A 72,089-nucleotide genomic window follows, 5' to 3' on the forward strand; every position below is an offset into this window, starting at 1 on the left:
CAATCTTAGGCCCTTTCCACTCCTTGTTCCATAGTCCATCAAATCTTTACCCAAAATTTGAAAACTTCACAACACAAAACTCAACAAAAAACTCATGAGATTCGTTAGTATAAGAAAAATAAATCACCATTTAGGTACTGTTGTGAACTCATTTTTTATTTATATTGACATAATATTTACTGTAGTCCAACTTCTCCATGGTTCATACCCCCCGATACAGCCCATATATTCATCAAAATAAGCAAACAACACAAAGAAAACAGAATCTATCAAAAACAGAAAAGTCTGTAGCAATTTGTTTACTTCGAATACTTGTATAACTCCAAAAATTCTGAAAATTTAGGACAATCTGGAAAATGTGTAAACCAATATTGTGTAAAACTTCATATCAAAAGCATGTTCGAGTGAATTTACAAAATTCCTGGACCGAGGGTAAAAGTTTCAGTTTTTCAGAAAAAATCAACTTGCAAACACCATAGACCATCCCAAAGGTCTTACTTGGCTCAAACACTAATTAAGACAAGAAAACGCAATTATTACAGGGGTAATAATGTGTGCAGCACTAAAAAACAGAAGAAAAAACAAAAGAATAAATATAAAATTGGGTTGCCTCCCAACAAGCACTATTGTTTAACGCCCCAAGCTAGGCATAACGATTTCGATGATGCTCGCATAAAGGTAAAGAACTGAAACATAAACAAAGCATCATAAATCACATGGCAAGCATTTTTAAGTCTAACCCACTTCCTATGCATAGGTATTGTTTGAGAAAACAAATTATGGGAACAAGAATCAATTAGCATAGGAAGGGAAAACAAGTATAACTTCAAAATTTCCAACACATAGAGAAGAAACTTGATATTATTGCAATATGTAAAAGCATATGTTCCTCTCCCTTAGTAGTTTTAAGTAGCATCATGAATAAATTCAACAATATAGCTATCACATAAAGCATTATTTTCATGATCCACATGCATAAAAGTCTTACAATCTTCCAAGGTAGTAGGATTAACATTAACTAAAGTCATGACCTCTTCAAACCCACTTTTATCAAAAAATTCATAAGACTGAACACTCTCCAAATATGTGGGATTCTTTTTACCTAAAGTTGACACTCTTCTAAACCCACTTTCGATATCATATTCATCAAGAGTATTAAATAAATTATCAGGATCATAAGAAGCATTATCACCCAATCATGATCATTGCAATAAGTAGTGGTCATGGCAAACTCATCAAATATAGCATCCCCAAGCTTGTGGGTTTGCATATCATTAGCACAATGGATATTAATATAATTTATAACAATATCATTGCAATCATTCTTTTCATTCAAGGAAACATCATGAATCACTAAATTACAATTTTCAGATTCATGAATCTCAAGCCAAACTTCATGGAGATAATTAAGTACACTCAACTCACTAGGAATTGGTTCATCATAATTGGATCTCTTGAAAAGATTAGCAAGTGGATGAGGATCCATATCAATAGATTTTTAGCAAGCAAATATGCAAGCAAATAGAAGATACATGGTAACACAAGTAGACAAAAAGAGATCCGGCGAGAAAAAGGCGAATAAAACGGCAAATTGGTGAAGTGGGGGAGAGGAAAACAAGAGGCAAATAATGTAAATGCAAGAGATAAGCTTGTGATGGGTACTTGCTAGGCTTCATCTTGCTATGTATCTTCCCCGGCAACGGCGCCAGGAATCCTTCTTGCTACCTCTTGATCTTGCGTTGGTTTTCCCTTGAAGAGGAAAGGGTGATGCAGCGAAGTAGATAAGTATTTCCCTCTGTTTGTTGAGAATCAAGGTATCAATCCAATAGGAGGAACAATCTAGGCCCCAATAGTAGTACCTACACAAATAATCAAACACTTGCACCCAACACTAGAAAGGGGTTATCAATCCCTTCAAAGTTATTTGCAAGGATGAGATCTGATAGAGATAGATATAGAAGATTGCAGAGACAAAAGTAAATAAATTACAGCGAAGTATTTTTGGTATTTTTGTTTTATAGATCTGAAAATATAATATGAAAAATGGACCCGGGGGCCATAGCTTTCACTAGAGGGTTCACTCATAAAAGAAAAAAATGCGGTGGGTGAACAAATTACTGTCGAGCAATTGATAGAAATGCAAATAATTATGAAGATATCTAAGGCAATGGTTATGCATATAGGCATCACGTCCGTATCAAGTAGACCGAAACAATTCTACATCTACTACTATTACTCCACACATCGACCGACTCCTGCCTGCATCTAGAGTATTAAGTTCATGAAGAACAGAGTAACACATTAAGTAAGATGACGTAATGTAGAGGGATAAACTCAAGCAATATGATGAAAACTCCATCTTTTTATCCTTGATGGCAACAATACAATACGTGCCTCGCTACGCCTACTTTGTCACTGGATGAGGACACCGCAGGATTGAACCAAAAACTAAGCACTTCTCCCATTGCAAGAATTACCAGTCTAGTTGGCCAAACCAAACCAATAATTCAAAGAGACTTGCAAAGATATGAAATCATGCATATAAGAATTCATAAGAGACTCAAATAATATTTAAAGATAATTTGAACATAAACTCACAATTCATCGGATCTCTACAAACACACCGCAAAAGTGTAATATATTGGATAGATATCCATGAAGATCATGAAGAACATGGTATTAAAGATCAACGAGAGAAAAGAAGCCATCTAGCTACTAGCTATGGACCCGTAGGTCTGTGAGGAACTACTCACACATCATCGGAGGGGCAATTGAGTTGATGTAGATGCCCTCCGTGATCAATTCCCTCTCCGCCAGATTACCGGAAAAGGCTCCGAGATTGGATCTCTCGAGAACAAAGGCTCTCGGCGGCGTAAAAGTATATTTGTGGCTCCTTTTGGCGATACGGGAATATTTGGGAATTTATAGGACAAATAATAGGGTTAGGAGACCTGCAAGGGGGCCACAAGCCAGGGGCGCGGCCACCCCGAGGGCGTGCTTTGCAGGCTTGTGGCCTCCCGGCAGATGTCGTGCCCCCTACTCCAAGTCTCATGGGTGTCTTCTGGTCTAAGAAAAATCTTTCCGGAGATTTTGTTCCGTTTGGACTCCGTTTAATATTCCTTATCTGCAATATTCAAAAATGTGGAAAAAATCGCACTAGTCTCTAGATTAACAGTTAGTCCCAAGAATAATATAGAACAACATATTAATTCATATAAAACATCCAAAGAAGATAATATAATAGCATGGAACAGTCAAAAGGTATAGATAGGTTGGAGACGTATCACTTTACACCACAACGATTGAGCTCTGAGGCACCACCAAGCTTCTAGGACGCCAAAGCACCCAACAAGAACAAGCTCTAAGGTACCAAGCACACAAAAGTAATAAGCTTCTCAAATTTTCACTTCCACATATCACCGTGGAGAACTCAAACCGATGTAACTAATGCAATGGCAAGAATACACGAAGTGGTCACGTCCCTCACACTCAAATCCCTCCACAACAACACAAGCTATGGAGGAATATAAGAGGAAGAACAAGGAGCTCACAAAGAACTCCAAGATCAAGATCCAAGGGGTTCGGGGTTCCCCTCACATAGAGGAGAAAGTGATTGATGGAAATGTGGATCTAGATCTCGTCTCTCTTTTCCCTCAAGAACTAGCACAAATCATTGGAGGGATTGAGAGTTAGCAAGCTCGAAGAAGGTCAACAATGGATGAAGAACACGAGCTGAACGGATAGAAAACCACTGGGGAAGAAGACCCCCTTTTAGAGACCTCCACAAATCAAACCGTTGTGCACTCAGTCAGTGCACAAGCGGTAGTACCGCTCAAGCAAGCGTTACTTCCGCTGGAATGGAATTTTCAAGAAAAACGTGCAAATGACAAAGATCTTGGGGCGGTAGTGCCACCGGAGCGGTACTACCGCTCCCCCCAAGCGTTACTACCGCTCAAAATGGAAAAAGACCTCACAGATGCTAGAAGAAAAATATAAGCGGAAGAGAGGCTGGCACGGGAGGGGGGCAGTACCGCTAGAGCGGTACTACCGCTCTGCCCCAGCAGTACATCCGCTTGAGAGTAAAAGCATGTCCTCAACTGCCATAACTTTTGCATACGAGCTCTGAATTGAGAAAACTCAAGCTTGTTGGATTTAGGACGACAAGAGCTATCCAACAACGATGTGAAATCTTAAGAAGAGGCAGTTAAGAAAAATGCCAATGATATAGAGATGTGAAACCTCTATGAATGAAGAACTAGCAAAAACTTGCAACATCTAAAACATCATAGAAGATGCATATGGACTCCGTTTTCGATGAACTCGAGCTTGCCATGAAGATGACCGTAAGCTCTAATACTCACAAAGAGAAACACCAAACAAGAACCAAGAAATATGATGCAAGTATGCAAATGGTTTGAGCTCTCAATGAATGATACGATCAAGCTACTCACTTGATTTCCCCCTTGTTAGTACGACAATCTATCCTAAAATAGAAAAACCTATCAAGGGCAAACCTATACCTTGCACCTAGTCCACTTGAGCTAGAATATGACGATCTTGACTTCCTCAAGATGGACGACCTTTCTTGATTGCGTTGGCTTGATGAAGACTAGTTGATTGCTCCCCATACTCACTATGGGTGAGCCACTCTTCAGCACATCGTCACAAGTCCATTGCCACCACAATGGACGACAAGTTTCAAGCATGATATTTCCGTGATGATCCACTTGAAATTGCACACCGCAACCTTGATGACGATCACCTCTTGACGTCATCCTACATGGGTTGTATGAGATCTTCCTCTTGACGCAAGCCCATGGAAACACACCTAACCCCACATAGAACTCTCATGAAGACCATGGGTGAGTACACAAAAGCATAATGGACAATGCTTACAATACCATGGGATCATTTGATCCCTCTTGGTACATCTTGTACGCTTTGTGTGTTGATCAACTTGATTTATTATTTGTCTTAGTCTTGATCAACCTGGTGTCTTTATGACCGTGATTTGGATAATACCTTGAATACCACCTTGGTCATCATCATCGCATCATGCGCATCATCTACATTGCATCGGCATCTCCGTTGCCACCAATTTTCAAAACTTGCATCCGTTGTCAGTTGTCGGTTCTTGTCGTTGTTCGTTCTGAGCCCGACCGCACTCGCACGCGCCCGCGGCATCGTCGAAACCCTGTTTTAAAAGTGTTCGTAAAACTTTCTCTGATCGGGTTGAGATTTGACGTGCGGTGTTATTTTAATATAGGTTGGCCGCCTGTCAAGTTTCGTCGCGACCGGAGTTCGTGTGGTACCCGAACGGTCGACCGTAGCGGCACCATATTCGGTCTACCGTCGAACATCTGTCGGTGTTTTAAAAATTCGTTGCCACACCGCCCGTTCTCCCTCTCGTCTCCGGGTAACCACTCTACACGGCCTCGTAACCGTTCCCGCGATCGGAATCGTCCGAATCCGACCGCACGGTTGGATCCGAAACGAAATTCCGGTTAACCTACCCCCCCATTTGTCTATAAATAGACCCCCTATTAATTTTGGACAGCAACCCTAGCCCTGCCTCGATTTCCGTGCCCCCCCGAAACCCTAACCCTCTCTCTCTCTTCCCTCAGCCTCCCACCAGCCACCGGCCCGCCTCAGCCCGGATCGGGCCCTCTCGGGCCCATCTGTCCCACTGCCGTGGCCCGAGCTCCCTGCTCCCGAGGCTTCCCTGGCCGAGCGGCAGCAGGCCGAGCCTCTCCTGCAGCGCGCCGCCCTGCTCCCCACCGCCCGCCGGAGTTCCATCAGCCGCCGCAGCACCTTGCCGCCGTATCCGGCTGCCCGCCGGCCTCGTGGCAGCCTCGCCGGCGGCTCCATTCCTTCCGTCGCGCCCCTTCTACTCGTCGGATCCAGCCTCGTCGGGATCTCCTCGGTGGCCGCCGCAGCCACCCCGCGCAGATCCGGGCAGCTCGAGGCGGACCCCCTCGCCGGTGCCTCCTCGCTCCATGCCTGCGACCAGCGCCGTCGTGGCCTCCTGATCGAGCGATCCAGTCGCCCAATCGGGCGAGCGCCTCCCTGGTCGGCCCCCTCGCTCGCTTGGGGTTCCAACCGCTGCGGCCCAGGCAGCCAGCAGCCGGCCCAGCTGCTTCGCCAGGCCCACCTCGGCTAGCCGCCCGAGGCCTCCTCCGCGGCCCAGGCCTCTCCTCCCACTCCAGGCCGGCCCAAGCCGAGGTAGCACTCCTTCCCCCCTGTGTAGCATTATAATAGTTCGGCCCATTTAGATTTTAGGAATTTTAGGAATTAAAAAATTCCAGTTAATAGACGATAATAAAACGCCCGTAATTTTTTATTTCGTAAGTCGGATCGGAACGTGTTGAATATGGTTTTGGTGTAGAATTTCGCGGAGAATCCGTTTTTGCAACTTGCATAATTGTTTGACGTTGTTTCACGTGTCGTATGACTAGAAACGCGTGTTGTTCCAATAGGTTTCGTCTCGTTTTATTTTCACGTGCTTTTTCGGTTTGCCCGAATGCCGTAGTAGAAATGTTCATGTTTTAGGAACCACTTTTCCATGTATTTTAGAGTAGTCATTCGTATTTTTGCGTGTACGGATTTGCCGCTAGTTTATTTTCCGTGTTTAGGATAATATCTCGCATTTACGCGCGGTGAAATTATTGTTGTGCAACCCCACATGTTTTATATGTTTTCGGGGTAGAAAAATCCATAGAATTTTTCTGTGCAATTAGTTTTAGCTTTTCAGCAAGTTAGTTCGTGTGATATTTTGCCATGTTGCCCTCTAGTCTATTTCGTAGGATTTATTTCGTGCTTCGTTTGAAGGAGGTGTCAACTAGAGAGTTGCCCTTTGATGTTTACTCTAGCCCCTGGTATTTTTGGTTGCAATAGAAATGCATGTTTAGGTGTGGTTTGCTTGCTCTCAAGTTGCTAGAAATAGTGATTGTTTAGAGATGCTGAAATATTTCTAAGTCTGGGATCTGTTATAGTTTGTTGCTGTTTTGTTTTGCTTCTATCTTGTGATCTGTAGCTCTTTTGAGGTAGGTCCAATGGAGTTAGTTATAGACCTTGTGATTCTCTAGCATGTATTGCAAATAGTTTTACAACCTAATAAATCAAACATTAAAATAGTTTCACATGGAACTAAAAAACACAATCAAATAATTTTATAACCCAATCAAAATTATGTTGAATACATGTAAAGAAAATGAACCGACATATCTATTGGTTGCCAATGTGATACCATACGTCCTCAACCAAATTATTTTGGAGATGCATATGAGTATCCCAATTACGCATTTCATGATGGAATTCGATGAACTGTTCATATGTTGCCGGTTCTTGTTGCTCACACACAACATTGTCACCGTGATATTCAAATCCTTTGTCATAGATGTTGTCATCATGCTCATCCTTCACGATCATATTATGCATGATCTCACAAGCAGTTGTCACCTTCAAAAACTTCTCGGTACTCCATGTCAGTGAAGGAATCGAACGATACCCCATCGAGATTGAAGCACACCAAAAGCACACTCCATGTTCTTTCTGGCACACTCTTGTATTGGGCAAATATTTGTTTCTTCTCTCCTTCCAGGTTGGTTATTGTCTTCACATGAGTTCACCACTAAGGTTAAATACCGTCACCTAGGTAGTATCCCTTGTTATAATGGTGACCATTGATCTCAAAGTTGACCTCTTGGGAGTGTCCTTCTACAAGCCTTGCGAACACTAGAAAGCGCAGAAGCACGTTGATATCATTGTGAGAACCAGCCATGCCGAAGAAATAATGTCATATCCAAATTAAAGATCTTGTGAAGCCACAGTTTCTAGTATGACAGTGGCACCTTTCACGTCCTGCTTATATTGCATCTGTCACGCAAGTGGACATTTCTTCCACTTTTAGTGCATACAATCTATGCTACCAAGCATCTCCGAAAAGCCCCTATCGGCACTGATCGCCAACAATCAGGTTGTATCAGTGGTAGTTGGCTCTCTCACGTACTCATGACCAAACATTGCCACCACGACCTTGCAAAATTTGCACATTGATTTGACACATGTGGGCTCACTCATACGTACGTATTCATCCACAAGATTGCCCGAAATTCCATATGCAAGCATGCGAATAGCCGCGGTGCATTTCTCGTAAGAGGAGAAGCCAAGCTTACATCCTCTGCACTCAAAGTATGGGTCATATTCTATCACTCCCTTCCAAATACGATTGAGAACATGTCTTGCCATACGAAAGCGACGAGAAAATTGATGTGGTTTGAAGAGAGGGTAATTCCCAAAGTAATCAACATAGAGCAGGGTGTGGCCACTCTCCTTATTGCGGTTCAAGGCCGGAGTATGGCCTGGGATTGATACCCTGAACCGAGGCCGCTACCTAGCAATGTGCTCATTAACGACCACCACAACAACAACAAGCTCTTCATCATCCGAGGATGAATCATCCTATGAACAAATGAAGTTGTCAAAAAAATACTTGTCCCCACTATCTATGGTACCTTGTGAGCAAAGTGTCGAACACCTTGCGGTCGTGGTGGAGATGCGTCCGGGAAGAGCACCAAGGGCTCCCTGCGCAGGCAGCAGACAAGGTTGGCGTTGACGGCCGGTGGTCGACGGCTTTGTTGCGCCTGTCGGTAGGTGTTGGGGTCGAGGGCGTCGTTGGCGGCCGTGGCTTCCTTGGTACAAGGTGGGGCGACAAAAAACCACAAGCGCCACCAAGAACTTCTCCAAAACACGGGTTGGGGTAGCTATGGCTAGGGGTTGTTCGTGGTTTGGGGCGGCTACCAAGCATCCCCGGAAAGCCCCTACCGGCATTCATCGTCAACAAGCAGCTTCTACGTGCAACATTTTTCTGTGTCAAGTACTCAAGGCCAGAGAGTGCTATCACAGCCTTGTAGAACCTATACATGAACTCTAGGAACGTGGTCTCTCTCATACGAACATACTCATCAATGAGATCACCGGAAACTCCGTATGCAAGCATCCGAATAGTTGCAGTTCATTTCTGATAAGAGGAGAAACCAATCTTTCCAAGGGCATCGTCCTTGCACTCGAAATACTTATCGTATGGCACCACCCCCTCCCGGATACGGTTGAAAACATGCCTAGCCATACGGAAACGCATCGGAATAGGTGATGTTTGAAGAGAGGGTTGAGTGTGTCGAATTAGCCCTTCCCGAGTAAAAAATGGCCGCTCTTTTGGTTGCGATTCAACACTGGGGTGTGCCCCAAGATCGAGCCCCGGAACAACGGTCGTTGCCTACTAAGGTGGTCATGGACGACCAACACAACAACCACAACATGCCCATCGTCGGATGAAGAATCATCCGAGTCGCAAATGAAATTGTAGAAAAAGAACTCGTTGATGGAGTCCATTTGTACCTTGCGGGCAAATCGTCGAACATCTTGCACGCGTCAACAAAGAAGTTGGCCGGTGAAGAGCCACGTGCCTGCCCTCGACCTGGTAACAGTCCCTAGCGGCGTGCGGCGAGCGTGGTTGTGTGAGACGAGTGCGGTGTCATCGTCGAAGAAGCTGGCCAGGGCGCTTGGGGCGAGGAGTTCCTGGCGGCGATGTCGGGGAAACTGTAGCGGCCCGACGGCGAGGCGGTGGTGCGAGCAACATTGGATGGTTGCGTGTCGTGAGGGAGATATGTGGGTGCGGACGGGTGGTGAGGGCACCGGAACTGGGCGGCGGCAACGGTGGAGTGTGACTGCCGGTTGTTGGCTCTCGATGGGAGGAAGCCAATGACCTATGTGCCACCGACCGACGGGCCACGGGAGGAGTAGGCGGACGTCGTGCACGTCCGACTTGTGTCCGTGTCAACGCAAATGAGTTCCAAATTTAGGCGTGGAATGAGTCGCCCCGCGGACAAAAAAGGAATCCGCGTTGGTCTGATTTTTTTGGTTCGTACTGACCCAAACACACACGCGTAAACAAAATAGTTCGATGCGTTGAAGTTGCTCTAAGATCAGGAACCGGTCTCTTTGCTAGTATTCCTTTTCCTCATGATATGATTAGACTGATCTTAAGGAAGACTAACTACGCCTTCCCCAAGAGGTTAACACCATTCGACAGTTAACTTCATTCAACAATAGACTGTCTGTCACAGCCTGAACTAAACCTCATCAGATTGTAATTTCAGCGGATAATCCCTCCCGTGATTTCACCTTGTGTCAATCGATACATCACCTACGATCATGTACCACGGTAGGGCCGGCCATAGCCTACGGGGGAGGAAGAGACATTGCTCCTCCAATCTCGCGAGCAAGTGCAGATATGGCCGGCTGTTAGCTTACAGGAGTCTTGTCACGTCAAGGCGATGGCAGGCTAGCCTATCAGCCCAGCGGCATTGCTGCTACAGCCGGCTAACGGAGGAGGAATCAGTGCCGGGCAGCGGCGCAGGTCAGCGCATTTATGGTCACCGATGGACAACAGGTAGCGCCGTAGCTAGGCTCTCTCGGCAGGAAGCGAAGCCTCCCAGCGGCTAGTACAAGCTATGCATTTATACTGAGCCAGTGAGAAGACATGTCCAAAACTATTTTAGTCCATTTCCAAATGGATCAGCGCAGAAAATCGAGTGGACCTAGCTAGCATATGGAAAATGTAAGGTCAACTCCACCGCGACCCCATCTTGTCCGGATGCGTCTGTTTGGAGTAGAACGGACGAATAGCGCGGCCCAATGCGTGAACCCAAACAGACAAATGTTTGAATTTTGTTCGTTTACGACCCATCCCCAGCCCAAACTTGCGCCGAGTTTGAGGGAAACGGACATCGCGCGGACGCGCTCGCCGCACGCCCTTGTCCGCCCATGGCCCGCGTATCGGGGACAGAAGTATACCCAAAAATTCCAACGCCTCCACCCCCTCTCCCGCCCCGCCCCGCCGACGGCGCCGTCGCTATTCTCCGGCCACCTCAGCCCCCGGTCGTCCATAGCAAACCACGTCTCGACATGGCCGCCACCACGCCCGCGCTTTTGCCGTAGTTTAGGCGTCGATCGAAGGAGGTTTGGCCGTCGCCTTCTAGCCGGCGGCAGAGTGGATACGACCGCATGCGACATACCAGGGCGGTCACGGAAGCTTCCGACGAGTGCTCCAGAGCGGACAGTAGCCGGCCGCCAACCACCCCTGCATCAAGGTGATCATCGCGGCGTCTTTGCCACCACGACCGCAAGGTGTTCGACACTCTGCCCGCAAAGGTATGGACAGTGATGATGAGTTTTTCTTCCACAACTTCATTTATTCATGGGACGATTCATCGTCGGATGATGAAGATCTTGTGGTGGCTACAGTGGTGGTTCACGACCACATTCAACGACAACTTCCTCGGTACGGGGGTCACTCCCTGGCCATGCTCCCAACCTAAACTGCAACAGGGAGAAAGGCCAGACCCTGCTCTATGCCGATTACTTTGCGAACACACCGCTCTTCAAGCCAGATAAATTTCGTCGCCGTTTTCGTATGAAAAGGCATGTGTTCAATCGCACCCGAGAGGGAGTGGTTGCTCATGACCCATACTTCGAGTGCAAGACGGATGCCCTTGGCAAGCTAGGATTCTCCTCTTACCAGAAATGCACCGCGGCCATTCGCATGCTTGCATATGGAATTCCAGGCAATTTGGTGGATGAGTATGTGAGTATGAGTGAGACAACATGTCTGATGTCAATGTACGAGTTCTGCCGGGCTGTGATCGAGGTGTTTGGCCCTGAGTACTTGAGGCAGCCAACTGTCGCTGATATAGAGAGATTGTTGGCGACCAACGCAACTAGAGGGTTTCCAAGCATGCTTGGCAACATAGATTGTATGCACTGGGAGTGGAAGAACTGTCCATTTGCTTGGCAGGGCCAATACAAGGGGCATTGTCAAAGCGTGCACTCTCATATTAGAAGCGGTGGCTTCGCATGATCTTTGGATATGGCATTCTTTCTTCGGCATGGCAGGTTCTCACAATGATATCAATGTGCTGCAACGTTCTCCAGTCTTCACAAGGCTTGCAGAAGGCCACTCCCCACCTGTAAACTTTGAGATCAACGGCCACCAGTACAACAAGGGATACTAGCTAGCTGATGGTATATATCCTCAGTGGTTAACTTTTGTGAAGACAATCTCGAACCCCCAAGATGAGAAGAGAAAGAAATTTGCCCAAATGTAAGAGAGTGCTAGAAAGGATGTGGAACGTGCTTTTGGTGTGCTTCAATCCCGATGGGGTATCGTTCGAAACCCTCCACTGTCATGGATGAAAGGAAGCTTTGGGAGGTGATGACTGCTTGTGTGATCATGCACAACATGATCGTCGAGGACGAGCGTGATGACAATAACTTCGACCAAGGATTTGATTATCAAGGTGAAAATGTTGAGCCCCTGCACCAAGAACCAGCGACGTTTCAACAATTTGTCCAGTTCCATCGTGAGATGCGTGATTGACACACTCATTTCGATCTTCAAAATGACTTGGTTGAGCACATGTGTGATCATATTGGCAACCAATAGATGTATTGGTTCATTTTATGTTCATTCAAGATAATTTCAATTTGGTTGTAAAACTATTTTATTTAGAGACAATTTCGATTGGGTTAATGTGCAAACTTGTTTTGATACGAAAATATGGGCATTTTAGGCCCTGGCGGACAGGATGGAGCAAAAGGATGTGGCCGCGCGCTGGGCGCACGGCCACCGCATCCCAGGACAGGCCCTGACACGACCCCATCACCCTACCCGAACAGACAGAATCTGGGCAAAATGGACGTCCGTTTGGGGTCACGCGGTGAAGTTGTCCTATATGATTCGGGAGCTCATATGCTCCATGCTCTAGGAGCACTTGGACCGTCGGATCTGAAATCCAACACTCATTTTAGACGTACCCGTAATTAGGTGACTCCGGGAGGTTTACCTCTGTTTTTTTTATTTTTATAATGAATACATCTTAGCAACAACCCACATAGAAAATACAGTATAAATTAAAAGGGATTGCACTGGCTTTATGGAGGTGTTTCGCGTCAATGCTCCTACATGCTTTCTTATCTTTGCAGGAAATGCTCCTACATGCATTTGCTCATTGCCCCTCGACTTCCTTATACACGTTGTTACATGAAAAAAGAAGTCCAAAATAAGATGCTTTCGGGACATGAGGGAATATGTAATGCATTTGTGAGGTTTTTGTGTTGTATGCACAACCTTTTCAGTTAAATTTTATCAAGAAGTGTGTGTTCACAAAAGAGTGTTCATATGAGCTTGTTGTCCAACTGAAATAGATTGTACATTTCAAAAAAGATGTGTAAGAGCAACTCCAACACAACTATCCAAACAGACATAAATTTTGTCGGTTTTCTCTTCGCTTGGGTCGGTAAATGAACACACGGACACCGCTGGACATGCAGACACAGACGATGCACCCAACGCTGTTGGCCTATTTGGGAGGATGACATATGGTGCTTTATGTTGTGGCGGTGGGTCAGTTTTGGCTGAGCGCGACCGAGGACATCGCACAAGAATAGCTCCCCAACTGATGTGTTGCAGTTTGCCAGCTACTTCTGCTCCTGCCCCTGCGGTCTACTCGCGACATGCTTTGTGCTCTCCGTCGGAGTGTGTGAAGGAGAAAGAGAGGAAAAAAGAAGAGACGAAGTGGTGGGATGGGTGAGTGGGTCCTTTTGTTTCTATGACAGGTGGGCCAGCATCGGCGTGCAACAGACGCATATGAACGAGGAGGGTGCATGAAACGTCTGATTTTTGTCCGCTTCCGACCCAAATCCGAATTTAGTTTTGGGTAGAACCGTCTGCGCGGAAATCAGACCAAAAGCACGTCATGACCCAACACGACTCAAATTTGGGTGAGTGAATCCCCTCAACATTGTCTCGATCCCCGAAGTGTCTTCTACGTCACCGGGGTCTCGTTTCTCATCATGTTCAAGAGCTAGGCTTTTGGTGTACGCTGAGCAGCGATGACGAAACAAGGAAGATCAAGCATTCCAGCAAGGGCGCAGTGAGCATGTGTTGGGGGTGTTTGAATCTGCATAACTCGTTTGGTTAAGGGGGATTAGGGAGGTTTTGAGAGGGAGGGATTTCAGGGGATTGGGTGAATCCCTTTGTTCCACCCAATCCTCTCAAATTCCCGGGGTTTTGCTTCCACTAGTCCCCAAATGAGGGTTTTGAAACACATGGATAGGAAGGGATTGAAGGGGAACGGAGGGGATTGGCTTAAGCAAACCCCTCCTATCAAATGGGCGCGCGAGGATCTGTGGGGCTTCTGGCCACCCCCGGGGATTTTCTTCTCAAACCCTCCCCAATCCCCCTTAACCAAATGAGGCCTAAAGAGGAGAGGGGGGATTCCATTCGGGAAGAGGAGATCTTGAAAGTCGCTAATTAAAGGGAAGTGGTTGGTCATTGCTAGGGTTCATACAACCTAAGTTTTTGCCCGCTTCTTTTTCTATGATATGAAATTAGAATAGAACCATGCAAGGCATGTGATTTGGAGGAAGATTGACGTGAACCTTATTCACGATCAAGTTTAGTTGCCTGGGTGATTGGAATAATTCCATGTTCATGAGGCCTTGGCTATTCACGTATCAAGCAGAAATTCTCGAGGAATATGATGGATTTAAACATCACCAATCTATGGTTTTGAACAAACTAGATGTATCTGCATGGGTATTGAGACTCCCAAAAAAAATATCTTTATCAAACAGTGATCAGAGACATATGTCGATCGGTGGGAGAGATCTCAGAGGTTAACATCAAACTGCTAGTTGGTTTCGTCGGTGAATATGCGAAACTTCGGAAAAAAATGATGTGACGGAAAATATGGTTCGGTTTGTGTCAATTATAGAGGAGTTGAATAAATTTTGGTACCATGTAAATTATGAGATGCCGCTAGCACTTCGTGGCAGTTATGACTTGATCGGGCATTGGCATCAAGAGTGTGTTAGTGGTGAACATTATGAGTCAAAACTAGAAGTGGGCGATTTCCCACTCGTTGCTGAAGGAAATGTGGGAAGAGGTCATACCTCGAAGCCTGGTTATGCTCCTTACCTGGGTGAGGGACGTGGGTGCGCCGACCAAACTAACGAGTTAAAAATGATTTTCTTATTTGGAACAACTTGGATATCAAACCATCTTTTCAAGGATGATTTTAAAATGAAAGATAGGGTGGCCTTGAGTATGAAGAAGATAACGTACGAATTAGGAATATCAGAATCTTCTGGGGCTAGTAGCACCAAGCTTAACGACAGAGTTGCCAGCATAGTGGAGCAGTGATAAAGTGGAGAAAACAACAATTCATCAGATGATACATGTGAAGGAACTCCGAGAAATACACAACCTCCAAAGCTCTCATGGACTGGAGGAGAAGAACAAAATGATCGACGATCTCCATGCAAGAGGCTGCCCGAAGGCAATGCAAATTCTTAGTTGGAATTATCGTGGTCTCGAGCAAGCCGTAGTAGTTAGGGCCATGCTTGATGTGTTCTCGCAGTAGTCCTAATGTTAGCTTTCTATTAGAGATATACCTCAATGAATGGCATACAAAGTGTTTAATAAAGGTGGTTGAAGATGGATGGGAAACAAATGTCCACAGTATTATTTTGGAAAAAAGATGTTGGCATTTTGTTGTTGTTCAAGCTAGACAAGTTTATTGACGTTCTGGTCAGTGCAAGTCAAGAAAATGTTTGGAGATTCACGACGATGTTTGGAGAGCATGTCTGGGTAGATAAACATCAAACATGGTTGTGGCGCCCCGCCTGATTACCACTGTAGCCAAACGGTCACCGCGTATACCAGTCCAGGAAATCACTCTGGCATGCACGTTTACAACAAGTATCATGAACACATGCATTTCTATTAATGGATATATGAGTCTTACATGATATACTACAAGGGTGATGGCAGCGAAAAAGCTCTATCTAAGGCAGCATGGTGTTGGTGCGGTTCCAATCCACAGGGATCTGACTCGGTTACGCTCCTAGCCCGCGAAAGCTCTGGCTCCTTGACGACGGATCCTTATGTGAACATGGCCATCTTAAAGCCGCTGAGTACTTTTGAATGTACTCACAAGCAAACCAAACTAACATATACACCAAGCAAAGCAATCTATGACATTCAAGCATGCATATGTTATTAGAGCAATATTAATTATCATAGCATAGCTTACCTATCTAGCAGGACTAAATATCATGATATATTAGGATTATCCAGCAAGATAACTACTAAAGTAAATACGATAGGGTAAAGCATACTAAGTAAATAAATTATACTCCGAATATTCTCAGATCCAATTTGAATGTGATCCAAATCCAATCCAACGCATGTGGTTATCCGACAGCTCATCTCATAGCCGTCCCATGGCTAACGTGTCATATACCTGACATCTTCTGATGTGTGCAGAAGACGAGTTCTTTCATCATTATTATTACTCATACGGTTGACCACCTACTGAGGTCTGGACAGGTTGTCCAATACCGTGGACGCGGCTATTCGAATAGATTTGACACTCTGCAGAGGTTGCACACTTTACCAACATCATGGAGCACTCACCCTTGTAGTATATGATGTAAGACTCATATATCCATTAATAGAAATGCCTGTGTTCATGATACTTGTTGTAAACGTGCATGCCAGAGTGATTTCCATATCACCATGAGTCATTAATAAGACAAGATGTAAATGGCAAGTTATTACTTTACAAGTTCTAGCTGTAAATTAGACCCTCAGAACCCTTGCATAAAATCGGCAAATAAACCGGTAGCCACCATAACGGTCTTTTCAACACATATCTGGGACATTACCGGAATAACTCAACCCGGGCTCAAGACGGCTGGAAAGCAGCTCAGAGCATGAGATAGTGTTGATAAGAAGAATGTAGCAGTTCCCTAAGACGACCAAGGAACAACTCAGAGCATAGGGTCCCTGCCATGGAAAGAAATTCAACAGCTGCCCACGACGGCCGAAAAGCAGCTCAGAACACGGGCCAGCTGCTGACAGGATAAATATAAAGCTGGCATCGACCCCAGACGGCGGAAAGCATCTCAGACTCAGGCGTGGTGCCGTCATTGAAGGAAGTGCGAGCAAGGGTTCGTGAGCATCTCATACAACACACTACTATGCACATGGACAGAAGCATTTTAATTTAAATGTGCAAGAACATCACAAAGCAAAGCGTGAGGGCATATATCAGATGGCCGGCTTGCCTGGGGTCAAAGAATACTCCTGGAAGAGGTGCGGAGAGTCCGCGGAACGATACGCCGAAACGGTTCTCTCTCGGAGAGTGCTGGTTGTAGGGCAAGGGTAACATGGTCATTTTCACAATGTGAACTGATACGTCCATTTTGCATCATGTTTTCATGTTGATATTTATCACTACTTTGTTTGTTATTTCACTTCACGGTACTATTCTTATGCCTTTCCTCTCTTATTTTGCAAGGTTTACATGAAGAGGGAGAATACCGGCAACTGGAATTCTGGCCTGGAAGTGGAGCAAAGTTGAGATACCTATTCTACGCAACTCCAAACACCGTGAAAATCAACGGGGATTTTTTCCCAATTTAGAATAAATACTGGGCCGAAGAAGTGTTAGAGGGGCGCCAGGGGGTGGCCACAAGACTGCACGGCGCGGCCACCCCCAGGCCGCGTCATGGGGGCTTGTGGGCAGCCCACTGGCCCACTGGCCCCCCTCTTTTGCTATATGGAGGGTTTCCTCCAGGAAAAAAATCACAGAGGAGTTTTTCGTGGTTTCACCGCCGCCACGAGGAGGAACTTGAGCAGAACCAATCTAGAGCTCCGACAGGACGATCCTGCCGGGGAAACTTCCCTCCCGAAGGAAGAAATCGTCGCCATCGTCATCACCAATACTCCTCTCATCGGAGGGGACTCGTCACCATCAACATCTTCATCAGCACCATCTCATCTCCAAACCCTAGTTCATCACTTGTAACCAATCTCCGTCTCGCGACTCCGATTGATACTTGTAAGGTAGCTAGTAGTGTTGATTACTCTTTGTAGTTGATGCTAGTTGGATTATTTGGTGGAAGAGTTTATGTTCAGATCCTTGATGCTACTCATTACCTCTATGATCATGAGTATGATTATTTTTTGTGATTAGTTACTTTTGTTCCTGAGGACATGGGATAAGTCATGCTAATAATAGTCATGTGAATTTGGTATTCGTTCAGTAATTTGATATGTTGTATGTTGTTTTTCCTCTAGTGGTGTTATGTGAACGTCGAATACATAACACTTCACCATTATTTGGGCCTAGAGGAAGGCATTGGGAAGTAGTAAGTAGATGATGGGTTGCTAGAGTGACAGAAGCTTAAACCCTAGTTTATTAGTTGCTTCGTAAGGGGCTGTTTTGGATCCACTAGTTTAATGTTATGGTTAGACTTTGTCTTAATTCTTCTTTCGTAGTTGCGGATGCTTGCGAGAGGGGTTAATCATAAGTGGGATGCTTGTCCAAGTAAGGGCAGTAACCAAGCGTCGGTCCACCCACATATCAAACTATCAAAGTAACGAACGTGAATCATATGAACATGATGAAAGTAGCATGACAGAAATTCCCATGTGTCCTCGGGAGCGCTTTTCCTCCTATAAGAATTTGTCCAGGCTTGTCCCTTGCTACAAAAGGGATTGGGACACTTTGCTGCACCGTTGCTACTTTTGTTACTTGTTGCTTGCTACGAATCATCTCACCACGCAATCACTTGTTACCGACAATTTCAGTTCCTATAGATTTTTCCTTGCTGAAAACCACTTGTCAGATCCTTCTGCTCCTCGTTGGGTTCGACACTCTTACTTATTGAAAGGACTACGATTGATCCCCTATACTTGTGGGTCATCAACACTCTTTTCTGGCGCCGTTGCCGGGTAGTGAAGCGCCTTTGGTAAGTGGAACTTGGTAAGGAAACATTCATATAGTGTGCTGAAACTTATTGCCACTTGTCACTATGGATACTACTCCTTTGAGGGGCTTGTTCGGGGTATCTTCACCTCGAACGGAAGCACGAATGGTTGCTCCTCAACCTGCTGCACCTACTGAGAATATTTTCTTTGAATTTCCTTCGGGTATGCTTGAGAAACTGCTGGCTAATCCTTTTACATGAGATGGAACATCACATCCAGACTTGCATCTCTTCTATGTAGATGAAGTTTGTGGTTTATTTAAGCTAGCAGGTGTGCCTGAGGATGAGGTCAAGAATAAGGTCTTTCCTTTATATTTGAAGGATAAGGCGTTGACATGGTATAGGCTATGTGATGATACTGGATCATGGGACTACAATCGGTTGAAATTGGAATTTCATCAAAAGTTTTATCCTATGCATTTAGTACTTCATGATTGGAATTATATTTACAATTTTTGGCCTCGTGACAGAGAAAGCATCGCTCAAGCTTGGGGGAGGATTAAATCAATGCTATATTCATGCCCCAAACATGAGCTCTTGAGAGAAATTATCATTCAGAACTTATATGCTCGGCTTTCTCATGATGATCGCACCATGCTTGACACTTCTTGTACCGGTTCTATTATGAAGAGAGATATTGACTTCAAATGGAATTTATTGGAGAGAATTAAAGGCAACTCTGAAGATTGGGAGCTTGAAGAAGGTAAGGAGTCAGGTATGAATTTCATGTTTGATTGCGTTAAATCCTTTGTTGAGACAAATACCTTTAGTGACTTTAGCTCTAAGTATGGACTTGACTCTGAGATAGTAGCTTCATTGTGTGAATCATTTGCTGCTCATATTGATCTCCCCAAAGAGAAGTGGTTTAAATATCATCCTCCTTTAGGAGTCAATGTAGTTAAACCCAATCCAGTTGAAGAGAAAGTCATTGCCTATAATGATCCTATTGTTCCCAAATCTTACATAGAGAAACCACCTTTCCCTGTTAGGATAAAGGATCATTCTAATGCTTCAACTGTGATACATAGAGGCTATATTAGAACACCTACGCCCCCTGAGAAAATTAGAGTTGAACCTAGCATTGCTATTATCAAAGATCTTCTGTCTGAAGAAGTTGAGGGACACGATATTCACTTCTGTGAAGATGCTGCTAGAATTGCTAAACCTCACGCTAGAGACAAACATAGGCCTGTTGTTGGCATGCCTGTGGTTTCTGTTAAGATAGGAGATCATTGTTATCATGGCTTATGTGACCTGGTTGCTAGTGTTAGTCCAATACCTCAATGCTTATACGATGAAATCAAAGATGAGATTGCACCTGTTGAGATAGAGCCTATTGATGTCACTATTCAGCTTGCCAATAGAGATACTATCTGCCCTGTGGGAATTGTTAGGGATGTTGAAGTCTTGTGTGGTAAAAGAAGTATCCTGCTGATTTCCTCGTTCTTGCTACTGCACAACATAGCTTTTGTCCCATCATATTTGGCAGACCTTTTCTCAATACCGTCAATGCTCATATTGATTGTGAGAAGCAAATTGTCACTGTTGGCTTTGAAGGTGTGTCACATCAGTTCAATTTCTCTAAGTTTGGTAGACAACCTCATGAAAAGGAGTTGCCTAGTAGGGATGAAACTATTGCCTTAGCCTCTATTGCTATGCCTCCTACTGATCCCTTAGAGCAATACTTGCTTGAGCATGAGAATGATATGCATATGGATGAAAGGGATGAGATAGATAGAGTTGTCTTAGAACAATATCCTATCCTTAAGAATAACTTGCCTGTTGAACTGCTTGGGGATCCACCCCCACCAAAGGGTGATCCTGTGTTCGAGCTTAAACAGTTGCCTGATACTCTTAAGTATGCCTATCTTGATGAAAAGGACATATATAATGTTATAATTACTGCTAGCCTCTCAAAGCATGAAGAAAAGAAGTTACTATAAACTCCGAGGAAGCACCGTGCTGCTATTGGATATACTCTTGATGATCTTAAGGGCATTAGTCCTACCCTATGCCAGCACAAGATTGAAACTGATCCTGATTTCAAACCAGTTGCTCATCATCAAAGGAGATTAAATACTAAGATGAAAGAGGTAGTAAGAAAAGAAATACTAAATCTCCTGGAAGCAGGTATCATTTATCATGTTCCTCACAGCGATTGGGTGAATCCGGTGCATTGCGTCCCTAAGAAGGGAGGCATTACCGTTTTCCTTAATGATAAGGATAAATTGATCCCACAGAGGATTATTACTGGCTATAGGATGGTGATCGATTTTAGGAAATTGAATAAAGCCACTAGGAAACATCATTACCCTTTGCGTTTTATCGACCAAATGCTAGAAAGGTTGTCCAAACACACACACTTCTGCTTTCTAGACGGTTATTGTGGTTTCTCCCAAATACCAGTTGCACAATCTGATCAGGAGAAAACCACTTTCACCTGCCCTTTCGGTACCTTTGCTTATAGACGTATGCCTTTTGGCTTATGTAATGCACCTGCCACCTTTCAAACATGTATGATGGCTATATTCTCTGACTTTTGTGAAAAGATTGTTAAGGTTTTCATGGATGACTTCTCCATTTACGGGTCTTCTTTTGATAATTGCCTCAGCAACCTTGATCGAGTCTTACAGAGATGTAAAGACACCAATCTTGTCTTGAATTGGGAGAAGTGTCACTTTATGGTTAATGAAGGCATCGTCTTAGGACATAAAATTTCTGAAAGAGGTATTGAAGTCGATAAGGCCATGGTTGATGCAATCGAGAAAATGCCATACCCCACAAATATCAAAGGGATAATAAGTTTCCTTGGTCATGCTGGTTTCTATAGAAGGTTCATTAAAGACTTCTCTAAGATTTCTAGGCCTCTTACCAATCTCTTGCAAAAGGATATTCCTTTTGTCTTTGACGATGATTGTGAGGAAGCCTTCAAAATACTTAAGAGGGCTTTGATAACTGCACCTATTGTTCAACTACCTGATTGGAACTTACCTTTTGAGATCATGTGTGATGCTAGTGATTATGCTGTTGGTGCTGTTCTAGGGCAAAGAGTCGATAAGAAGTTGAATGTTATTCACTATGCTAGTAAAACTCTAGACAGTGCCTAGAGAAACTATGCCACTACGGAGAAGGAATTTTTAGCAATCGTGTTTCCATGTGAAAAGTTCAGGTCTTACATAGTTGATTCCAAAGTCACTATTCACACTGATCTAGCTGCTATTAAGTACCTCATGGAGAAGAAGGACGCTAAACCTAGACTTATCAGATGGGTTCTCTTGCTACAAGAATTTGATTTGCACATTGTCGACAGAAAGGGTGCTGATAACCCAGTAGCAGATAACTTGTCTAGGTTGGAGAACGTTCTTGATGACCCACAACCTATTGATGATAGCTTTCCCGATGAGAAATTGAATGTCATCAATGCTTCACGTAGTGCACCGTGGTATGCTGATTATGCAAACTATATCGTTGCCAAATATAGACCACCTAGTTTCACATACCAGCAAAAGAAGAAATTCTTCTTTGATTTGAGACATTACTTTTGGGATGATCCTCACCTTTATAAGGAAGGAGTAGATGGTGTTATTAGACGTTGTGTACCTGAACATGAACAGGGACAAATCCTACAGAAGTGTCACTCCGAGGCCTACGGAGGACACCATGCGGGAGATAGAACTGCACACAAGGTATTCCAATCAGGTTTCTATTGGCCCACTCTCTTCAAGGATGGCCGTAAGTTTGTCTTGTCTTGTGAAGAATGTCAAAGAATAGGTAATATTAGCAAACGTCAGGAAATGCCTATGAACTATTCACTTTTCATTCAACCATTTGATGTTTGAGGCTTTGATTATATGGGACCTTTTCCAAAATCCAATGGGTATACTCACATCTTAGTTGTTGTTGATTACGTCACTAAGTGGGTAGAAGCTATCCCCAATAGTAGTGCTGATCACAACACCTCTATCAAGATGCTAAAAGAAGTTATCTTCCCTAGATTTGGATTCCCTAGATATCTAATGATCGACGGTGGTTCACACTTCATTCATGGTGCTTTCCATAAAACCCTCGCTAAGTATGATGTCAACCATAGAATTGCGTCTGCCTATCACCCTCAGTCCAGTGGTCAAGTAGAGCTAAGTAATAGAGAGATTAAACTGATTCTGCAAAAGATTGTCAACAGGTCTAGAAAGAATTGGTCTAAGAAGCTGGATGATGCACTGTGGGCTTATAGAACTGCCTATAAGAATCCCATGGGCATTTCTCCGTACAAAATGGTGTATGGGAAAGCATGTCACTTACCTCTTGAGCTAGAGCATAAAGCTTATTGGGCAATCAAAGAACTCAACTTTGATTTCAAACTTGCCAGTGAGAAGAGGTTATTTGATATTAGCTCGCTTGATGAGTGGAGAACTCAGGCATATGAGAATGCCAAGCTATTCAAAGAGAACGTTAAGAGGTGGCATGATAAGAGGATACAAAAGCATGAGTTCGATGTAGGTGATTATGTCTTGCTATATAACTCTCGTTTAAGATTCTTTGCAGGCAAGCTTCTCTATAAATGGGAAGGTCCCTATGTTGTTGAGGAAGTATATCGTTCCGGTGCTATCAAGATCAACAACACGGAAGGTAATTGTCCGAGAGTGGTAAATGGGCAGAGAATCAAGCATTATATCTCAGGTACTCCCATTAATGTGGAAAGCAACATCATCAATACCATAACTCCGGAAGAATACCTAAGGGACATTTATAAGCCTGTTTCAGACTCCGAAAACGAAGAGGTATGTGATTCGGTAAGAAAACAGAGTCCAAAACTTTTTGAGTAGGAATTTTTCTCTGTTTTGGAATATTTGAAAAAATACAAAAATTGGAAGTAGTCCGGAAAGTGAGCGAGGAGGCGACAAGCCTGCACGGCGCGGACCCACCCCCTGGCCGCGCCGTGAGGGCTTGTGGCCAGCTCGTGCGTCTCCCGGACTCCGTTTTCGTGCAGGGTACTCGTTTTGGTCTGGAAAAAATCATTATATATACTTCCGTTTGGTCTGACCCCTGCATCACGCAGATCTCTTCTGTTTTTCGTTTCGAGCCTGTTTTCTGCCGCAGATCTAGGTCAAGATGTCTTCTCAGGATTCAGAGGGGGAGAGCTATGTGGCTGATTACCTTGCTAACCCCAAGGTCTATGGGTGCTTTGATCCATATGGCTGGACCACTGATGAGGAAGAAGACTATGATCCCAAGGGGAAGGAACAAACAAGTTCCGATGAAGAGGAGGCTCCTCTACCTCAACCTGGACACACACATGTGGAGTTCAAGAAGTCGAGCCTCCCTGGCTCAAGGAAGAAGCTTAAGACCTTGTTTATCCCTTCTCGTTTCTTGCAGGAGAGGAAGCAGGAATTATGCCAAAGGGTGTTGAAGCTTGAAGAGGAAAATGACGATCTGAGGGAGCAGAATTTTATGCTCAAGTGGAAATTAAACAAGCTCAAGACCTCTTCAATAACTCCACCACCATCACCACCAAAGGAAGACAACTGAGCATTGGTATGGGCAATCCCCTTTGCTTTTGCCAAGCTTGGGGGAGTTGCCCCGGTATCGTATCACCATCACATCTTTTGCCTTTACTTTTGTTTTAGTTTTCCCTTTTAGTTTTCCTTTTTCTCTACTAGTTTAAAAGTCTTAGTATTTTAGTCCTAAGTTTTGCTTTCTGTCACCCCCGATGTATTCTTGCTCATGAGCCATATAATAAAGAGTGTCTTAGTTGAAGGGCTTTGCCTCTTGCCATGATCAAAAGAGTGAGAATAGAACAAAAGCATGAAAGATCATGTAATGATCTTATGGGAAGTGATGGCTTCACATATAAAAAGAATGAGGATTGAAACTTGTTGAGGGTAGGCAAACGTAGACCTTGGTCATTGTTGCAATTAATAGGAAGTGATAAAGAAGGAGAGGTTCACATATAAATATATCATCTCTGACACCATTTAAGATTGTGAACACTCACTAAACTATTGCATGCCTAGAAGTAGATGTTGGACAAGGAAGACAACATAATGAATTATGTTTGCTTGGCTCTGAACAATGTTATATTATTAGAGATCCCTTAGCATGTGACGATTGCTTCGACCTCATATTAGCCAAAACTCCCGCACCAAGTAGAGATACTACTTGTGCATCCATAAACCTTCAAACCAGTTTTGCCATGAGTGTCCACCATACCTACCTATGGATTGAATAAGATCCCTCAAGTTGTCATCGGTGCAAGCAATAAAAATTGCTCTCTAATATGTATGATCTATTAGTGTATGGAAAATAAGCTTTGTACGAACCTGTGATTAGGAAGACATAAAAGCGACACACTGCATAATAAAGTTCTTTATCACAGGAGGAAATATAAATTGACGTTCCTGTGCACTAAGAGGACACGCATTCAAACCTCAAAAGTGCATGACAACCTCTGCTTCCCTCTGCGAAGGGGCTATCTTGTACCTTTACTTTTTGCCCTTGAAAGAGTCATGGTGATCTTCACCAATTCCTTATTTCGCCTTTATCTTGGCTACCGTCATATGCTTGGGAAAGATCTATATTCATACGTCAACTTGGAGGTAGGCATTGATGAATTATTATTGTTGACATTACCCTTGAGGTAAGCAGTTGGGAGGCAAAACTGTAAGCCCCTATCTTTCCCTGTGTCCAGCTGAAACTTTGATCTCATGAGTACCACGTGAGTTGTAGCAATTGTAGAGAACGAAAGAATGATTGAGTATGTGGATTTGCTTTACAAGATCTTATTTGACTCTTTCTGATGTTGTGATAAATTGCAATTGCTTTAATGACTAAAGGCTATCGGTTGTTACTTCTCGGTAAGGTTCTTGATCCATGCTTTACTTTGTGAAGCAATTATCACTTTAGCACGAGAGATTATATGTTGGTATTGTTGTTCGGATCTTAATAATGATGCATGCATGTTCGTATCTTGTTTTGTCGACACCTCTCTCCCTAAACCTGAGGACATATTTATTGAGCTCGGCTTTCGCTTGAGGACAAGCGAGGTCTAAGCTTGGGGGAGTTGATATGTCCATTTTGCATCATGTTTTCATTTTGATATTTATCGCTTCTTTCGCTGTTATTTCACTTCACGGTACTATTCTTATGCCTTTTCGCTCTTATTTTGCAAGGTTTACATGAAGAGGGAGAATACCGGCAACTGGAATTCTGGCTTGGAAGTGGAGCAAAGTGATTTTTTTCCCAATTTATAAAAAATACTAGGCCGAAGAAGTGCCAGAGGGGCGCCAGGGGGTGGCCACAAGCCTGCATGGCGTGGCCACCCCCCAGGCCGCACGATGGGGGCTTGTGGGCAGCCCACTGGCCCACTCCCCCCCCCCTCTTTTGCTATATGGAGGGTTTCGTCCAGGAAAAAATCAGAGAGGAGCTTTTTCGTGGTTTCGCCACCGCCACGAGGAGGAACTTGAGCAGAACCAATCTAGAGCTCCGGCGGGACGATCCTGCCGGGGAAACTTCCCTCCCGGAGGTGGAAATCGTCGCCATCGTCATCACCAAAACTCCTCTCATCGGAGGGGACTCGTCACCATCAACATCTTCATCAGCACCATCTCATCTCCAAACCCTAGTTGATCACTTGTAACCAATCTCCGTCTCGTGACTCCGATTGGTACTTGTAAGGTTGCTAGTAGTGTTGATTACTCTTTGTAGTTGATGCTAGTTGGATTATTTGGTGGAAGAGTTTATGTTCAGATCCTTGATGCTACTCATTACCTCTCCGATCATGAGTATGATTATTTTTTGTGAGTAGTTACTTTTGTTCCTGAGGACATGGGATAAGTCATGCTAATAATAGTCATGTGAATTTGGTATTCGTTCGGTAATTTGATATGTTGTATGTTGTTTTTCCTCTAGTGGTGTTATGTGAACGTAGACTACATAACACTTCACCATTATTTGGGACTAGAGGAAGGCATTGGGAAGTAGTAAGTAGATGATGGGTTGCTAGAGTGACAGAAGCTTAAACCCTAGTTTATCCGTTGCTTCGTAAGGGGCTCATTTGGATCCACTAGTTTAATGCTATGGTTAGACTTTGTCTTAATTCTTATTTTGTAGTTGCGGATGCTTGCGAGAGGGGTTAATCATAAGTGGGATGCTTGTCCAAGTAAGGGCAGTACCCAAGCGCCGGTCCACCCACATATCAAACTATCAAAGTAACGAACGCGAATCATATGAACATGATGAAACTAGCATGACAGAAATTCCCGTGTGTCCTCGAGAGCGTTTTTCCTCCTATAATACATTGTCCATGTTTGTCCCTTGCTACAAAAGGGATTGGGCCACTTTGCTGCACCGTTGCTACTTTTTTTACTTGTTGCTTGCTACGAATCATCTCACCACACAATCACTTGTTACCGACAATTTCAGTGCCTGCTGATTTTTCCTTGCTGAAAACCACTTGTCAGATCCTTCTGCTCCTCGTTGGGTTCGACACTCTTACTTATCGAAAGGACTACGATTGATCCCCTATACTTGTGGGTCATCATGAACGCATTACGAAAATAATATTAAAAGAACGGGCTCGATGAGACGAAGATGTGGGCGTTGGTTTCATCGGAATCGGAGTCACGAGCAAAAATATACAAGTGTTTGAAGTAGAAGGACCTTCCTGCAATTAAAATATTTGCAATGGGGTCCCTGAGAGCACAGCCACTGGCGCCTTCTCCAGAATTATGTTTTCTCTCAAGCGAAAACGTATTATGGTGGATTCCGTCTCCACTTATCCAGCTTGCAGGATCACTCTATCTGTCTCTCTGGCTGACGCGTGGGCCCCGCCTCATCTCTCTCTCTCTTCGTGGCCTACTTCTTCTTCCTCCCGACAGGCCGACAAGGGCGTCCGACCGTGACAGATGCCGGCGAGGCAAGGCACGGCGGGCTCGGCCAGCTACGGGGATGGGCTCGCGGCTCCTTCCCGCACCCGTGGGTGGTTGAGGCGGATGCGGGGGTATACTGAGGCGACCAATTGAGGTGGAGGCGGAAGGCGGCGGCCATGGCGGTGGAGGGCAGCGAAGAGGGGCTCCCGGCTGGATGGAGGGTTCAGGGAGGACTAGGGGAGGCAGGAGAGGCTGTCGGTGAGCTCGAAGGGATCCGGGGCTGCCTATATATAGGTGGGCCATGGAGGCGGATGAGCACGGCGGCGTTGGTGATCTTATCGCCGCACTGGAGCGTGGCTGGCTGATAGCGGGGTTTGGCGGCTTTGCGAGGAGGGAAGAGAGCTCGGGGACGCTCGAGAGACCTCGAGGGAGATGAAGACAGAGGAGAAACGCCACCAGAGAGTCACGGGCAAGGCAGTGGCCATGGCGGCACTCGCCGTATCGCGAAGAAAAAGAAATAGGAAGGGAAACTCCTGGAGAGGGGCTACGTGGACTCCCTAAGACCGTTTGACACGCCAGGACACGCCGAAGCTGGCCGGAGCTGACTTGCCGACGAAAACAGTGCACAGTCCACCGTTTTGGCCTGTCCCAAGCGTGGTTACCACGGGTGCCACGTGCTCTGGAGTTTTACTGGATGCAACACTATGTCAAAGGGGTGACTTGCTACTCAAAAAGATAAGATATGTGTCTGGAAGCAGCTGGATGGCTCTAGGGTGAGAGATATTTTTAGAAAAAGATTATGACGGCATGGTGTTTGTAAGTTTCTGGAGAATATTATCTTGGTGGAAGTGTCTGAGTTTTGGCATACAGTGGTGATCCAATAAGGTGAATGATCTAGCAAAGTTTCAGATCAAATGGATCAATCTAGATGGCACTTCCTTTGCAATTTGGTAAACTAACCAGAAATGCAAAAGAGAGTGTTGGGGAAGATTGGCTAGATGAAAACAACTGGAATTTTGTGGGGACCAATTATTTGATGATACTAAGACTCTGTAAAAGTTTCATGCCATTTATAAATACGATGATGGTACTTGCTTCCCATAGCTTTCAAATGGACAGAAACTTAGGAAATTTGCTGAGGAATATTGGCTAAATTAAATGGGCTGATTTTTGGTGAACACTTGTAATATATCATATTGTATCATCCTGCAAAATTGCAGCCCAAGGAGATCAAGGATTCAAGCGCTTCCTTTGCAAACAAGAAATCTGGACAGAATTTGCAAAGGGATGTTGTGCTAAAAATTTGAAGTATGAAACTTGGGATATTGATGGAAATGGAGAATATATGGATAGGAGAAGCTCCCCAATTTATTTGGGAATTTTCCTGGCTACCAAAATGGTAGTTCCTTTAGAAAGTGCCCAAAATGCAATATTGGTATTAAATATGAAAAGGCAATTTTCCCCCATTTGGTAATGTCCAATATTTCATGGGAGCTCTATATGATCACAAAGAATATCTCCAAAAGTTTTCATGAACTTTCGAGATGGATAGATATTTTCCTGGATGTAATTCCTTCAACTAGTAGAAAAAGGAATTAAATAGAAATCAAAAATATTGCAAATGACTTGGCAATATTTTTGCATATCCAGGGTTTATGGATGAAGGTTGATCACTGGGAAAGGTTTGGGAGGCAACAGGGCAAGGGAAATTGGGGTTCCTTTGTAACTGGAAGGATTAGGGTTTCCCTTCCGGCAACTCGGAACGTAGGGTTTCGATGGCAAAGTCCGGAGATAGATCTTGGGTGGCAAGGTTGGACTGGGGAAAATCTCTGGTTAGATGGGGAAGGCAAGGCTAGATAACCATCTTCCTATACTCAGGAGTGAAAGAAATCTGATAACACCGAGAAAAAAGACGGGAGTCGAATCCCGTAATGGAAAAAAACAGGGAGCGAAAACCAGGGTGTTACAAACCTACCCCCCTTAAGAAAATATCGTCCTCGAGATTTCCAGGCTTACCTCCTTGGGAAGGGGAACTTACCTGTGTGCGACTTGGATCCATCAGCGATCTTGTCTTTGTTGGTTCACTAACCCTTTAAGTGCCTCTTCTGATGGACCATGTGTTGTCTTTGCACTTAGCTTTCTCGAATCCTTCTATTCCCTGTCAGGTGTACCCTTTATTCTGATAGGGGTGTTGTTGGGTGGGGTAGCGGGTACTACCAACAAACAGCTTAGTTTCCACGGCTTGGAAGTATCTGCTTTGGGCTTTATTGTAATGCTTTGTATCCTAACTATCATGGGTAATACATCCTTTCCTGGTACTAGGCTCATGTGCTTGTATGTTCTTGACTGACTAGGGGTGGCTTTATTTTGCCGTGTCAGAATGCTTAATCTGGTTGTGGTTCCATATTGATGCTTATTTCCGTCTAAGGCATTCTGACTTTTTCCTTAGGTGATCCATAATTGCAGGAACAACATGACAGGGCTATTGCTGTCATATCCTTAACTGGAGTGTCGGGCATGATAACAAAATAGGCAGTAATCTCATATTCCAGTGATGTAATGATGTCTACGAGCTGTTGATGCTAATGTACCTTGAGCCATTCTACCTTAATGTCTTGTTCTGACTCTGTTGCTCGTGGAGATGGCTCTGTTGTATATAGCCTATATAGTCCTTGCCATGACCCCTCAGATGAGCATAGTATGGCTATCATTTGGTGTATCTTTTACGGCATAGCCTCTTATCTGGGTTGATGGCTGCTACCTCTTGAGCTTGTGTTGGTTTTTTCCCTTGAAGGGGAAAGGGTGATGCAGCACAATAGCAGTAAGTATTTCCCTCAGTTTTGAGAACCAAGGTATCAATCCAGTAGGAGTATCAAGACGAAGCACCGATGTACCTGCGCAAAAACAGCAAACTTGCACCCAACGCTACAAAGGGGTTGTCAATCCCTTCACAATTGATTGCAAGGTGAGATCTGAAGGCGGGAAGTGCAACAAAGTAAAAGTGTAGGCCTGAAAATATGATGTGAAGTAGACCCGGGGGACATAGTGTTCACTAGAGGCTTCTCTCAAAATAGGAAATATTACAGTGGGTGAACGAATTACTGTCGAGCAATTGATAGAACCACGCAAAGTCATGACGATATCTAAGGCAATGATCATACATATAGGCATCACGTCCGAGACAAGTAGACCGATACTTTCTCCATCTACTACTATTACTCCACACATCGACCGCTATCCAGTGTGCATCTAGTGTATTGAGTTCATGACGAATAGAGTAACACCTTAAGCAAGATGACATGATGTAGAGGGATAAATTCATACAATAGATATAAACGCCATCTTGTTACCCTTGATGGCAACAACAGAATGGTGCCTTGCTACCCCTTCTGTCACTGGGTGAGGTCACCGCACGGTATGAACCCAAAACCAAGCACTTCTCCCATTGCAAGAATCATAGATCAAGTTGGCCAAACAAAACCCACAACTCGAAGAGAATTACAAGGATATGAAATCATGCATATAAGAGATCAGAAGAAACTCAAATAAGATTCATAGATAATTTGATCATAAATCCACAATTCATTGGATCTCGAGAAACACACCGCAAAAGAAGATTACATCGGATAGATCTCCATGAAGATCATGGAGAACTTTGTATTGAAGATCCAAGAGAGAGAAGAAGCCATCTAGCTACTAGCTATGGACCCGAAGGTCTATGGTGAACTACTCACGCATCATCGGAGAGGCAATGGTGTTGGTGAAGAAGCCCTCCGTACCCGAACCCCCCTCTAGCAGGGCACCAGAACGTGCCCCAGATGGGATCTTGCGGAGACAGAAGCTTGCGGCGGCGGAAGAGTATTTTCGTGGATCTCTCTCGTCGTTTTGGATTTTTCGGGGATTTATAGGCGGAAGAAGTAGGGCAGAGGAGCCACAGGGTCCCACAAGCCTACTAGGCGCGGGCGCCCCCCTGGCCGCGCCTAGGGGGCTTGTGGCCTCCCGTGGTGGCCACTGCCTTGGTTCCCAAGCTCCCTGCGTATCTTCTAATCCGAGAAAAAAAATCTTTTCGGAGGTTTTATTCCGTGTGGACTCCGTTTAATATTCTCCTCTGAAAAGGGTCAAAAACACGGAAAAAACAGGGACTGACACTTGTCACTAAGTTAATAAGTTAGTCCCAAAATGATGTAAAAGGCATACAAAACATCCAAAGTTTGACAAGATAATAGCATGGAACCATCAAAAATTATAGATACGTTGGAGACGTATCAAGCATCCCCAAGCTTAACTCATCCTCGTCCTCGAGTAGGGAAGTGATAAAGACTGAATTTTTGATGTGGAATGCTACCTAGCATAATTGTCCTTTGTAACTTCTTTCATGTGACATGAATGTTCAGATCCGTAAGATTGAAAACAATAGTTTGCTATTGACATGAAAACAATAATACTTCAAGCAAACTAGCAAGGTAATCATGAACTTTCGAAATAACAATGCTAAAGAAAAGTATCCCTACAAAATCATATAGTTTGGCTATGCTCCATCATCCCCACACAACTAATTTAAATCATGCACAACCCTGGTATTCGCCAAGTGATTGCTTTCGCACTCTTACTTTCTCAAACCTTTTTCAACTCTCACGCAATACATGAGCGTGAGCCATGGATATAGCACTATAGGTGGAATAGAGTGTGGTGGAGGTTGTTAGACAAAAAGGAGGAGATGGTCACATCGACTCGGCGTATCAACGGGCTATGGAGGTGCACATCAATAGATATCAATGTGAAAGAGTAGGGATTACCATGCAATGGATGCACTTAGAGCTATAAGTATGTGAAAGCTCAAAAGGAGAACTAGTGGGTGTGCATCCAACTTGCTTGCTCACAAAGACCTAGGGCAATTTTGAGGAAGCCCATCATTGGAATATACAAGCCAAGTTATATAATAAAGATTCCCACTAGCATATGGTGATGAAAAAACAAGAGACTCTCAATCATGAAGAACATGGTGCTATTATGAAGCACAAGTGTGGAAAAAGATAGTAGCATTGTCCCTTCTCTCCTTTTCTCTCATTTTTTTGTTTGGGCTCTTTGGCCTCTTTCCATATATATATTTTTGTGGGCAACTTTGGCCTTTTTTCCTCACATGGGACAATGCTCTAATAATGATGATCATCACACTTTTATTTACTCACAGCTCAATGCTTAGAACGATGATGACTCCATAGGAAATGCCTCTAGCAGTGTACCGGGATGTGCAACGATCTAGCTTGGCGTATGACGTTAAAACATCTCGCTAGCTATCTTACAATCATGCAATGGCAATATGAAAGTGACGGCACATGTCATTAGACGGAACGGTGGGAGTTGCATGGCAATATATCTCGGAATGGCTATGAAAAGGCCATAATAGATAGATATGGTGGCTGTTTTGAGGAAGGTATATGGTGGGTTTGTGTACCGGCTAAAGTTGCACGGCACTAAAGAGGCTGGCAATGGTGGAAGGTGAAACTGCATCTATACCATGGACTCACATTAGTCATGAAGAACTCACATACGTATTGCGAAAGTTTTTATTAGTAATCGAAACAAAATGCTAAACGCATACTCCTAGGGGAAGGGTTGGTAGGTGTTTAACCATCGCGTGATCCCGACCACAACAGAAAGGATGACAATCAATAAATCAATTATGCTCCGACTTCCTAACATAGCAGTTCACCATACATGCATGTTACGGTAATCACTAACTTCAACACAAGTATTTCTAGATTCACAACTCCCTATTAACATGTCTCTTAATATTACCAAATCCATGTCTCAAAACTAATTGAGAGGAATCAGACTTCTCTTTCTAATCAATGCACATGAAGATGGAAGTTTTATTGTATCCTCTTTGGGTGCCTATCACCTTTGAGACTACTTTCATAGCACAAGCCAACTACCAAGTTACTCAGAGTGAGCACTCTCAAAAACATATAAGTGAAGATCGAGAGTTCTTATTTCTCCAAAATATGACACCGCCGTGCTCTAAAAGATCTAAGTGAAGAACTTAGAGCAAAGTTATCTAGCTCAAAAGATACAAGTGAAGCACATGTGAGCTAAATTGCCTGACTCAAAAGATATAAGCGAAGCTCAATGAGTATTCTAGCAAATTCACGATGAGTGCATGTCTCTCTCAAAGGGAGTGCAGCAAGGATGATTGTGACACAACAAAAAGAAAAGACTCTTACGATACACGATGCTCCAAGCAAAACACATATCATGTGGTGAATAAAAATATAGCTCCAAGTAATGTTACCGATGGATTGAAGACGAAAGAGGGGATGCCTTCGTGGGGCATCCCCAAGCTTAGGCTTTTTGGTGTCCTTGAATTTGGCTTGGGATGCCTTGGGCATCTCCAAGCTTCAGCTCTTTCCACTCTTTATCCCTTTGTCCATGAGAACATCACCCAAAGCTTGAAAACTTCACAACACAAAACTTAAACAGAAACTCGTGATATCATTAGCACAAGAAAACAAAATACCACCTCTTGAGGTACTATAGCAAACTTGATTTCTATTTATATTGGTGTTATCCATGACTTGTACCCTCCGATACTATCCATAGTTTCATCAAAATAAGCAATCAACACAACAAAAAAAGAATTTGTCAAAAACAGACCAGTCTGTAGCAATGTGTATACTTCGTATACTTATGGTATCTCAAAAATTCTGAACAATTACGAAAGTTTGGGCAATTCGCATATCAACCAGCAGTAAAACAAATCAACTCAAAAGCTCTTTATGGATAAAAATGACAAATAATTTTGTGAGCGAAAAGTCTCTGTCTTTTTCCAGCAGGATCAAACAACCATCACCAAACTAGTCATAAAGGTTTTACTTAGCTCAAACACAAAAAGAAACACAAAAGACACAATCATAAGAGAATTATGATGGTGTGGACACAACAAAACAGAAAGCAAAAAAGCAAAGATAAATTCATTGGGTTGCCTCCCAACAAGCGCTATTGTTTAACGCCCTTAGCTAGGCATAAGGTGATAGAATCACGTATCGTCGTCTTTGGTGCTCAAACCATAAGTAGGGTGAACACTCATCATCTTAAGGTCTTCATCTCTCTTACTAGATGGTTCACCACTATTTTTCGGAACAAAAACAGACTTGGTGGCCTTATTGTGGGCAAAATTTGGAGTGTTCTGCACAGCGGCAAAAGCGGAACCCAAGTCGGTTATAACATCCTCTAGTTTGCCAATCCTAGCGGCATCATGACCTAGTTTTTCTTTAACTGTGGGTTCCCTCTCCTTCAAAATTTTCAAAGTCATTCCCACCTTGGATCCGTACTGAGTGATTTGATTGTGGATCTTTTTATCCAAATTCTCAACAAGTTCAATCGTAGAAACTTTATTTTCAATGATATACAACCTACGCATCACATGTTCCAGAGTTAAGGTACTTCCATTAACCATAAGTGGGGGTGAGCCTACCAAATTTATTAGAGCACCGTAAGAATCAACGGTATGGCTACCTGATGGGGTTATAGTCCCAGGGTAGGGTCATAGGTCTGCCCCCCAAGGACTACCCTTCATAGAAGACAAGGCCCTTAGACAGTTCCGACTGAACTAAGGACGCCCCCATCATCCAGTCGGCGATGATCCACTCGGAGCATATCTAACGTACCGACTGGAATCCACTCTGTACATGGTAACCTCCCAGGAGGGCAACGGTCATACTTTTTCATACACCATTATTAACATTTAAAGCTTACGTTACCTGTAACGTAGGCATTTATTCGCCACTATTCCACCCTTGTCCACCGGGCCATTATGAAGGGCAGCGCACTCTATATAAGACGCCCTTCCCCACCGGTGCAAGGGTTGGCACTTGCTGTAATCCTATAATCCACTCGACACAAAGCTCCCAAGAGCACTGAGACGTAGGGCTTTTACCTCCACCGTAGAGGGGCCTGAACTCATACATCCTCGCCGTAGCTAAGGCTCTGCCCATCCTTTCGTACCCCATACTTCTACTGTCAGACTTATACCCACGACAGTTGGCGCCCACCATGGGGCAGGCGTCTAAGCGACTTCCGGCGAGTTTGCGATTTCATCTTTTCGTCATGTCGTCCGGCGGAGATATGTGCATGGGTCATGAGATCCTCTTCGGTGCCCTCTCCTTCATCGCTGACGATTCGGCATGGCTTCGGGATGCGCCCCTTGACGTCGAGGCGCTTCCCAGTCACAGGGCTACGCACTTCCGTGCCAGTTCCCGCGGTGTTCTTCTTCTCCAGCCATCGACCCCGATGTCGATCTTCACCCCCGTCACGTGCCGCAACAAGCGATCCCGTCGTCCGCGGCTCCAGTGTTGGGTGCGACACGCCCAGGCGCGACAGAGCGCATCCTCCTCTCTAGTGGCGGTGCTCGAATCGGTTGTGGTCCCGCTGCCATCCCAGTGCTTGGAGTCAGTTCCGACTGAGCTACCTTCCGAGTATCCGGGTCGCGGGCCTGCAGCCGAAGTTCTCATGGCCGATTCCCATGAAAGTCCCCTCGGGACTGGTCGGAACGAGCGTGAGTTCGGAGAATCATCTGGCGTTCGTCATCAGCACCATCGTTCCTCCAGTCGACGCACTCGCCAGAGCAACGTCGAGGTGTTCCGCACACCCATCCTCAACTTGGCTGCGGCCGCCAGGATAGCCGATTCTCTCCAACCGACTGATTCAGAGGCTGGTAGAGGAATCGAGCAGATTCGTGCCTTGTTGCATACAGCGCAGCAGCAAAATTCGGCGGTCTCCCAGTCGCACTACAGGATCCACAACAGTTCTGTTCAAGCGAACACGCATCGGTCGGTTTTCAGTCCCGACCCTCACCAGCGACGCAAAGGGGGCAGCCGTTCTAGGGACCCGAGTCGGAATCCGCTTCCCATTCGGTCTCATCCTGAAGATCGCCGCCGTTCGCGTACTCCTCCGCGAGGTGGGCCTTACAGGCCCCGGCATTACGATGATCGTCATTCGGGCGGTGGCGCACATGATCCAAGGCCTGATGCAAGAGGGTACATCGCCCAGAAGAAAGTCTACAGAAGTCGAGCCCACCGTGATGGTCACGATAGAGACCGTCCGAGTGGAAACAGGATAGTCGTTTCTGGCCCCGAGTGCTTCAGTCAGGCCATCCGCTCAGCTGACATTCCTCCCAACTTCCGATTGGCGATGGGAATCAGCAAATTCACGGGAGAGTCCAAACCAGAAACTTGGTTGGACGATACAGAGTGGCGGTCCATATCGGTGGCGGAGATGACCATGTCGCCAGGAAACATCTCCCCCTGATGGTCGACAGTTCGGCGCAAGCTTGGCTAAACCAGTTAGCTCTGTCAAGCATCTACAGCTGGGCAGATCTGTCCCGAGTCTTCATCAAGACCTTTGAGGGTACGTGCAAACGCCCTGCTGGTCTCGTAGAGCTCCAGCAGTGTGTCCAGAAGCAGAAGGAGCCCTTGCGCGATTTCATCCAGCGCTGGACGACCCTCTACCACACGGTGGAGAACGTCACAAACCACCAAGCAGTCTGTGCCTTCAAGGCAGGCGTGCGGTACAGAGATCTGTACCTGAAGTTTGGTCGGACAGGCGACATCTCCATGAGCAAGATGATGGAGATAGCCGCGCGCTATGCAAATGGAAAAGAGGAGGACCGCATACGTAGCGGCAAGCATAAGTCAGTCGCCGATGGAGATGGGAACAACAATCGGAAGCAGAAGCAGAAAGCTCAATCCACTCCGCAGGCAGAGGCAGCAGCCGTTACAAATGCCAAGTTCAAAGGCAAGGGGAAAGCACAGTACACCCCCAAGAAGAGGCAGTCAGGAAATTCCATCCTGGACCAACCGTGTCCAATCCACACGAAGATGGATGAAGAAGGCAATGTCATATTGCCGAAGCATACCACTCGGCAGTGTCGCCTCCTGATCCAAGGATTCGGCAAAGGACAGCCAAGTGAGAAGGACACCGAGCAGGATGATGAGGACAAGGAGGATCCGTTCCCCCAAGTCCATGCAACGTTGATGATTTTTGCTGATGTGGAAAGCAAAAGTCGACTGAAGCTGGTTAACAGGGAGGTAAACATGGCAACCCCATCCACTCCCACGTTCCTCAAGTGGTCACAGACTGCGATCATATTTGATCAGTCAGACCATCCAGCACACGTACCCACCCCAGGGAGGCAAGCTCTGGTCGTCGACCCGGTGGTGGAAGGAGTCAGGCTGCGCAAAGTCCTCATGGACGGGGGCAGCGGCTTGAACATCATGTACGCCGACACTCTCAAGGGAATGGGCATTCCGATGTCCAAACTTAGCGAGAGCAGTATGCAGTTCCACGGAGTCGTCCCAGGAAGAAAGGCCAAATCACTCGGCCAGATTGCGTTGGATGTCGTCTTCGGCTCTCACAAGAACTTCCGCAAGGAGAAGCTGACATTCGAGGTGGTAGACTTCCAGAGTGCATACCATGCGATTCTAGGCCTTCCGGCATATGCGCGTTTCATGGCCCGTCCATGTTACGTCTATTTGAAGCTGAAGATGCCTGGTCCCAAAGGTGTGATTACTGTCACAGGCAATCGGCAGCGGGCCGAGGAGTGTCTGCAGCAGGGGTCGAGAATTGTCAATCAGTAGATGGCTATTCTTGAGCTGGATGAGTACAAGAAGACCGCCGACCCCGCTGACTTGATGGATTCAAAGAAGCCAGCTTCCGAGTCCACATTCCAGTCGGCGGGAGACACGAAGAAAGTCAGCATCCACCCAACGGACGACGCCGCCGCCCCGACAAACATGTCCACCACCCTTGATCCAAAATAGGAAGTCGAGCTCACCCAATACCTCCGTGAAAACTGGGACATTTTTGCATGGAAGCCTGCTGATATGCCAGGTGTACCCAGGGAGTTGGCTGAGCACCGACTGCATGTGGATCCTGCTGCTCGGCCCGTCCGAGAACGCCTGTGTCGGTCCGCCGCGCACAAGAGGAAGGCAATCGGAGACGAGGTGGCTAAACTTTTGGCAGCCAACTTCATTCGCGAGGTACACCACTCCGAGTGGCTCGCTAATGTTGTCATGGTGCCCAAGAAGGACAAGTCTCTCCGTATGTGCATCGATTTCAAGCATCTCAATAAGGTCTGTCCGAAAGATCACTTCCCGCTCCCCCGCATTGATCAAATTGTTGATTCGACTGCGGGTTGCGAGCGTTTATCCTTCCTTGATGCCTATTCGGGCTATCATCAGATCCATCTGTATGGTCCGGATGAATTAAAAACAGCCTTCATCACCCCATTCGGGTGTTTCTGTTACATCACTATGCCATTTGGTTTGAAGAATGCAGGAGCAACTTTTATGCGCATGATCCAAAAATGCCTCCTAGACCAGATCGATCGAAATGTGGAGGCATATATGGATGATATCGTTGTCAAGTAACGCAAAGGTTTCAACCTGCTGACTGACTTGGCAGAAACATTCGCCAACCTACGTAGGTACGATATCAAGCTCAACCCAGCCAAGTGTTCATTCGGTGTTCCCAGCAGGAAGTTACTCGGTTTCTTCGTTTCCAAATGAGGGATCGATGTCAACCCCGAAAAGATCGGGACGATTGTCCGAATGGAGCGGCCGGTAAGAGTACATGATGTTCAAAGGCTCACAGGTTGCCTAGCGGCTTTGAGCAGGTTTATCGCTCGACTCGGCGAGAAGGCGTTACCTCTGTACCGACTCATGAAGAAGTCAGATACCTTCGAGTGGACAGACGAAGCCCAAATCGCATTCGACGACCTCAAAGCCCTGCTTTCCACCTAGCCGGTTCTTACTGCCCCGCTCAGTAAAGAACCCCTTCTTTTGTACATCGCGGCTACAAATCAAGTCGTCAGCACCGTTCTGACAGTCGAACGCAAAGAATAAGGCAAAGCGTACAAGGTTCAGCGGCCAGTATATTATGTTTCCGAAGTCCTGACTCCTTCCAAGCAGAGGTATCCCCATTATCAGAAGCTTATTTATGGGATCTACATGACTACAAAGAAGGTGGCTCATTATTTCCAAGACCACTCGGTATCTGTCATATCTGATGCTCCGTTGTCGGAAATTCTCCACAATTGGGACGCATTAGGCCGAGTGGCAAAATGGGCAATGGAGATGCTATACTGCAACATCAAGTTCGAAGCCAAGAAAGCTATAAAGTCTCAAGCTCTTGCTGACTTCATAGAAGAATGGGTAGAACAACAGCAACCGACTCACATCTACTCGGCTCATTGGACCATGTTCTTCGATGGGTCCAAGATGTTGAATGGCCCCGGCGCCGGCGTAGTGCTCATATCCCCAAAAGGTGATAAACTCAAGTATGTGTTTCAGATCCATTTTGATTCTTCCAACAACGAAGCAGAGTATGAAGCTCTCCTTTACGGGTTGCGCATGGCCATCACACTCGGCGTCCGTCGCCTGATGGTCTATGGCGACTCAGATCTAGTGGTTAATCAAGTAATGACGGAATGGGATGTAAGGAACCCCACCATGACTGCATACTGCAACACAGTAAGGAAGCTCGAGAAGAAGTTCGAAGGTCTAGAACTCCACCATGTTCCCCGACTGAAAAACCAAGCAGCAGATGAATTGGCAAAACTTGGATCCACTCGGAGACCGGTCCCGAGTGATGTGTGCCTCGAGCACCTACACCTCCACTCGGTAAAAGAAGATCCTTTTACAGAGGAACCAGTACAACCGAAGAGCTCAACAGATCAGACTGAAGTCGAGGTCCCCGCTGTGGTTGATTTGATCATGGAGATTCTAGCTGTCATTCCCGAATGGATTGTGTCGTTCATTGCGTACATCATGAGGCAAGAGTTACCAGAAGACGAAGTCCAAGCTAGGCAGATCATTCGCAGGTCGAAGTCCTTCACCGTCATTGATGACCAGTTGTACACGGAAAGTGTTTCAGGCGTTCTTCAGTGGTGTATCTCTCCTGAGGAGGGGCAGTTAATCTTGGAAGAAGTTCACTCGGGAACCTGCGGTCATCATGCCTCCTCAAGGGCAATCGTCGCCAAAGCATTTAGAGCTGGTTTCTTCTGGTTGCAGGCGAATGAAATGGCAAAAGATATGGTCGACTGTTGCGAAGGTTGTCAGTTTTATTCAAACAAGTCCCACAAGCCAACGTCTATGGTGAAGACAATTCCTCTTGCTTGGACATTCGCCGTGTGGGGATTAGATACAGTCGGACCATTCAGAACAGGCCAAGGAGGATTCACTCATGTGCTGGTAGCAGTCGACAAGTTTACCAAGTGGATTGAAGCCCAGCCCATCAAGAAGCTTGAGGCCCTTAGGGCCATCAAATTTATCACACACATCATCGCCAGATACGGGGTTCCGCACAACATAATCACCGACAATGGCACAAACTTTGACTCGGACAGGTTTAAAGGTTTTTGCACAGGCCAAGGTATCCGAGTGGATTTTACATCCGTGGCGCACCCCCAAACAAACGGGCAAGCAGAGCGGTCGAATGGACTTATTCTTCAAGGGTTGAAGCCTCGACTCCTGCGAGAAGTTGGACATGCCGCCTGCGCATGGGTCACCGACCAGCCTTCGGTGCTGTGGGGCCTCCGCACAACTCCGAATAGATCGACAGGGCGATCCCCATTTTTCCTCGTTTATGGAGCAGAGGCAGTCCTTCCGAGTGACTTGCTTCACAACTCTCCACAAGTCGAACTCTTCTCCGAAGCCGAAGCAGAGCAAGCTAGGCAAGACGGAGTGGACCTTTTAGAAGAGGAGCGCGAGATGGCACTGATCCGTTCAACAATTTATCAACAAGATCTGCGGCGATTTCACGCACGGCACGTCAGGAGCCGCACGTTCCAAGCAGGCGACCTGGTGCTCCGAGTGGATCAACAGAGACCACACAAGTTGGCTCCCGCCTGGGAAGGACCGTTCATCATCTCTAAGGTGCTGAACAACAGAGCATATCGACTCTACAACCTCGACAGGGAAATGGAGGAGCCGCGAGCATGGAATGGAGATCTACTAAAGCGCTTCTACACATAACCGCCGACGGAGACAATGTAAAGAACAAGTATCATCGAAGAAATACAAAGCAGATTGATTTCTTGCCGATTCAAAATTCTTCCGCGTTTGCAGACTCCGGTCTAAAACACTAACTCCGAGTGTGCACTAAAAGTCACACTCGGGGACTTAGCTGCGACCCAGAGTCGCCTAAGTACCAACTCGCTCCGAGTGTGCACTAAAAGTCACACTCGGAGACTTAGCTGTGAGCCAGAGTCGCCTAAGTACAAACACGCTCCGAGTGCATACTAAAAGTCACACTCGGGGACTTAGCTGCGACCCAGAGTCGCCTAAGTAACAACTCGCTCAGAGTGTGCACTAAAAGTCACGGTCGGAGACTAAGCTGCAACCCAGAGTCGCCTGAGTAACAACTCGCTCCGAGTGCGCACTAAAAGTCACACTCGGAGACTAAGCTGCGACCCAGAGTCGCCTGAGTACAAACTCGCTCCGAGTGTCCACTAAAAGTCACACTCGGAGACTTAGCTGCGACCCAGAGTCGCCTAAGTACAAACTCACTCCGAGTGTGCACTAAAAGTCACACTTAGAGACTTAGCTGCGACCCAGAGTCGCCTAAGTACAAACTCGCTCCGAGTGTGCACTAAAAGTCACACTCGGAGACTTAGCTGTGACCCAGAGTCGCCTAAGTACAAACTCGCTCCGAGTGTGCATTAAAAGTCACACACGGAGACTTGGCTGCGACACAGAATCGCCTAAGTAAACAACTCACTCCGAGTGTGCACGAAAAGTCACACTCGGGGACTTAGCTGCGGCTCAGAGTCGCCTAAGTAAAAAAGCTTCCTCCGAGTGTATACTCGAGATACACTCGGAGGCTTAGCAGACCCTCATTGAGGATCATGTGGATGTGAAGACAACTGACAACTACATGAGTAACAACTCACTCCGAGTGTGCACGAAAAGTCACACTCGGGGACTTAGCTGCGACTCAGAGTCGCCTAAGTAAAAAGCTTCCTCCGAGTGTATTCTCGAGATACACTCGGAGGCTTAGCAGACCCTCATTCAGGCTCATGTGGATGTGAAGACAACTGACAACTACATGGATAACAACTCGCTCCGAGTGTGCACCAAAAGTCACACTCGGGGACTTAGCCGCGACCCAGAGTCGCCTAAGTAAAAACTCGCTCTGGGTGTACGCCAAAAGTCACACTCGGAGACTTAGCTGCGAACTAGAGTCGCCTAAGTAAAAATCGTCCTCTGAGTGGGCACTCGAGATACACTCGGAGGCTTAGCAAACCCTCATTGAGGCTCATGTGGATGTGAAGACAACTGACAATTACATGCTCTGCATGCTTTGCCATTGGCTTCACCAAGAGACGCCCAAACAAAAACTATGAGCCAAAATCGTGTCAAAAAAACTCAGCGAAAGAAGAGCAAAAGATCCAATTCGAATTCAAGTTGGATCTACGATCAGTCGGATCGGTGTGAATCAAGTTCATCCACACCGAACCACGAATGTACCGCCAACAGCAGTGGCCGCGACCTGTTCGAGCTTCATACCAGTGAGCTCAGATTCCACTCGGCATACCGAGGTAAATGTGCGTTCATCATAAAGTTTATCAAGCGTCGCCAGGACTAGCAGGCTCCACAGAAGTGTCGAGGTCGATTCCGTCTACAATCCGAGTGGCTGTGTCGAGGAAGGTCTCCATGAAATCTTCGAATCGAAGCTTCTTGGTGTTGGCGACCTACAACATCTTCAGCTTGTCTTCGCGGGCTTCCTTGCAGTGCACTCGGACCAGAGACAGCGCCACGTCCGCACCACACCGAGCGGCAGACTTCTTCCATGCCTGCACTCTATGTGGGACGTCCTCCAATCGAGTCATCAACCCCTCATCTCGTTCCTGGAGTCGTCTTCAGGCCACACCTCCTTGTCAATTCGGCTGACAACTCTTCTCAGACGACCAATGAAAGGGCCCACCCTGTTAAGGCGAGAATGCGCTCGGAGCATGTCCCGGATAGCTTCATCGGTGAGTGGAACATTCAGAACAAGCAACCGTTCAATTTCGGCTGCTTCAGCCTCAACGTCCCGACAGAAATCTGCAAAGAAAAGACAAGCATAAAATAAGCGCGGAGTGAACTCCAAAGTCAAAAAGCACTTGGCAAGAACTTACCACCAAGCAGTGCGACCATCTTCCTCGCCCAGTCGCTGACGTAGTTCTCCTGCGCTCTGCACCGAGTGTTCATTACCTTCAGCTGGGCCATCCAGTCAGATCTCTCCTTCTTCATTTTTTCTACCTCGGCCACCAGTGCCTTGTTGGTCTCGAGAGATTCCTCCAAAGATTTCTCTCGTTCAGCGAGAGCCTTCTTCATGCCAGCCAGGTCATTCACAGCTGCCTCCAAGTCCGTAGCAAGTTGGGTCTTCTCAGCCTTCAGAGCATTATAAGCCGATCCCATTTCACAAGTCTTCGGTCAAAGAGACACAAAGGGAGGATCAGCCACATTCAACAAGGAAAAAGTCTCCACAGATGTGGCAAAACAATCAAAGCTCAAAATTCTTCAGACCCCTGCCGATGCAAGCAATCGACAGGGGTCTCAGGGACTACACCCACTGGGTTCACTGAGAGTGACCCCACTGGTATGAAGCTCGAACAGGTCGACCCTATTGAGCTCCATAGCAAACCAACAACACTATGAGATTACTATTACTCGACCCGAGTAACACTACTCTCGAGTGCCCCCACTGGTACCATTCGGGCAGATCACCTCTGGTCTGTTCAGATTACGGAAAATACATATAAAGACAACTGCCGGTGCAAGCACTCGGCAGAAGTCTCGGGGACTACACCCACTGGGTGCACTCGGAGTGAACCCACTGCAAAATCATCCTACTGTAAACCAAGTATATCGCTGAAACCCCCAGTGGGTACCAAGAGGAATGTAAACACTTACTAGCGCACTTACTCCGATATCGTCCCGAAGCTCCAAGCTCTTCTTGTACAGAGACGCAATGGAGTCATACGCTCCCTTGGCATCGCCCACCATCAGCTCCACCTGCACCATGGCGTCCTTGGCGGCTCCTACCTGGTCTTCCGGGAGGCATCGGGCGTCATATTGAACAGCCGACGGACCCGGCGTGGTAGAAGACTCCCTGGGCATCCCGAGCTCCGCTCCAGTCGGTTCCGCCGTGAGGGCCACCGTCTCAGTAGGCAGCACGTTCATGGTGGGATTGGCAGCGGATGGGATAACCCCAAGGACCGGCGCCAAAGCTGGCTCCGACCTCCTTTGGTCGTCGTCGTCCAGATGGATCACCTCCGCAGGAAGCTCGACTGAACAAAATTAAATTGCAGAAAAGGTCAAGATCAAAGACAGCACTCGTGAAACAGTAATACAGCTCTCGGAGTTGTGACAACGTACCTTGCTAGGACATGGCGGCGTTATCCGTGTCCATGGGATCATCGTCCTAGCGCGGCAGAGAGGTGGCGGAGGTAGCAGCTCTGTTGAGTGAAATCCACTCGAGGATAAACATGAGTTCCCAAAAAGAGGAGTTCAATCGGATACTGAAGGAAGATGAAAGAGTAAAGATACTCACGTTGAGGCGACCGGAACAGCGATCCTCATCCGGGGCAAGGCTTTCCGAGGTTTAGGCCCACTAGGTTTAGCCACCTTGGACGGCTGGTTCGCGGGCTCGGCAAAAGCACCCCTGGTTCTCTTCACACTCCGAGCACTCGGAGCCACGGGAGGAGCTGGCGGAGCACTCGGGACCGCGGGAGGAGCCGGCGGAGCAGCGGGGTCATGACGGTGCTCTGGTTGTGAGGGTGGCGAGCTCTCCTCTCCACTCTCCTCCTCCTCCGTCTCCCCACTGTCAGAGACGTACTCGGCGCTATCCACGCTGCCCTCCTGGCTACCCTCCTCTTCCTCGGCTGGATTCCCGTTCGAGACTGCGGAATGCCAGTTCGTCCACTCCTGCACAAAACACAGTCGGCAACGTCAGTCAGCGAGACAAGAAAAGCAATAAAGCTGAGAAGGTTAAAAGCACTCGACAACATGAACTCACCTCATTCGGAGGAGGATTTTCGGCGCGGAAGGGCTTCACACGCTAGGCTCCCACGGGGTTATCACACGTGCCTGTAATGTTGCGGACCCACAAGCTCACAGTGTCCCCGCTCACGTCCCCTGGATGAGACCGAGTGGAATCTGAAGGCCCCGCGTAATGCCACATGGCGTGGTCTCAGGCCTACAGCGGCTGGATGTGCCGACCCAGAAAAGTCTCCAACAGGTCCATGCCGGTGACTCCCCTCTGGACGACGGCTATCAGCGCGTCGACCAAAGGCTGGATCTGGGTTCTTTCTCCCTTAGAGAGCGCAAGCTTCTTGGGAGGGCCCGGACGGTCTAAACTGAAAGGTGGCAATCCACTCGAAGCATTCGGACAAGCAATGTCCTGGCAATAGAACCAGGACAATTGCCAGTTCCTAACTAACTCGGATAGCTGGATGGAGGGATAGCTACTTTTTGTTTCTTCTGGAAGCCTAAACCCTCGCAGAGCTGGAGGATGTGTGTCTTGTCATTCGACTAGCTAAGCTTATTAACAATTTGGGATCTAGCGGAGAAGACATACTTAAAGAGCCCCCAGTGGGGAGGACATCCAATGAAGCACTCGCAGAGGGTGACGAATGCAGAAAGGTGAGCTATTGCGTTCGGAGGAAAGTGATGGAGCTGCGCCCCGAAGTAATTCATGATACCTCGGAAGAAAGGATGGGAGTCAAGGAGAAGCCTCTGGCCACGTGACTGAGCAGCAGAACGCGCTCCCCTCATTCGGTGCCGGCTCTGTCTCGCCTTCCGGAAGCCTCCAGGACTTGTTGGCGACCAGGCCGTGCTCCACCAGCTCCAGGACGTCGTTCTCCGTCACCGAGGAGGGGAGGAAGTCCCCCTGGATCCAGCGTGCCGGCAGCGCCCGCTGCCGCCGCTGAGTGGAGGCTCCCCCCTTCTTCTTCTTCTTCTTCGCCTCGAGCTTGCTAGTCTGCCCCTTCATCATGGCGAGGGCGACGGATCCGCAGAGGAGGAGGGGAAGGAGGTGGCTTGAGGTGTGCAGAGAGCTGTGGGAGAAGCAGGATTAATGGGGGGAAGGATGAGCAACGCAACAGGAAATCCCGCCGGGGGGGCTTTAATAGGCCTCCGACTGGGTCGCTTACAGGCGGGCCCAGGATCTTATCCCCCCAACCGGCCGCTGCAAGGTTAGTGGAGAAGATAACGGCACGGTAATCGAGGAGGCAAAACCTACTCGATGGCGATGTCGTCATCCCCGCTGAGCGCGCGGCAACCGAAATTTGAGGATCCCGGAAAATCTGGCGTTGTCAGTTTGACCAGTCACGTCGAAAGATTCCGTAGAAGCACTCGGTCCCTAACGGTTCGTTTCACTGGTATATTCACTCGGATCATGGGCTGAAAGGATAAAATGGATCGAGGCAAACAACGCTAAAGTCACCTCAATACCAGTCGGTTCCAAACTCCAGACGTCACTTCATCGTTCCAACCCCGATCCATTCGGGGACTAATGATGGGTTATAGTCCCAGGGTAGGGTCATAGGTCTGCCCTATAGGTCCTACCCAAGGACTACCCTTCATAGAAGACAAGGCCCTTAGACAGTTCCGACTGAACTAAGGACGCCCCCATCATCCAGTCGGCGATGATCCACTCGGAGCATATCTAACGTACCGACTGGAATCTACTCTATACATCGTAACCTCCCAGGAGGGCAACGGTCATACGTTTTCATACACCATTATTAGCATTTAAAGCTTACGTTACCTGTAACGTAAGCATTTATTCGCCACTATTCCACCCTTGTCCACCGGGCCATTATGAAGGGCAGCGCACTCTATATAAGCCGCCCTTCCCCACCGGTGCAAGGGTTGGCACTTGATGTAATCCTATAATCCACTCGACACAAAGCTCCCAAGAGCACTGAGACATAGGGCTTTTACCTCCACCGTAGACGGGCCTGAACTCATACATCCTCGCCGTAGCTAAGGCTCTGCCCATCCTTTCGTACCCCATACTTTTACTATCAGAATTATACCCAAGAAATTTCCGCCTACGATGGTGTCAAGAACATACCTATTCCAAGGGGAAATACCCACATAAAAGCTGCGAAGCAGGACGGTAGTAGATTGCTTACGAGTAGACCTACTCTGAGCATTGCAAATCCTATACCAAGCATCCTTTAAGTTTTCTTCCTCATTTTGTTTGAAATTGAGAACTTCGCTCTTGGGAGTATCGTTCGAAGCGGTAGGTCTAGCCATGAGGACAGGTAGACTATCCCACACAAGCAGGCAAAAAGCAAGCGAAAGAAAAGGGCGAACGAAAAAGGCAAATATTATTGTAAATTTTTGTTTTTCAGAAGTGGGGGAGAGGAGAATGAGAGGCAAAAAAGTAAATGCAAGAGATGAGTTTGCGACACTTACTTAGATAAGCTTCACTTGATGCTCCCCGGCAATTGCGCCAGAAATTCTTCTTGCTACCTCTTGAGCTTGCGTTGTTTTTTTCCCTTGAAGGGGAAAGGGTGATGCAGCACAGTAGCAGTAAGTATTTCCCTCAGTTTTGAGAACCAAGGTATCAATCCAGAAGGAGTATCAAGATGAAGCACCGATGTACCTGCGCAAAAACAACAAACTTGCACCCAACGCTACAAAGGGGTTGTCAATCCCTTCACGATTGATTGCAAGGTGAGATCTGAAGGCGGAAAGTGCAACAAAGTAAAAGAGTAGGGCTGAAAATATGATGTGAAGTAGACCCGGGGGCCATAGCGTTCACTAGAGGCTTCTCTCAAAATAGCAAATATTATGGTGGGTGAACGAATTACTTTCGAGCAATTGATAGAACCACGCGAAGTCATGACGATATCTAAGGCAATGATCATACATATAGGCATCACGTCCGAGACAAGTAGACCGATACTTTCTAGATCTACTACTATTACTCCACAAATCGACCGCTATCTAGCATGCATCTAGTGTATTGAGTTCATGACGAACAGAGTAACGCCTTAAGCAAGATGACATGATGTAGAGGGATAAATTCATGCAATAGATATAAACCCCATCTTTTTACCCTTGATGGCAACAACACGATGCGTGCCTCGCTACCCCTTCTGTCACTGGGTGAGGTCACCGCACGGTATGAACCCAAAACCAAGCACTTCTCCCATTGCAAGAATCATAGATCAAGTTGGCCAAACAAAACCCACAACTCGAAGAGAATTACAAGGATATGAAATCATGCATATCAGAAGAAACTCAAATAAGATTCATAGATAATCTGATCATAAATCCACAATTCATCGGATCTCGACAAACACACCGCAAAAAAAGATTACATCAGATAGATCTCCATGAAGATCATGGAGAACTTTGTATTGAAGATCCAAGAGAGAGAAGAAGCCATCTAGCTACTAGCTATGGACCATAAGATCTATGGTGAACTACTCACGCATCATCGGAGAGGCAATGGTGTTGATGAAGAAGCCCTCCATATCCGAATCCTCCCTCCGACAGGGCACCAGAATGTGTCCCAGATGGGATCTTGCGGAGACAGAACTTGCGCGGCGGAAAAGTATTTTCGTGGATCTCTTTCGTGGTTTTGGATTTTTTTTTCCAGGGATTTATAGGCGGAAGAAGTAGGGCAGAGGAGCCACAGGGGGTCCACAAGCCTGCTAGGCGCGGGGCCCCCTGGCCGCGCCTAGGGGGCTTGTGGCCTCCCCTGGTGGCCTCTGCCTTGGTTCCCAAGCTCCCTGCGTATCTTCTGTTCCGGAAAAAATCTTTTTGGAGGTTTCATTCTGTTTGGACTCCGTTTAATATTCTCCTCTGAAAAGGGTCAAAACACGGAAAAAACAGGAACTGGCACTTGGCACTGAGTTAATAAGTTAGTCCCTAAAAAGATATAAAAGGCATACAAAACATCCAAAGTTTGAAAAGATAATAGCATGGAACCATCAAAAATTATAGATACATTGGAGACGTATCAATGGCCCGTATTTGTGATAAGTGCGCGCGGCAAGATTGTTCGTAGCCATAGGTAGGGATTTGTTGTGGCCACATATGCAAGATCCTGAGAAGAACTAGTAATACCTCTCTGTCTGCGAAGCTGTATTTTGTTGACTGTTATGAAGGTTGTTTGTCCACAACTTCTTTGGTTCTTGAAGGTTCCTTTGATTTACTTTTCATGTCGTGCGAACACTATTCCTTGATTCTTTTCCCTGTTTGTTGGCTTGTTATTACAACTTACTCTTGCATATCTCGTAGGGGTTGATGTGCTCATATTCTTCTTTTAAAGAGGGGGCCAATGTTTCTCTGACACAGTCATTCCCGTGTATGAGTGGGTCGCATGAGCTGATCCACTGGACTAAATACTCACAACATATGCAGGTGTAGGATAAACCCTTTCATAACCACTGGTTTCTGAGGCGAATGTGTGTCCAGACTAGTTCTTGCTTCTGACACACTTATTGTAGGCACTATGGCGAAGGCTGAATTCCTCATGCTCGAAGCTTTTGCTAGAGTAGCGTGCTGAAGAAGGTTGGGTATCGTCCCTCAAAAGTTTTCCTTCATGTGCCTTACGGTTGAAGGTCGGGTTCCTTAAGTCGGAAATTTTCGGCGGTAGCACGCTATGGAAGATGGGAGTGTCGTATCCTAGAAGGATCTCTCACCGAGTGGCGTACCAAGGAGGATTGGCAGTCTGGTATCGTAAGCGCCTTCTGATGGCTTGCGGAGGAAGGCTGGGTTGCTTATTCGAGAAGCCTTTTGCTGTGATGTATCATCGGATCTAGGGCTGGTTCTAGCTCCCTTTTTAAGTATCCGGAATTTTACCCAAAGCAGAGCCACAACTTGATGTAGGCCATACCTTGACTGAAGATATTCCATTGATCATGCACATCGCTTGTCCTTCTGCTGGTCTGATTATTGTTGCTGTAAAGTTGCATGACTCACGCATACCTCATGTCGTTAACCAATTCAGAATACTCTTTGCATTCAACCCAGGTGTTGCCGATAGTAAGCAGTTGGCAGATGATTCCATTTGGTTTAGCTGAGCTTCCAAGCAGGTGAAGGTCTCATTGATTCTGGCAACCGCAAACTTATCCATATTCCTTGCAATCATTGTTCACCGTGTCAAGAAAACTTTGTATTTGTACTGGTGAACTTCAAAATATGCTTTGAAATTTGTACCGAAGTTTTGTTGATGCTTTTGTCTTATTCACATTCTTGACACATGGTCCTCGATGGGTAATAGATGGTTTTTGGGTCCATGGAGAAAAGACTCAGGGTTCACCTTACTTGACTGAAATAATCCTTGTATCACGGGCTGAATAATTTGTCCCTACTAATGTTCATTCTTCGTAGCTCTCCTGAATGATTCCTCGGGTATGATCAATCTGAGGCCGACTCTCTTAGGTATATTCTGGACTTGTCTGTTGCATACGCTTCTGCTTCCGACCCATTCTTAATTCTTGACAGATCCGGTGGTAATATTCTGAATATCAGGCAGTTGGCATGGCTTGACTTTTGTGGAAATGGGGATTATTGGGTATTATCCCAGTTGCATGCTGATCTTCTGAGACAAATCTTGCAGATGGATCCAGTAGGAGCGGAGAAACAAAATCGACAGAAGAAACAAGAACTGCAAAAAACCAAAAAGTAAATAAAGCTCAAGTGTTGCGGACCTTACACACATGGCCAACGATCCAATATTATAACTAATATAGCGCACTCGATGCACCTCTAAGGATGTAGAAGCGAAACCACCATGCTCCTGGTAGCACTGGTGTCAAGCTCCTACTACTTCCTTAGAGAACATCACAATCGACGCAGGACCATAGCCAAAGTGGCTTAGTCGTTCCTAAGGTTATCGGGGAAAGATGGAATTTATAAGTGTTTCCCAAAGGAAACGGGAGTGAGAAGAGAAATGTCATGGCTAGGAAGCAGGGGTAAGGATATCTGGTTTGCCTAGGGGTTTCACGGCTCACGGGTAGTTGTCGGGTGCAATCATTTCACACCGAGGCAAGGGCCACGAGAGTTGGGGTGTGATGGAGCCAAAGACCCATGGGGTTGCCTTATGATCAATAGTAGTCATGCCAGGTGGCAAAGATGTCTGAAATCAGTCTGGGCCTTCTACTGAACACAAGACAGTGGAGTCTGGCTAGGGTAACCTATAGTGAGTCTGGCTGCTCTGATACCATTCGTTGTGGCGCCCCGCCTGATTACCACTGTAGCCAGACGGTCACCGCGCATACCAGCCTAGGAAACCACTCTGTCATGCATGTTTACAACAAGTATCATGAACACATGCATTTCTATTAATGGATATATGAGTCTTACATGATAAACTACAAGGGTGATGGCAGCGGAAAAGCTCTATCTAAGGCAGCATGGTCTTGGTGCGGCTCCAATCCACACGGATCTGACTCGGTTACGCTCCTAGCCCGCGAAAGCTTTGGCTGCTTGACGACGGACGATGGATCCTTATGTGAACCTGTCCATGTTAAAAGCCGCTGAGTACTTTTGAATGTACTCTGAAGCAAACCAAACTAACATATACACCAAGCAAAGCAATCTATGGCATTCAAGCATGCATGTGTTATTAGAGCAATATTAATTATCATAGCTTAGCTTACCTATCTAGCAGGATTAAATATCATGATATATTAGGATTATCCAGCAAGATAACTACTAAAGTAAATACGATAAGGTAAAGCATACTAAGTAAATAAACTATACTCTGGATATTCTCAGATCCAATCTGAATGTGATCCAAATCCAATCCAACTCATGTGGTATTCCGACCACTCATCTCATAGCCATCCCATGGCTAACGTGTCATATACCTGATATCTCCTGATGTCTACACAAGACGAGTTCTTTCATCATTATTATTACTGATACGGTTGACCAGCTACTCAGGTCTGGACAGGCTATCCAACACCGCGGACGCGGCTATCCGGATAGATTTGACACTCTGCAGAGGTTGCACATTTTACCGACATCATGGAGCACTCACCTCGTGATCCCATTCGGGTGGACCAGTGTTGCTCCAATGAAACTTGCCTGACCCGTGACTCTTCCATCGTACCACCAGCATTCATCCTCCCTCGGAGTCATGCCCTGGGTGGCCCTGTGTCCTCATGACACCTGCCACCGTCGTGGCCAAACTAAACTGTCCCAAACGGGGACACCGGCACAAAACAATCAACTGGCTCACAAGGTTATTGCCGCCTACCGGGCCAAGGTAGCGCGCACACATAACCTTCCCTGTCTGGTGGTATCGGTGGAAGAGCACGCGATTAGCCCATGTCACGGTCATCCCATACCGGCAAATGTGGTTGCATGGATAAGCCCGGACACGTGACTCTAGATCAACCGACTAGATTTGGTTTTAACAACATATTTATCAAGCATGGTTGTTCATCAACAATAACTTGTCATGATGATAACTATGTATGAAATAGCAACGGTAGAAACACAACAACCTATGTCCATATCACCATGAGTCATTTATAAGACATGATGTAAATGGCAAGTTATTACTTTACAAGTTCTAGCTGTAAATTAGACCCTCTGAACCCTTGCATAAAATCGGCAAATAAGCCGGTAGCCACCATAACGGTCTTTTCAACACATATCTGGGACATTACCGGAATAACTCAACCCCGGCTCAAGACGGCTAGAAAGCAGCTCAGAGCATGAGACGGGGTTGATAAGAAGAATGTAGCAGTTCCCTAAGACGGCCGAGGAACAGCTCAGAGCATAGGGTCACTGCCACGGAAAGAAATTCAGCAGCTGCCCGTGACGGCCGAAAAGCAGCTCACAACACGGGCCAGCTGCTGACAAGAGAAATATAAAGTCGGCATCCACCCCGGACGGCTGAAAACAGCTCAGACTCAGGCGTGGTGCCGTCATTGAAGAAAGTGCGAGCAAGGGTTTGTCAGCATCTCATATAACACACTACTATGCACACGGACATAAGCATTTTAATTTAAATATGCAAGAACATCATAGAGCAAAGCTTGAGGGCATATATTAGATGGTCGGTGATACATCTGCGTCGTATCTACTTTTCCAAACTCTTTTGCCCTTGTTTTGGACTCTAATTTGCATGATTTGAATGGAACTAACCCGGACTAACGTTGTTTTCAGTAGAATTGCCGTGGTGTTTTTTTGCGCAGAAATAAAAGTTCTCGGAATGTCCTGGAAATTTACAGGGATTTTTTGTGGAATATATAAAAAATATTGGCGCAAGAATCAACCGGAGGGGTGGAGCTGAGAGCCCACAAGCCCACCAGGCGCGGGCCCCCTTGGCCGCGCCTGGCATGCTTGTGGGGCCCACGAAGCTCCACCGCCTCCAATCTCAGCTCTATTTAGTCCCTTTCGTCCGGAAAAAAAATCAAGGAGAAGAGTTCATTGCGTTTTATGATACGGAGGCGCCGCCACCTCCTGTTCTTCCTGTGGAGGGCAGATCCGGAGTCAGTTCTGGGCTCCGGAGAGGGGAGATCGTCGCCATCGTCATCACCAACCTTCCTTCATCGCCAACTCCATGATGCTCTTCCCCGTTTGTGAGTAATCTCATCGTAGGCTTGCTAGACGGTGATGGGTTGGATGAGATCTATCATGTAATCAAGTTAGTTTGACGGGGAATTGATCCCTAGTATCCAGTATGTTCTGAGATTGATGTTGCTACTACTTTGCCATGCTTAATGCTTGTCACTAGGGCCCGAGTGCCATGGTTTCAGATCTAAACCAATTATGTTCTCGTCAATATATGTGTATTCTTGATCCTATCTTGCAAGTTGTAGTAACCTACTATGTGTTATCACCCGGCAACCCCGAAGTGACAATAGCCGGAACCACTCCCGGAGATGACCATGGTACGAGGAGTTCATGTATTCACTAAGTGTTAATGTGTTGGTCTCGTTCTTTATTAAAAGGAGAACCTTAATATCCCGTAGTTTCCATTAGGACCCCGCTACCACGGGAGGGATGGACAATAGATGTCATCCAAGTTCTTTTCCCTAAGCATGTATGACTACATACGGAATACATGCCTACATTACATTGACGAACTGGAGCTAGTTACATATCTCTCTGTGTTATAACTATTTCATGATGAATAGCATCCGGCATAATTATCCATCACCGATCCAATGCCTATGAGTTTTTCCTACTGGTCCTTGCTACGTTACTTTGTCGCTACCGCTGCTACTGTTGCTACTGCTGCTACTGTTACTTTGTTGCTACTATTGTCACTTTGCTGCTACTTGTTACTGCTACTACTGTTGCTATCACACTACTCTGCTACTGAGACTTTGTTGCAGATACTAAATCTTTCAGGTGTGGTTGAATTGACAACTCAACTGCTAATACTTGAGAATATTCTTTGGCTTCCCCTTGTGTCGAATCAATAAATTTGGATTGAATAATCTACCCTCGAAAACTGTTGCGATCCCCTATACTCACGGGTTATCAAGACCTTTTTCTGGCGCCGTTGCCGGGGAAGCATAGCTAAATTCTCTGAGTCACTTGGGATTTACGTCTACTGGTCACTATGAGGAATCCGAAAGATCCAAGAACTAAAGTCTTGCCCTCAACTACAAGGACAGGTAAGGAACTTCCATCTAGCTCTGCATTTGATTCACCTTCAGTTATGAGTAAGTTTGCGACACCACCTCCTGCTAGAAATCTTGATATGTCGCCTGTGCTTGATGATGCTACTTATGCTGCCCATGATGCTTATGATGATGCTATTCTTGATACTGCTTTGCCACTAGGTGCATTCCTTGATGCACAAATTGCTAGAGTTGCTGCTAGACGTGATGATACATCTGAAACTGCAGATACTATTGAAGTAGAACCTGCTATTTTTCCTGTCAGAACTAGCACTCCTAGATATGAATTGCGTGATATGCCAGTGGGTTATGTTATGGAGGGAGAGATAGCTCGGGATTTTCTTGCGTGTAAGGATAGCTATGATGTTGAGAATTTACTTGGCAAGTGGAAAGAAAAATCTTTGAACGCTAGGATGAAATACGACCCGAAGTTTGCTACTTCGCCTACCTTTGTGACCGATAAGGATTATGAATTCTCTGTCGACCCTGAGTTAATCACTCTGGTCGAATCTGATCCTTTTCACGGTTATGAGTCTGAAACGGTTGTAGCCCATCTTACCAAACTGCACGATATAGCCACCCTATTCACTAGTGAGGAAAAGATCCGCCACTACTATATCCTTAAGTTGCTTCCTTTCTCGCTAAAGGATGATGCTAAGACCTGGTTCACTTATCTTGCTCCTGGTTGTGTGCGTAGCCCCCAGGATATGATCTACTACTTCTGTGAGAAATATCTCCCTGCCCATAAGAAGCAAGCTGCCTTGCAAGAAATATACAACTTTGCGCAAGTTGAAGAAGAGAGTCTCCCACAAGCTTGGGGGAGGCTCGTCCAGCTGCTGAATGCTTTGCCTGATCACCCTCTTGAGAAGAATGAAATACTTGATATCTTCTATAATGGACTTACCGATGCTTCTAGAGACCATCTAAATAGTTGTGCTGGTTGTGTTTTTAGGGAACGAACCGTAGAACAAGCTGAGATCCTATTGAATAATATCTTGTGCAATGAGAATGCTTGGACTATTCCCGAACCACCTCCAAGGCCAACTCCGAAGAAAAGATGTATTCCATTCCTGAGTCCCGAAGATATGCAAGAAGCTAAGAAATCTATGGAAGAGAAAGGCATTAAATCTGAAGATGTCAAAAATCTACCAGCTATCGAAGAGATCCATGGTCTCGATAACCCGATACAGGTAGTAGATGTAAATTTTCTTTGTAGATTCGATGAGAGTGATATTCCTTTTGATAAACCTGCTAGCTTATGCCTGGATGAATTTGATAACTTTCTTGCCAAACAACAAAGTTTCAATGATTATATTAGCAGACAATTGGAACAGAATGCTCGTATGCTTAGTCATTTAAGTGCTTGTGTGGACAGAAATGTCAATGATCTGAAGCTCTTGAGTAAACATGCCTCTATGGTTACTACTCAAGTAGAACAAGTACTTAAGGCTCAAAATGACTTGCTCAATGAGTTAAATGACAATTCTGCCAGAGTCGTCACTAGAGGCGGTAGAATGACTCTGGAACCTTTGTATCCTGAGGGTCATCCTAAGAGAATTGAACAAGATTCTCAAGGAGTTAGCACTGATGCACCTAGTCATCCTAGAAAGAAGAAGAAAGATGATAGGAACTTGCACGCTAGCAACCCTGATGCTGTTACACCTGAGAATCCTAACGATGTCTCTGTCTCTGATGCCGAAACATAATCTGGTGATGAACATGAGCCTAATGATAATATCGATAGTGATATTCATGACGATGCTAAACCTAGCAATGATAAAGATGTGGAGATTGAACCTGTTGATCTTGATAACCCACAGCCTAAGAATAGGAGATACGATAAGAGTGACTTCGCTGCTAGGAAGCATGGTAAAGAACGGGAACCATGGGTTCATAAACCCATGCCCTTTCCTCCCAAACCATCCAAGAAAAAGGATGATGAGGATTTTGAGCGATTTGTTGAAATGATTAGACCTGTCTTTCCTCAAATGCGTTTGACACATGCTCAAAATGTCTCTGTATGCTAAGTACATGAAGGATATTGTGACTAATAAGAGGAGGATACCTGAGGTTGAGATTTCCACCATGCTCGCTAATTATACCTTCAAGGGTGGAACTCCTAAGAAACTAGGTGATCCCGGAGTGCCCACTATACCTTGCTCCATTAAAGGAAACTATGTTAGAACTGCTTTATGCGACCTTGGAGCCGGTGTTAGTGTTATGCCTCTTTCTCTTTATCGTAGACTTGAACTGGATAAGTTGACACCCACTGAAATCAATCTGTAAATGGCCGACAAATCAACTGCTTTTCCTATCGGCATTTGCGAGGACGTTCCTGTTGTGGTCGCTAAGGTTACTATCTTAACAGACTTTGTTATCCTGGATATTCCCGAGGATGATGCCATGGCGGTCATCCTTGGAAGACCTTTCTTAAACACTTCAGGGGCTGTTATAGATTGCAACAAAGGCAATATCACTTTCCATGTCAACGGTAATGAGCATACGATGCACTTTCCAAAGAAACAATATCGAGTACATTGCATCAATGCTATCGAAAAAACTTCATCGATTCTTATTGGGAGCTTTGAATGCCCTATACCTACTGTTAAGATGAAGTATGATTTGCTTGTTGTGGATATTCACATCCCCATTGAGGTAACCTAGTGACTATTCGAAAATTCTCCGTTTCCTTTTGCGATTCAAAAAAGTTTGTCAAGGAGACTTGATCAACCTCATTGATGGATTTCTTTCGATGACCATGAGATGGATGAATCGAGGAGTCACAAACCTCTGTTCCAAGCTTTCACCTTCGGTTGCTTAGAAGAAAAAAGATAGATTTAATTTAGTTTTCCCTGTTTTCTGTTTTTGCGTCCCGTAGAAAAGTACCCATAAATAAAAGTTCTCCGAACATCCTGAAAATCAAGTATGTTTTTTTTCTGAATTTTTGGAAAAATACTGAGACGAAGAGCTAGTCAGGGGGCTGCACCAGTGGGCCACAAGCCCTGGAGGCGCGGGCACCCCCCTGGACACGCCTACCAGGCTTGTGGGGCCCACGTGCACCCCCTCCACTTATTCTAACTCCCATCTGCTTCTCCTACCTCCAGAAAAAATCATTTCACAGCTCAAACCCGTGTTCTTGCTCTTCTTGCTGGGATTTTCGATCTCCTTGTGCAAAGCACCATTCACCAAACTGTTTTGTTGAAATTGCTCCTTGGTAAGTGACTCCTCCATTGGTCCAATTAGTTTTTGCTCTAGTGCCTTATACGTCGCGTATTTTTGCTGCCTTGGTGACCCTGTTCTTGAGCTTTGCATGCTAATTTTAACTGGTCCCAAGTAGTTTTGATGCGTGATATGTCTTCTAGGCACTTGAGGGAGTAGTTGCTACGAGTTTAGTTGAGCCTTGTTCACTTTTCCTTTGAGTCACTGAAAATTTCAGAAAAGGGAGATGTTTAGGAGAAACTATCATGGTGGTTCCTCAAGCAAGAGAGGTCCCTGTCTCGCGATTCGGGAGTCCGATCCTTACCAACCAAGGAACGCACAGGTACAACCATGTGAATGGCCTTCTGATGAATTCATGATTGAGGCAGGTTTCAAAGACGAGTTTGATACACTTGTTCACAATGTCGGACTCGAAGAATTCATCTCCGATAAATGTGAACAGTATGTTACTCTCACTGCCTCTTTTGTTCGTAGATTCAAATTTTCAGCTGGCCGTGATACATCTGTACTGTTTGATCTCTATGACAAATCATATAGCATGGATTTAGAGGATTTCAATAGAATTTGCAAGATACTTGTTTGGGGTAGCCTCAATGATCCTCCTAAATCTTCGGTTAGAGATTTTTTCTCTGGTATAACTGTCGGAGAAACTAGAGATATTACACAAGCTACCATGGGGAGCATTCATTTTCCTGCCGTGCATTACTTTGCCCTCTTCATAGGTAGATGCATTAATGGGAAGATTGAGCATTGTCACCCTGCGCACCCGACCTTAGTATTCTTAAGAGCGCAGTAACGGGTGATAGAAGTTTCAACATGGGAGCTATAATAGCAAGGAGGCTGAGTAATAATGCTAATGAAGGGGATTTCTTTAGTGGGATCTATGCGACTCGCATAACAAATTTTCTTGGAGTACCCATCCGCGAAGGAGATCCCCCGCTCCATACAGCTTTCCTTGATCGCGCCGCTTTGACACGCTATCAGTTCCTTGAGAGGGATGACGAATCCCTCCTATGCCGTTTAATATTTAACCGGTAGCATGTTTTCCATATTACCCTTCCTGCTCCTGCCTTCTTTGACTTTCAGGTAAAACGAAGATATTACATAACCAGAGGAGAGGCAGAGGAGTATGAGAGGGAGGTAAAGGTTGCCCGTCTCCATGAGGCAGCTATTCAGGCAGTGGCTGCAGCGCTCCCGTACAACCCCCATTATGATTTTGGGTATCGCCCGGACCATCCATGGGAGTAGACCAATGCTACTTCTCAAACAACAGCGCCAAAATTTGACACGTTGACGGAGACTTGCTTGCGTTGGTTTTTCCCTTGAAGAGGAAAGGGTGATGTAGCACAGGAGCAGTAAGTATTTCCCTCAGTTTGAGAACCAAGGTATCAATCCAGTAGGAGAATCTTGTCAAGTCCAGAGTACCTGCACAAACACAAAAGAGCTTGCACCCAACGCTATAAAGGGGTTTTCAATCCCTTCAAGATTGATTGCAAAGTGAGATCTGAAGGCGGAAAGTGCAACGAAGTAAAAGAGTAAGGCTGAAAATATGGTGTGGAGTAGACCCGGGGGCCATAGTGTTTACTAGAGGCTTCTCTCAAAATAGCAAATATCACGGTGGGTGAACAAATTACTGTCGAGCAATTGATAGAACCGTGCAAAGTTATGACGATATCTAAGGCAATGATCATACATATAGGCATCACGTCCGAGACAAGTAGACCTATACTTTCTGCATCTACTACTATTACTCCACACATCGACCGCTATCCAGCATGCATCTAGTGTATTTAGTTCATTACGAACAGAGTAACGCCTTAAGCAAGATGAGATGATGTAGAGGGATAATCTCAAACCAATGATGAAAACCCCATCTTTTCACCCTTGATGGAAGCAACACGATGCGTGCCTCGCTACCCCTTTTGTCACTTGGTGTGGTCACTGCACGGTATGAACCCAAAACCAACCACTTCTCCCATTGCAAGAATCATAGATCTAGTTGGCCAAACAAAACCCACAACTCGGAGAGAATTACAAGGATATGAAATCATGCATAAGAGAGATCAGAAGAAACTCAAATAAGATTCATAGATAATCTGATCGTAAATCCACAATTCATCGGATCTCGACAAACACACCGCAAAAGAAGATTACATCGGATAGATCTCCATGAAGATCATGGAGAACTTTGTATTGAAGATCCAAGAGAGAGAAGAAGCCATCTAGCTACTAGCTATGGACCCGTAGGTCTATGGTGAACTACTCACGCATCATTGGAGAGGTCATGGTGTTGATGAAGAAGCCCTCTGTATCCGAATCCCCCCTCCGGCAGGGCACCAAAACGTGCCCCAGATGTGATCTTGCGGCGGCGGAAAAGTACTTTCGATGATCTCTTGATTTTTTCTGGGATTTTAGGGAATTTATAGGCGAAACACCTAGGGAAGAGGAGGCCCAGGGAGCCCACAAGCCTGGGAGGCGCGGGCCCCTGGCTGTGGCTAGGGGGCTTGTGGGGTCCCTGGTGGCCCCTTGCCCTGATTCTCACGCTTCCCGATCTTCTTCTGTTTCGGAAAAAATCTTTTTGGCAGTTTCGTTCCGTTTGGACTCTGTTTAAGATCCTCCTCTGAAAGGGGTCAAAAAGATGGAAAAACAGGAACTCGCACTTGGCACTGAGTTAATAGGTTAGTCTCAAAAAAGATATAAAAGACATACAAAACATCCAAAGTTTGACGAGATAATAGCATGAAACCATTAAAAATTATAGATACGTTGGAGACGTATCAAGCATCCCCAAGCTTAACTCCTGCTCGCTCTCGAGTAGGGAAGTGATAAAGAATGAATTTTCGATGTGGAATGCTACCTAGCATAGTTGTCCTTTGCAACTTATTTTGTGTGACATGAATGTTCAGATCCGTAAGATTCAAAACAATAGTTTGCTATTGACATGAAAACAATAATACTTCAAGCAAACTAGCAAGGTAATCATGAACTTTCAAAATAACAAGGCCAAGGAAAGTTATCCCTACAAAATCATATAGTCTGGCCATGCTCCATCATCCTCACACAACTAATGTAAATCATGCACAACCCCGGTATTGGCCAAGTAATTGTTTTCGCACTCTTACTTTCTCAAACTTTTTATAACTATCACGCAATACATGAGCGTGAGCCATGGATATAGCACTATGGGTGGAATAGAGTGTGGTGGTGGTTGTGAGACAAAAAAGGAGGAGGTGGTCACATTGACTCGGCATATCAAAAGGCTATGGAGATGCCCATTAATAGATATCAATGTGAATGAGTAGAGATTGCCATACAAAGGATTCACTAGAGCTATAAGTATGTCAAAGCTCAAAAGGAGAACTAGTGTGTCTGCATCCAACTTGCTTGCTCACGAAGACCTAGGGCAATTTTGAGGAAGCCCATCACTGGAATTTACAAGCCAAGTTATATAATGAAGATTCCCACTAGCATATGGTGGTTTTGAAACGAGAGGCTCTCAATCATGAAGAACATGGTGCTATTATGAAGCACAAGTGTGGAAAAAAGATAGTAGCATTGTCCCTTCTCTCTTTTTCTCTCTTTTTTTTATTTGGGCTCTTGGGCCTCTTTTTTCTCTTCTTTTTTTCCTTTTTTTATTTGGGCTCTTTGGCCTCTTCTTCTTCCTTTTTGTATTTCGTCACGTGGGAAAATTCTCTAATAATGATGATCATCACACTTTTATTTACTCACAGCTCAAAGCTTAGAAATGACTCTATAGGAAATGCCTCCGGCAGTGTACCGGGATGTGCAACGATCTAGCTTGGCGTATGACGTTGAAACATCTCGCTAGCTATCTTACGATCATGTAATGGCAATATGAGAGTGACGACACAAGTCATGAGACGGAACAGTGGGAGTTGCATGGCAATATATCTAGGAATGGCTATGAAAATGCCATAGTAGGTAGATATGGTGGCTGTTTTGAGGAAGGCATATGGTGGGTTTATGCACCGGGGAGAATTGCGCGGCACTAGAGAGGCTAGAAATGGTGGAAGGTGAAAGTGAATCTATACCATGGACTCACATTAGTCATGAAGAACTCACATACTTGTTGCGAAAGTTTTTATTAGTAATCGAAACAAAGTGCTAAACGCATACTCCGAGGGCAAGGGTTGGTAGGTGTTAACCATCACGCGATCCCGACCTCAACACAAAGGATGACAATCAATAGATCAATTATGCTCCGACTTCCTAACATAGCGGTTCACCATACATGCATGCTACGGGAATAACTAACTTCAACACAAGTATTTCTAGATTCACAACACCGTACTAACATAACTCTTAGTATTACCAAATCCACGTCTCAAAACTAATTGAGAGGAATCAAAACTTCTCTTTCTACTCAATGCACATGAAGATGGAGGTTTTTGTATCCTCTTTGGGTTCCTATCACCTTTGGGACTACTTTCAAAGCATCAGCCAACTACCAAGTCACACACCGCCGTGCTCTAAAAGATCTAAGTGAAGCACATAGAGCAAAATTATCTAGCTCAAAAGATATAAGTGAAGCACAATGAGCATTCTAGCAAAATCACGATGAGTGCATGTATCTCTCTAAAGGTGTGCATCAAGGATGATTGTGACACAACAAAAAGAAAAGACTCCTAAGATACAAGATGCTCCAAGCAAAACACATATCATGTGGTGAATAAAAATATAGCTCCAAGAAATGTTACCGATTGATTGAAGACGAAAGAGTGGATGCCTTCCCGGGGCATCCCCAAGCTTAGGCTTTTTGGTGTCCTTGAATTTTGCTTGGGATGCCTTGGGCATCCCCAAGCTTGATCTCTTTCCACTCCTTATCTCTTTGTCCATGAGAACATCATCCAAAACTTGAAAACTTCACAACACAAAACTTAAACAGAAACTCGTGATATCATTAGCACAAGAAAACAAAGTACCACCTATTTAGATACTGTAGCAATCTTGATTTTTATTTATATTGGTGTTGGGCTACTGCATTCTCACTTTTCCATGGCTAGTATCCCCCGATACTAACCATAATGTCATCAAAACAAGCAACCAACTCAAAAAAACAGAATCTGTCAAAAATAGACCAGTCTGTAGTAATCTGTATACTTAGTATACTTCTAGTACCTCAAAACTTCTGAAACATTACGACTACGTGGTAAAAAGGGATATCCACCAGCAGCAAAAAGAATCAACTCAAAATCTCTTTCTGAATAAAAATGAAAAATCATATCGTGAGAGAAAAGTTTCTGCCTTTTTCCAGCAGGATCAAACAACCATTACCAAGACTAGTCATAAAGGTTTTGCTTGGCTTAAACACAAAAAGAAACACAAAAGACACAATCATAACAGAATTATGACAGTGTGGACGCAACTAAACAGAAAGAAAAAGAAATAAATTCATTGGGTTGCCTCCCAACAAGCGCTATTGTTTAACGCCCTTAGCTAGGCATAAGGCGATAGAATCACATATCGTCGTCTTTGGTGCTCAAACCATAAGTGGCCCTCGTCGTGGATTCATAAGGCAATCTTATTTTCTTTCTCGGAAAGTGCTCCATGCTCTTATTTAAAGGAAACTAAAATCTAATATTCCCTTCCTTCATATGGATGATGGCACCAATAGTCCTTAGGAAACGTCTACCAAGAATAATAGGGCATGTAGGATTGCAATCAATGTCAATCACAATGAAATCTACTGGTACATAGTTCCTATATGCAACAATAAGAACATCATTGATCCTTCCCATGGGTTTCTTGACAGTAGAATCCGCAAGATGCAAATTAAGAGAACACTCTTCAATCTCATTAAAACCCAGAACATCACATAATGACTTTGGAATCGCGGAAACACTAGCACCCAAATCACACAAAGCATTGCATTCATAGTTTTTGATTTTGATTTTTATAGTAGGTTCCCACTCATCATGAAGCTTTCTAGGGATAGAGACTTCCAATTCAAGTTTCTCTTCAAGAGATTTTATCATGGCTTCGACGATATGATCGGTAAATGCCTTGTTTTGGCTACAAGCGTGTGGAGAGTTTAGCATGGATTGCATCAAGGAAATGAATTAAATCAAGGAGGAACTATCATAATTGAATTCCTTGAAATCCAAAGTAGTAATTTCGTTACTACTCAAAGTTTTAATATCTTCTACTCCACTTTTAATGCTTTTAGCATCAAGATAGATGGACTCCGAATCATTGGGGCATTTTTCAACCAAGGTAGAATCATATCCAGCCCCATAATCATTAGGTTTGACACAAGAAAACAAAGATTCAATGGGAGTCACACCAAGCACTTTAAGATCTTCGTGATTCATACCACGAGAACATGCCTTTTTAAGCCATTCATGTCTAGCACGAATTTGGGCGGTTCTTTCTTTGCTCTCAATCATGGAAACACGCATAGCTTTCAAAGTTTCATCCATATTGATCTTGGGAGGAGCACATCTAACTTTCAAAGCACCAATATCACTAGACATTCTATCAACACTCTTAGCCAGATCGTCAATTTTGAGTAGTTTTTCCTCTATGGACGCATTGAATGTTTTTGCGAGTTGATAAACTCTTTGATATTACTCTCTAGATCAGAGGGTAACCTATTGTAATTTCCATGAGTATTGTTGTAGGAGTTGCCAAAGTTATTAGAGGAGTTACTAGGAAAAGGCCTAGGAACATAGTTTCCTCTAAAAGCATTGTTGTTGCCAAAATTATTCCTACCAACAAAATTAACATCCAAGCTAGCGTTGCTACTCTCAATCAAACAAGACAAGGGCATATCATTAGGATCTAAAGGAGCACTTATACTAGCAACCAAAGACATTAACTCATCCATCTTAGCACTTAACGAGTTAATTTCTTCCATAGCGTGTACTTTCTTACTAGTAGGTGACCTTTCAGTGTGCCACTTAGAGTAGTTCGTCATGATATTGTCTAGGAGTTTCGTGGCTTCTCGTAACGTGATTTCCATGAACGTTCCACCGGAGGTGGAGTCCAAGATATTTCTAGAAGCGAAATTCAAGCCAGTGTAGAAGATTTGTATAATCATCCAAAGACTCAAGCCATAAGCGGGACAATTTCTAATCATCAATTTCATTCTCTCCCAAGATTGTGCAACGTGTTCATGATCAAGTTGCTTAAAATTCATGATATCATTACGGAGAGAGATAATATTAGCCGGCCGAAAATACTTGGATATATAAGCATCTTTGTATTGGAGAACGTCGCATGGGAAACAAAAAATTTCCTACGCGCACGAAGACCTATCATGGTGATGTCCATCTACGAGAGGGGATGAGTGATCTACGTACCCTTGTAGATCGTACAGCAGAAGCGTTAGTGAACGTGGTTGATGTAGTGGAACGTCCTCACGTCCCTCGATCCGCCCCGCGAACAATCCCGCGATCAGTCCCACGATCTAGTACCGAACGGACGGCACCTCCGCGTTCAACACACGTACAGCTCGACGATGATCTCGGCCTTCTTGATCCAGCAAGAGAGACGGAGAGGTAGAAGAGTTCTCCGGCAGCGTGACGGCGCTCCGGAGGTTGGTGATGACCTTGTCTCAGCAGGGCTCCGCCCGAGCTCTGCAGAAACGCGATCTAGAGGAAAAACCGTGGAGGTGTGTGGTCGGGCTGCCGTGGAAAAGTCGTCTCAAATCAGCCCTAAAACCTCCGTATATATAGGTGGGAGGGAGGGGAGGAGACAGCCTCAAAACCTAAAGGTTTGGCCGAAATTGGAGGTGGAGGAGTCCTACTCCAATCCTACTTGGAGTAGGATTCCACCTTCCCACTTGGAAACTCTTTCCACCTTGTGTTTTTTCCTTCTCAAACCTTATGGGCCTTAGTGGGAACTTATTCCAGCCCACTAGGGGCTGGTTTATCTCTTCCCATAGCTCATGAGACCCCTTGGGGCGTGACACCCGTCCCGATGGTCCCCGGCACCCCTCCCGGCACTCCCGGTACACTACCGATGAGCCCGAAACTTTTCCGGTAATGCACGAAAACCTTCCGGTAACCAAATGAGGTCATCCCATATATCAATATTCGTTTCCGGACCATTCCGGAAACCCTCGTGACGTCCGTGATCTCATCCGGGACTCCGAAGAACATTCGGTAACCAACCATATAACTCAAATACGCATAAAACAACGTCGAACCTTAAGTGTGCAGACCCTGCGGGTTCGAGAACTATGTAGACATGACCCGAGAGACTCCTCGGTCAATATCCAATAGCGGGACCTGGATGCCCATATTGGATCCTACATATTCTACGAAGATCTTATCGTTTGAACCTCAGTGCCAAGGATTCATATAATCCCGTATGTCATTCCCTTTGTCCTTCGGTATGTTACTTGCCCGAGATTCGATCGTTAGTATCCGCATACCTATTTCAATCTCGTTTACCGGCAAGTCTCTTTACTCGTTCCGTAATACAAGATCCCGCAACTTACACTAAGTCACATTGCTTGCAAGGCTTGTGTGTGATGTTGTATTACCGAGTGGGCCCCGAGATACCTCTCCGTCACACGGAGTGACAAATCCCAGTCTCGATCCATACTAACTCAACGAACACCTTCGGAGATACCTGTAGAGCATCTTTATAGTCACCCAGTTACGTTGCGACGTTTGATACACACAAAGCATTCCTCCGGTGTCCGTGAGTTATATGATCTCATGGTCATAGGAACAAATACTTGACACGCAGAAAACAGTAGCAACCAAATGACACGATCAACATGCTACGTCTATTTGTTTGGGTCTAGTCCATCACATGATTCTCCTAATGATGTGATCCCGTTATCAAGTGACAACACTTGCCTATGGCCAGGAAACCTTGACCATCTTTGATCAACGAGCTAGTCAACTAGAGGCTTACTAGGGACAGTGTTTTGTCTATGTATCCACACAAGTATTGTGTTTCCAATCAATACAATTATAGCATGGATAATAAACGATTATCATGAACTAAGAAATATAATAATAACTAATTTATTATTGCCTCTAGGGCATATTTCCAATAGTCTCCCACTTGCACTAGAATCAATAATCTAGTTCACATCACCATGTGATTCCAACGAATCCAACACCCATATAGTTCTGGGGTATGGTCACGTCTTGCTCGTGAGAGAGGTTTTAGTCAACGGTTCTGAAACTTTCAGATCCGTGCGTTCTTTACAAATCTTTATGTCATCTTATAGATGCTGCTACTACGTGCTATTCGGAAATGCTCCAAATATCTACTCTACTATACGAATCCGTTTCACTATTCATAGTTATTCGGATTAGTGTGAAGGCTTGCATCGACGTAACCCTTTATGACGAACTCTTTAACCACCTCCATAATCGAGAAAAATTCCTTAGTCCATTAGTTACTAAGGATAAATTTTGACCGCTGCTAGTGATTCAATCATGGATCACTCTCTGTACCTCTCAACAGACTTTGAGTCAAGGCACACATCAGGTGCGGTACACAGCATGGCATTCTTTAGATTCTACGGCTAAGGCATAGAAGACGACCTTCGTCGATTCTCTTTATTCTGCCGGGGTCGGGTTTTGAGTATTACTCAAATTCACACCTCACAACGCAACCAAGAACTCCTTCTTTGCTGATCTATTTTGAACTCCTTCAAAAACTTGTCAAGGCATGCATCTTGTTGAAACTTCCATTAAGCGCTTTCGATCTATCTCCATAGATCTTTGATGCTCAACGTTCAAGTAGCTCAATCCAGGTATTCCTTTGAAAACTCCTTTCAAACAACCTTGTATGTTTTACAGAAATTCTACATTACTTCTGATCCACAATATGTCAACCACATATACTTATCAGAAATTCTATAGTGCTCCCACTCACTTCTTTGGAAATACAAGTTTCTCATAAACCTTGTACAAACCCAAAATCTTTGATCATCTCATCAAAGTGTTTATTCCAACTCCGAGATGCTTGCACCAGTCCATTGAAGGATCACTGAGCTTGCATACTTGCTAGTATCTTTAGGATCGACAAAACCTTCTGGTTGTATCACATACAATGTTTGCTCAAGAAAACCGTCGAGAAAACAATGTTTTGACATCCTACGTGCAATATTTCATAAATAATGCATCAACAACTAACATAGTTCTAACAGACCTTTAGCATCGCTACGAGTGAGAAAGTCTCATCATAGTCAACTGTTTGATCTTGTCGAAAACATCTTTGTGACAAGTCGAGCTTTTCTTAATAGTGACTTATCACCATCATCGTCTGTCTTCTTTTAAAGATCCATCTTTACTCAATAGTCTTATGACCATCAAGTAGTTGTTTCAAAGTGTACACTTTGTTTTCATACATGGATCCTCTCTCGGGTTTCATGGCTTCCAGCCATTTGTCGGAATCTGGGCCCACCATCGCTTTCTCCATAACTCGTAGGTTCACTGTTGCTCAACAACATGACCTCCAAGACAGGGTTACCGTACCACTCTGTAGTAGTATGCGACCTTGTCAACCTACGAGGCTTGTAGTATCTTGATCCGATGCTTGATGATCACCATCATCAGCTTCCACTTCAATTGGTGTAGGTGCCACAGGAACAACTTCCTGCGCCCTGCTACACACTGGTTGAAGTGATGGTTCAATAACCTCATCAAGTTCTACTACCCTCCCACTCAATTCTTTCGAGAGAAACCTTTCCTCGAGAAAGGATCCGTTTAAAGAAACAAACACTTTGCTTTCGGATCTGAGATAGGAGATGTACCCAACTGTTTTGGATATCCTATGAAGATGCATTTATCCGCTTTGGGTTCGAGCTTATCAGACTGAAACTTTTTCACATAAGTGTCAAAGCCCCAAACTTTCAAGAAACGACACTTTAGATTTCTCTAAACCTCAGTCTATACTGTGTCATCTCAACGGAAATACGCGGTGCCCTATTTAAAGTGAGTGCGGTTGTCTCTAATGCATAACCCATAAACGATAGCGGTAATTCGATAAGAGACATCATAGTATGCACCATACCAAATAGTGCGTGGCTATGACGTTCAGATACATCATCAGACTATGATGTTCCAGGTGGCATGAACTGTGAAACAATTTCCACATTGTCTTAACTGCGTACCAAAACTCGTAACTCAGATATTCATTTCCATGATCATATCGTAGACAGTTTATCCTCTTGTTACGACGAACTTCACTCTGAAACGGAATTGAACTTTTCAACATTTCAGACTTGTGATTCATTAAGTAAATACTCATGTATCTACTCAAATCGTCAGTGAAGTAAGAACATAATGATATCCGCTACGTGCCTCAGCACCCATTGGACTGCGTACATCAAAATGTATTACTTCCAACAAGTTACTATCTTATTTCATCTCAATGAAAACAAGGCCTTGCTCATGTGGTATGATTTGCATGTCACTAGTAATTCGAAATCAGGTGAGTACAAAGATCCATCAGCATGGAGCCTCTTCATGCAATTTATACTAACATGACTCAAGCGGCAGTGCCACAAGTAAGTGGTACTATCATCATTAACTCGTATCTTTTGGCACCAATATCATGAACATGTGTGACACTACGATCAAGATTCAATAAACCATTGAAGGTGAATATTCAAGAAAATAGAGTAACCATTATTCTCCTTAAATGAATAATCGTATTGCAATAAACACGATCCAATCATGTTCATGCTTAACGCAAGCACCAAATAACAATTATTTAGGTTTAACACCAATCCCGATGGTAGAGGGAGCGTGCGACGTTTGATCATATCAACCTTGGAAACACTTCCAACATGTATCGTCACCTCGCCTTTAGCTAGTCTCCGTTTATGCCGTAGCTTTCATTTCGTGTTACTAATCACTTAGCAACCGAACCGGTATCCAATACCCTCATGCTACTAGGAGTACTAGTAAAGTACACATCAACATCATGTATATCAAATACACTTCTTTCGACTTTTGCCAGCCTTCTTATCTACCAAGTATCTAGAGTTGCTCCGCCTCAGTGACTGTTCCCCTCATTACAGAAGCACTTAGTCTCGGGTTTGGGTTTAATCTTGGGTCTCTTCATTAGTGCAACAACTGTTTTGCCGTTTCACGAAGTATCCCTTCTAGCCCTTGCCTTTTTTGAAACTTAGTGGTTTTACAAACTATCAACTATTGACGCTCCTTCTTGATTTCTACTTTCGCAGTGTCAAACATCGCGAAGAGCTCAAGGATCATTGTATCTATCCTTGATATGTTATAGTTCATCACGAAGCTCTCACAGCTTGGTGGCAGTGACTTTGGAGAACCATCACTATCTCATCTGGAAGTTTAACTCCCACTTGATTCAAGTGATTGTCGTACTCAGACAATCTGAGCACACGCTCAACGATTGAGCTTTTCTCCTTTACTTTGTGGACAAAGAATCTTGTTGGAGGTCTGGTACCTCTTAACAAGGGCACAAGCATGAAATCACAATTTCATCTCTTTAGAACATCACTTATGTTCCGTGACGTTTTCCAACGTTTTCGGCGCCTTGCTTCTAAGCCATTAAGTATTTTGCACTGAACTATCGTGTAGTCATCAGAAACGTGTATGTCGGATGTTCATAGCATCCACAGACGACGCTCGAGGTGCAGCATACCGAGTGGTGCATTAAGGACATAAGCCTTCTGCGTAGCAACGAGGACAATCCTCGGTTTTACAGACTCAGTCTGCAAAGTTTGCTACTATCAACTTTCAACTAAATTTTCTCTAGGAACATATAAAATAGTAGAGCTATAGCGCAAGCTACATCGTAATTCGCAAAGACCATTAGACTATGTTCAAGACAATTAGTTCAATTAATCATATTACTTAAGAACTCCCACTCAAAAAGTACATCTCTCTAGTCATTTGAGTGGTACATGATCCAAATCCACTATCTCAAGTCCGATCATCACGTGAGTCGAGAATAGTTTCAGTGGTAAGCATCTCTATGCTAATCATATCAACTATACGATTCATGCTCGACCTTTCGGTCTCATGTGTTCCGAGGCCATGTCTGCACATGCTAGGCTCGTCAAGCTTAACCCGAGTGTTCCGCGTGCGCAACTGTTTTGCACCCGTTGTATGTGAACGTTGAGTCTATCACACCCGATCATCACGTGGTGTCTCGAAACGACGAACTGTAGCAACGGTGCACAGTCGGAGAGAACACAATTTCGTCTTGAAATTTTAGTGAGAGATCACCTCATAATGCTACCGTCGTTCTAAGCAAAATAAGGTGCATAAAAGGATTAACATCACATGCAATTTATAAGTGACATGATATGGCCATCATCACGTGCTTCTTGATCTCCATCACCAAAGCACCGGCACGATCTTCTTGTCACCGGCGTCACACCATGATCTCCATCAACGTGTCGCCATCGGGGTTGTCGTGCTACTCATGCTATTACTACTAAAGCTACGTCCTAGCAAAATAGTAAACGCATCTGCAAG

Source organism: Hordeum vulgare, chromosome 1H (genome assembly GCF_904849725.1).
Source record: "Hordeum vulgare subsp. vulgare chromosome 1H, MorexV3_pseudomolecules_assembly, whole genome shotgun sequence".
Classification (NCBI taxonomy): domain Eukaryota; kingdom Viridiplantae; phylum Streptophyta; class Magnoliopsida; order Poales; family Poaceae; genus Hordeum; species Hordeum vulgare.